At 43.9% G+C, this 72089-nt stretch overlaps 1 protein-coding gene across 2 annotated transcripts; it reads left to right on the top strand.

The window, feature by feature from the left end:
- The first annotated feature begins 33403 nt into the window (after positions 1–33403).
- On the top strand, positions 33404–47448 carry LOC132389436 (NACHT, LRR and PYD domains-containing protein 3-like). 2 transcript variants are annotated; one of them, XM_059961962.1, is made up of 6 exons: positions 33404–33478; positions 33575–33640; positions 44085–45822; positions 46417–46503; positions 46660–46827; positions 46964–47448. In XM_059961962.1, the coding sequence occupies exons 1-6, from the start codon at positions 33418–33420 to the stop codon at positions 47049–47051; spliced, it is 2208 nt and encodes a 735-aa protein (XP_059817945.1). In that variant the 5' UTR covers positions 33404–33417; the 3' UTR covers positions 47052–47448. The 2 variants fall into 2 exon arrangements, 1 of the variants encoding a protein (XP_059817945.1); XR_009510522.1 differs by lacking the exon at positions 46964–47448 and having other exon boundaries at positions 44085–45814; positions 46660–46799.
- The last annotated feature ends 24641 nt before the right edge of the window (positions 47449–72089 follow it).

Genomic DNA, 72089 nt, shown 5'->3' with positions numbered 1-72089 from the left:
GTCCCTGACGCTTCTGTTAATAATGTTAGTAAATAGATACACTGCACTGTCGCTCGAACTCTCGAATCTCTCTTTCCTGCGGGACCACACAGACCTAAACGAACATTGATATTATGGAGTTGTTCCGGGACAGTAGACAAACCAAGGATAATTGTATCCTTGTCCAGGATTGGATTATTTTAAATTAATCGTGTTAATTAGTTTTGGTAGTTCCGATGTTCTTCGTTGATTTAATGTACATGTTTAACAAAAGAATATTTTTCTATAAATAAACGGGTGGACCCAGATCTTGTAGAGTGTTGTCTATGTTCCAACGACCGTGAATAAACCACGAGGTGCAACTATGCAGGACCAATCAGCTTTGCCATGGGAGCCGACTTTCCCTGGGGTACGATTGGTTTTACAATTAGTTCGGTAGATTTCTGCGAACGACAAACTCTGGTCAGTCAGCTTGCTTACCACCTGGCCGGTGACACAATGAAATGAACAATCGGATACAAGAGAAGAGCATTTCACCCATTGAGCTGGATCGACATAGAGTGATCTGTCACTCCAGGTGTGGAAAATGGAAGGTCTTTCACTCCGTGGCCAGGGAGACAAGCGTGATGATCATTGAGAATTGATGAAGTACGATGTTCAGGTTCATCTTGCACAGGAAACATTGTGATGCGTGGAACAAGGGGTGCCTGTGGGTCACATTAATTTTTCCGTGTTCCTCGCTCTAGCGCTGGGGCAAGAGTTAGGTACTTTTGCGATATCTGTGCAGTGTATTTATTGATGCTCACGTGGAACAGTGTGGAGTCAGCCATATGGTTTCAGGTCCGGCAGATCCCAGCCCTCCGTCGATAGTTGCTCATCTGTTTCAAAAATTGTCTCCTCACCACCCACCAACCATGGGTGTATCTACAGAAAATATCGCCTATGGCAAGCACTGAAATTGAGTCCCTCTCCAAACACATAACACCAATCCTTTAGTCAACTTTACCATAATATCAACTCACAAATACGTCAGGCTCGTTAATCTTATAACTAACAAATTATGGCACTACATGAAAATTATAACTGCACCTTCCTTGCTTTCCCTGATGCAAAATGGTCAATGATGTGATCAAAGTCAGTTGTTTTTTTTTCAGTTTGTTCTCTCTCTACACTCAGCAGAGCAAGATCACAGAGTCTGGAGATTCTCAAATAAGAAAGTATTAGTTTTAACATGCTGAATGATCTCTGACAGCTGGCGACAGAAACTGCGATGGTTAGCATTAACTCAATAACAATGCGAAGGTTGGCAAAGACGCGCTCATCTCCATAGTGAACAATAAATTCAGTAAGCTTTTAAGGTCTTGATGTCTTCATATTGACCCGCCTTGATAGCAACATTCTGCAAACCAAAACTTCTTCAAATAGCTGCTGCCCATCAACATCTGAGCTGTACAATTCGCCCAACTTTAGCACTTCTTCTTTAGGTCATTACTCTCGGCGCTGGAACCCAGTCCCTTGACGTCGAGAAGGAACCCGAACTTAGCGTCAGTGTCGTGCAGCCGTGCGAATTCGTCCATTTCTCTGTGAATACGGTCGGGTGTTCCTTTCATGACTCTTTCCATTTCCTCTTAGCTGTTAACCCCGTGTCTCTCGAGTTCTCATCAGCCATTCGTTTCTTCATCTCTGACATCTTTCAACTTCAATATTCCATTCTTCTAGTAACTCACTGACCAACACTTCTCTTTCATCATAAAAACGATACCGGAGGGCTTTCAAATCCAGGGAAGCATTATGGACGTTCATTCTAGGATCTTGCAGCGTCTTTTGAGTACGGTCAATCCGAATGAGTATTTTTTTTCCAAAATCCTAGCAAATTCAGAAAATCGGAACTAAACATGCAGGTGTGCAGCTGACTTGCGTCACTTCCTGTTTCACTGGTCTCGTTTTCGTTGTTTATCATGTCCTGGAGAACTTGAAATATCTCCTCAACTTGTTGATGGGCTTCCCTTCTTCTGTACTTGCCACCCACTTGGTTTCGGACTCCATCTTAACAACCACAGGCACGGCGGTTTTGAGATTTTTTTTTTTTTCCCAGCCCTGTGTTAAATGTGAGAATAACACGTAGAGAGCTTCGATGATTCCAAGTTGTATCCTGCTTGGCTGCGTGAAAACCCCAAGTTGAGTGGGTGATTGTTGCAATTCACAAACACTGCCAGATTGTTTTTCTCACTTATTCTTTGATGAACACCACTTCTGTGTCCAGCCATCACAGAAGCGTTGCCATAGCACTGTGACCGACAATCTTGTAGCTCCGTTTCGACTTTCTCTAACTTTTTCAAGATGTCTTCAACCAAGCTCTCAGCATCCTTTTGACTTATTTGGATAAAACCAAGGACGGACACGCTAAGACGGACTGTATTCTTCTGAAAATGAATTCCACATCTCTCACCACTTCTGACACCTGCTCCTGGTGTGCCCGATCGGGAGTCGAGTGGAGTGAGAGCACAGTACTTGGCTTTATGAATGCTTCTCTGTAAACTCTGGCGAACAGTGGATGCCATAATGAGGAGTAATTCGTTCTGGGCACCCTGTGAAAGATGGGACATGGATCCAGGATGACTTTCCAAATGAGTGAGGTGCTCCTTTATGACAGGGTCAAAGATGGCCAGTGGTTTCAGTAAGCCAAATAAACTTCCCACATTGGAGTCATCGTCTTGCTGAAGTGACTCCCTGCGCCCTCGCAAAGCCAGGTTCTGTGTCGCGACGAAGTATATGCAGTGAAGATTTCTCGTCAAGATATCATGCCACTTCTGTTTTTGAAATACTGTGTCAGTAACTCCTCTGTTTCTAGCTAAATTTCTCTCTATTTCTTTCCACGGTGTGAAGCATTCCCGACGATTCTTGGCATTTTCATGAACACCAGTCCTTTCAGGTTCCTTCCACTGGTTTAATCCATTTTCCTGCTCCATCGAGGATTGATGGACTGAACGGGAATAGAGAAGACGACAGATACAAAATGCAGACTTTTTGGAAGGAGTATAGTCCAGCCATGAGCGAGTTACATCCTCACCACGAACATTTCCCAATTTTCTTTTGAACCAAGTTTTGTTCATTGAGCGTTTATTTGCTGGTTGGAAAGTCCCTCACTGTTCTGGAAATATTTGGAACCAAGCTTTATTATTTCTGTTCTCAACGCAACAAGGTAAAATTGTTTTTTCTGTATCCTTGTCGAACTTCAGAAGTCCAATGTCGAGCCTTTCTATCACTTCTGATCCGAGGCTCTTTGACACCATCCAGTTCACTAGGTTCAGTGTTGTCAGATTCAATCTCGTCTGGTAAAACCTCGTCCATAAGCTCAACATCACCAACACCACCACCGTTAGTCTTCCCCCACTGTCATGTACACGTTCGCTGTGGCAGCCACACTCTTAATCTCGTCAGACTTGGATTAATCGGACCTGAATTCCTACTCGACTTGTGACACATTTGTACTTGATCCACCTTTGGATTCTAACAAACTTGTAGCAGGTGCAGGCGACTCCATGGAACGTGTTCCGGGATTTTCAAAGAAGGGCACGAAGAACTTGATCGACTTCTTGGTTTCCCCGGCCTCGAACTTTCGTCTCTTCCGTCCTTCAGTTCCAGATGTTCTGAAATAAGGCCACCCTAGTGCTTCTCACTCAGGATACTCAAAGACATCTGAAGAAAATTATTGTTTCACTATCCGAGGATGGCTTGTCTCACTGTAACAAAACTTGTCAGTGGGGCCCCCTTCAGGTGCAGCCCAAGGCACGTACCATACCTGCCATACCATAGATACGCCACTGGGTGTGCGCAGATTTGCGGGTACACTTGGATTTGGGTTGCAATCGGATTTGGGGATTTACACGGTTTTAGGGGTGTGTTCAGGAACATGGGGGTGCGCACCCATTTGGGATTAGATCCAGATATGTGTGTTTCCGCCGACCCGGAGTTGCAAACTAATTTTGGGGTGCCTGCCGAGACAACCATTTTGTGTAGAACTGTTTCCTGCTCTGAGACAATCTATTATGTATGTGTGAGTGTGAGCGTGTTTTGATTGCACACTGCTTTAGTGATTACGCCCTTTTAATGTCAGTAAATTTGGGGATGAACACTGACTTGGAGATGAGAAGAGATTTAGTGATGTGATCGCCAATATAGAGGTCCACACTAATTTGCAGATTCTTATTAATTTAGAGATGTGTATCCCAATATGGGGTCGTTTATCGGTTTCGGTTTGTCATAGACTTGTGGAGACTGCGGATTTGGTCATCTGAAAGTTGTTGCACTTATAGATACTGACGTAATCAACGCAATTTGTACTTTCACCAATATTCTTGTTACTCTATGGTAGAGGCAGGAACTTTGTGAAAAAATTATTCTTGCTCTGATGTTTTCCAATGTGCATGTGGAGGTGACAGCGTGATTGGAGTGCGCAATTATTTTGGCGAATATTCTGATTTGTGGGATGTGGCGGCAAATACGGGGTGTACTGAGTTTTAGGGATTCACATGGATTTCGGGATGGGCACCGTTTAGAAATAGGCGTCTTCGCACTGAGCTAGGGACTGAGCAGACTTAGTGGTGTGTCGTCAAATATATGGATTTGGAGATGTTAATTGATTTAGGGGTCGGTGCTGGGATTTTCAGTCCACGCGGTTTGGAGTTAAAACCAGATCTGGGCGCGTAGGCGGATTTGGAGTTGCAAACGATTGTTGGTGGGCGTGGGGATTTTTAATGTTGACACAGTCATTTTTCTGAACTGTTTGAAATGATTCCTTCTCTCAGATTTAATGATGTGTTCGCCAATATGGAGGTGCACACTGATACGTGGATGTCCATTGATATAACGTTGTGTCGGCCGACCTGGAATTTCGGATTTGAATGTTGAAACATTAATGGGGAGTTTGCATTAATGGTGGTGGGGGATTTCGGGGTTCTGACAGAGTTGCAGATACTGCAGATTTGGTTTCATGGCGTGTCTCAAGCTTTTTTCATTTAGTGATTCAGTACTTTCATAATCTGCGCACGTTGAACTTTCAACAACAGCACTCGAGGCACTAAACTGTTTCAGATTCTGGGGCACTCTGATGTGCTTATGTGGGTGTAAGCACGTTTGGGGTGCACAGGATTGATTTCGGGGTTCGCACAAAATGTAGTGCCTGCGGGTTTGTTTGTGACATCTCTCAAGTTTGTTCCATTATCTGTGAAATTTCAACAGTATTCTTGCTGTTTTCTGTCTGGGATAAACACTGTGCATATGGCGGCGCCGGCGGTTTTGCAGTGCACCTGGATTTGCGGATGGTCACCTATTTGGAATGTGCGCATATTTGCGGTTGCACACAGATTTGGGGGTGTCGGTAGATTTTGTGGTGCGACGGATTTGGTGGTGCACAAGGATTTGAGGATGTCCACTGTTCTAGGGCCGTGTTCCAGAACATGGGGGTGCGCACCCATTTGGGATTAGATCCAGATTTGTGTGTGTCGGCCGATCGGGAGTTGCAAACAAATTTTGGAGTGGTTGCGGATTTTGAAATGCCGAGACGACCATTTTCTGAACAGTAATGAACTGATTCCTGCTTTGAGATAATCCAATATTCTTAGAGTGTGAGCGTGTTTGGGTGCACACTGCTTTGGAGATTGCGCCCTCTTCAGGCGAAGCAGTAAATATGAGGATGAACACTGACTTGGGAACAGGTTGTCTGATGTGTCCGCCAATATAGAGACTCACACTGATTTCGGGAAGCTCACTGATTTAGGAGTGTGTAGGCCGATGTTGGGTTGTTTACCGGCTTCGCGGTTTTCAGAGAGTTGTGGAGTCTACGGTTTTGGCTTTGTGTCGTATCTCCAAGTTGTTTAATTTATAGTTAACTGTCAAAATCAATACAACTTGAACTTGCAGCCATTTTCTTGTTATTCTCTGGAGGAGACAAGTATTTATAGATTTTTGAAATGATTTCTGCTCTAGGATCCTCTGGCATGTCGGAGTGTCAGCTGGTTTGGGGTGCGCACTGATTTAGAGATTGTGCAGATTTTTCGCTGTGTTTGGGGTTTAGGGGTTCACATGGATTTCGGGATTTCGGTGTTCTCCAATATGTGGCTGTGGACTGAATTAGGGATTGCACAAACATAGGGGTATGCGAGAAATATGGGAGTGCGCAAGTAGTTAGTGGGTGTGCATGGATGTGGGGATGTTGGCAGTTTTAGGGGCGTGCTCTGGAAAATGGCGTTACACACGATTTGCAGTTAAATCCATATGCGGATGAGTAGGCGGATCTGCAGTTTCAAACAATTTTCGGGGATGTGAGGAAATTGCCATCTTTTTGCGTGGAATAAATGCACGTTCAATCTTGATTTTTTTTCTTGCTGTATTATAAATATGGATATATTTATTTTCAGAACTTTTTGAAAGGATTCTTGGACTAGCTTTATCGTGTGCATGAGGAAAGGTCAGCGCTTTTGGTGCTGCTTATGGATTTGACGGTGCGTGCGGATTTGAGTATATGTGCAGATATAGTGGCGTTTCGGCGTATATGAGTACACATGGCTTCGTGTAGGCCGTTGGATTTGGTGTTGTGACGAATCTCAAAACTGTTTCAATTATCGATACTTTAATAATAAGCGCACATTAAACTTTAAAATTTGTTCTTGCGATTTCTTTCGGACGGAGGCAGCTATTTTCTGAGCTATTTAAAATTATTCTTCTCTGGGATAACGAAATGTGTAAATGCGGGTGCCAGCTCATTTGCGGGTGCACAGCGATTTGCGGATGTTCGCAGATTCACGGAGCGTGACGGCGAATATGGAACTGCAGACGGAATTGGGGGTCCAGACAGATGTGAATGTGAGCTGTCAGCAGGTATGGGGATGTGCAGGGATTAAGGGTTCATATGGATTTAGCGATGTCCGCAGATTATGGAGTGTTACGGTGAATATTGGCGCCTCGGGTGCGCTCGGGTGTGAGAGTGTGTGCACAGATTTAGGGATTTATTTGGTGCATATCTATGCACACAGATTTGGGGTTGTGACGAATCTCAAAATTACCATTTAAAGATATTTTCATAATTGATGGGTTTAAACTGTAATTTGTTCTTGATATATCTCTAAGATGGAGACAGAAATTTCGTGAAATTGGTGAAATGACACATTCTCTGAGATAATGAAATACGCATATGTGGGTTTGTGCAGGTTTGGTGGTGTACGCGGAGTTTGAATGCACAAGTATTTAGGGATATTCCCTGATTTATCGGTGTGTTGTCGAAAATGTGGCTGGCAGGAATATGCAGAGTTTTGGTGGTTTTAGAGGCGTGACGAATCTCAAAATTGTTTCACTTATAGATATATAATTGCACTTTAAACTGAACTATTGTCTTGATATTTCTTTAGCGAGGAGGCAGCTATTTTGTGAACTACTTGAGACTATTATTATTTTTCGCTCGCATAATGGAACGAGCATGTGGAGATCCCAGCGCCTTTGCCTGTGTATACAGTTTTGGGGATCTATGCAGAATGTCGTCAGGGACGATCCAGATATGGGTTTTCACACTGATTTGGGGGAAGGTCGCTGGAGTTGGAGATTTCAGTGCCTTTGCGTGTGTATATGGTTTTGGGGATCTATGCAGAATGTCGTCAGGGACGATCACAGATATGGGTTTTCATACTGATTTCGGGGGTCGATTGAGTTGGGGTCGAGCCGAGTCTGAAGATTGATTCTGAAAACCACTTTCTTCCCGGGCGTCTCAGGAAACAGCTCCTTCGCCATCACTGGCAGTCCAACCTCGCACGTCTGTCACATAGACACTCGGTCCCGCCGGTTAGTGTGATCCGGATGTCTCGCCCACCCAAGCCTCAGCATTGCTCTGAATGCTGTGTGTTTTGCTGCTTTGTTACAGCTCATCACTGGAAAGAACATATTGCAAACGGCTTACAATTCAAAAAAGTTTATTTATGAGCAGAAACTTTACCTAATTTGCACAGGTTGATGCACAAAACCTCCAAAACTCGAAGTCATCGATTTCCAGCAGACTCCACCACGTTGGGTCCATCGAATCACAGTCCCCTCCGGATCGAATACTACGACTTGTTCTCTCCAGTTTTCCCTTTCGTCCTCTCCCGGCGATTAAAGACGAAGTCTTCTCCCCGGAGATCAGCACAAAAAACACCTTCTCCCCAGCCTTCCTGATTGGATGGCCCACATTCCTGAGCACCCCTAATCTCTAACAATAACTCAAACAGTGAAACCTTTACCAGACCCTTATACTCTTCCCCACCAAAAGCAGTTCTGTCCATGACTGTGAAATAACGTATGATCGACTCATTAATAACACAGTGTATAAAGGAACTTCATGATGAAGTAACCTCCAATCAATTTTTAAATGGTAGTGTCATCTCTCATTCGGGGTATATTCGCAGGTCATTGCTCCCACTGTGCGACACTGGCCAGCACATGGGGGGAGGAGGTTCCAGACTGTTTGAGACCTCCTTACCCTATGATCTACTTCTTCAACATCAGCCTCTCCCTGACATCATTCCTGCCTACTTGGGGAAGTCCTTTCTCGTGCCTTCCGTAATTTTCCGTAAATTTCTCGTGCCTTCCGACAACAGAGTGAAAAGTCCTCTTGTCACTTGGCTAAGCTCGGGTTTCATTATCACGACCTTTAGATCGCAGTCTCCTGACATTTCCCAGCCGCAAACCTGCCTCACCACTCCTAGTTCAACCCATTTCATTTGCATCAGGGTGGGGAGGCTTGGGAAGCTTTTTCTCAATGATTGTGGAGTTGCAAATGGTGACGCATACTACATCCCCATTTACTTATCGTCTGATCTATACCACATTCAGAGAAGATATTTCTTCATAACCTCTCCACTGCTTGTCCTTCTGTCCTCCCGCTTGCCGGGCTCTGGATCAACACGTACCTCTTGACCCAGGAGCATACGGTGGTTCCGACAGAACTTCTTGGCAGATCGATTGTCATCCTGTGGCTTCACCCGGAAAACTGTAACTTTAGACATCTGACTCTCCACTACGTTAAGCGTAGCCACCAAGCGGCCGGACAAATTATATTTCACAGGTAGCCCCAAATTCCTAATGAGAACTCTGTCTGGACACATCACTTTGGCGAACCTAACGAAATGGTTATATCTTATATCCTTAAGTTTGTTTGGTTGTATGGACACCTGCTAGTTCATGCAACTTTTGCAATTCCCTCCTTATATCAGACACAGACACATATAAGTGTTCTGTGGAAAACCTTCCGCGACAGACCCAAACTAAAGGTCAGCTGGCAACCTTGCTTCACGCCCAAACACCCAATATGTTGACACCATTTTTCCGTCTAAACGATCTCCAACTTGTGGGCATTTAACCTTACGAAATGGCGCAAACAGAACATCCCAAATGTTCCATCACTCGATCCTGCACTTGCCTCGCCACTGATTTCACCGTGATGGTTAACTGGCAAATTGCTTGAACTCCAGGGGCAGGAACACTCTCCCACTCTCTGTCCATTACCAACCTTCATGCGCATGTCCGAACAAAGCCTCCGCATCAATGCTCCGGCTCCGCGGCCGGTACCAATGGAAAATTATGAGTAGACAATGCCACCAGTTGCATCCAATTTCTCCGACGTCAGGAATATGTCAATGGATTTTTATCCAACATCACCTCCTACGAGGTACTTAAATTACCCACTGGATCCCAAATCAATGTCAGAAACTCCAGTTATTTCGTGGGGCAATATCGCTTGGATAGACAGACTCTGGCTGGCAAAAACAATAGCTCGCAACCCTGTGCCTTGATCCTGATGTAGAATGCCACGTAAGCCCTCTTTGCTGGCGTCTGGCTGCAATATATAAGGCAATTGGGAGTCTGAGGAACAACTAATACAAGCGCTTCCGTCAGCAGCTCCTTCAGCAACTGAAACGCCTATTCAGGTATTGCATCCCATTTTCCTTCAGATGGTTCCAAAGCACTATGATAACCTCTACTTTCTTCTTCCGTCCTCCTCCTTTTCTTTCCCAAGGGAGGGTTACCACACAGAAGCTTATTCAAATGGTGACCCATTTTTGAATAGTGCTTCAGGAACACCGATTGTACCCACAGAATCCAGGGAAGGAGCGGAGGACGCTCACATTCTGAGGCCTTGGCCATGTGGCTACCGGCTCTATCTTTGAGGGATCGTGGCGATTTCATCCCGTGAGACTGTGTAACTAACACGGTTGACAGACATGTTGCAGTATTGATAATTGACCAGGGGAAGTTATAATCCTCCAGCTTTCAAGGGCCAAACACATTCATCAGGCTCGCTTCATGTTCCTCCAAGGTGGAGCCGAACACTATGTCCAGGTAGACCAATATCACCCGCAAGTATATATCCCCTACCGATTACCCATGACACGCTGGAGAGTAGCCGTGTGTCCGGATATGACCTGTGGCACTATTTCGAACTGTAAGACATATGAATGAAGAGTTTCGGTCCGAAACGTTGTCATTACCTCCTCCCATAGATGCTGTCTGGCCTGCTGAGTTCTGCATGTATTTTGTGGTTTTAGAAATATGAACGCCGTTTCTCCTGCTCGCATCACTCATGGGGACCTGGTAATCCCCGCTCCTCAGATCCAGCGCACTGAACCACTTCCCACTTCACTCCACTCAGGTGCTCGGTCCTCAGAGACGTAGAATTGCCGGGGACTGTGGCTACGATAGTAGACACACATTTAACCCTTCCTGTTCGTCTTCCGCTCCTCCACTCTGTCTTTACTGTAACTATATTAACAGTGTTGGAACTGGAAACACTGACGCTGTCAATACGATGACGTTCTAAAATATTTCATTTTAAAGGTTTTTGTACGTTTATTATTCAGAATATTTATGGATTAGATTCATTAACAATTAATTTCAGAATATTTCATTATATTATAAAGATTTGTAAAAGTTATCACCATAATTCCAGAATTATATTAACATGATATTATACAAAACCCAGCGGCACGACCCCAAATGCTATGATCGCGGTAGCAGTTCAGTTACTGCACAGCCGCGCACCCGCGCAACCAGAGGGAACAGTGCTGACACCAGCGAACACAGAGAGGACTTTAGTGATGTAGGGAAAAATGGGAACTGTCAAAGAATAGGAAATGGAGTATTAGTTAATCAACAGTGGAGGGAGAAATAGAAGAGGAATAACGGAGTTTACTTTTTGGGAAGCGGGGGGAAAGATTTCTGGATAAAAATGGTAAACTATTTGAATCCTCACATTAGGCGAGTCTGTTTCACGCAGAACGCAGGTGTCGCTGGATTTGAGGTGCATACTAATTTGATTTGCGGGCAGTGGGCAGATATTGGGGGTGTAAGCATATTTTGTCATTTCGTGAAATGTTTTTGGGATAATGTAGTTTCCAAGTCGGTGTATCCACGGGTTTCAAGTTATACGGAGACATAAGGGTGGACACGGATTTGGTGGTGCGTACGGATCTCGGTGTTCTCACTGATTTGGCGTGTCTGCGGATTCGAAGGTGTGGCGAATCTCAAAGTTATTCTATTTATAGATACAGTAACAAAACGGTCATTTGAACGTCGATATCTGACCTTGAATTTCATTTTTCCTCTTCTTTAGGCAGCCATTATGTCACAATTTGAAATGATTCTTCGTCGGGGATAATCGAATATGCTTTTGGGTTTCTCAGTGGGTTCACACACACACTCACACACACACACACACACACACACACACACACACACACACACACACACACACACACACACACACACACACAGACACACACACACACACACACGGTTTGGGATGCACTTTTATTTGAGGATGGGCATATATTTTGAGTTGCACACGGATTTGGGAATGTGTACAGGTATAGGTGTCCGTTGTCGAAGATGGCGATGCACATGGATTTCGGGTTAATCACAGGGTTGCTTGTGTCAGAGGGTATCAACTTGATCACGAATTTTTGGTTATGTACCGATTTTTTAATAACTTTTTTATTGCATTTTTAAGTAGTTACAAAATGAAGTATGGAAAAACAATGTCCTTCCGCCCTCCCCTTATCCCTCCCCCCTAACTGCCCTATAGAAAAAAAAGAAAGAAAGATTGCCTGGTTGTTGGAAGATCTCCACATGCTCCATGGAATTCGTAATAACTTTAATATGTACATTTATTTCTTTCCCCAAATAACCAATTGTTTCATCTTCAGAACATTTATAGATTCAATCCTGTCTTTTGTAAATAAGGGCTCCAAATTTTCAGAAATGTTTCATATTTATCTCTTAAATTATAAGTATTTTTTTCTAATGGAATACAACCATAAATTTCTTTCTTCCAAGAATCTATACTTAAATATGTATCCGATTTCCAAGTAACTGCAATAGCTTTTTTGGCTATCGCCAGTGCAATTTTTATAAATTCATTCTGGTGTTTATTTAGTTTGAGTTTTGGTTTTATCCCTTCAATATCACCTATTAAGAGTAATATTGGATTATGAGGAAATTGTGTTCCTCTAATTTGTTCCAGTAAAAGTCTTAAATATGTCCAAAAAGGTTGAATTTTAGAACAAGACCATGTAGAATGTAAAAAAGTACCAGTTTGCTGGTTACATCGGAAACACTGATCCGATAAGTTTGGATTTAATTTATTTATTTTTTGTGGTGTAATATATAATTGATGTAGGAAATTATACTGCACTAATCTTACCCGAACATTTATTGTATTTGTCATGCTATCAAGACATAGTCTTGACAATTTGTTTCTTCAATTTTAATATTCAAATCACTTTCCCATTTTTGTCTTGACTTATGAATTCCTTGTTTAATTGTCTGTTTTTGAATCAGGTTATACATACAAGATACAATTTTTTTAATATTTCCTTTTTGCATTAAAATTTCTATTTCATTAGGTTTCGGCAATAACATTGTTTGACCTAATTTTTCTCTTAAATAAGCCCTTAATTGAAAATAACAATATAAAGTATTATTTGATACTTTATATGTATTATTTAATTGATCAAATGACATTAATATACCTCCTTCAAATCAATTCGCTATATATCTAATCCCTTTTTGTATCCAATTATATAAAAGTTGATTGTCCATTGTCAAAGGAATAAGTCTATTTTGAATTAAAGGTCTCTTTGCTAATAAAGATTTTTTTTGTCTCATCATCAACATTTATCTTATTCCATAAATCAATCAAATGTTTTAATATAGGAGATTCTTTCTTTTCCCGTATCCGTTTAGATTCCCATTTGTATATAAAATGTATATAAAATGGTACGTTTTCTCCTATTTTATCTGATTCTACTCTAACCCATGCCGGTTTATCTTTCTCGAAAAAAGATGCAATAAATCTGTTGATTTGCTTTATAATAATTCTAAAAATTTGGAAGTTGTAATCCTCCTAGATCAAATTTCCATGTCAATTTTTCCAACGATATTCTTGACATCTTACCTTTCCAGAGAAATTTCCTCACATATTTGTTTAACTCTTGAAAAAACTTCTGGGGTAATTGTATTGGTAATGATTGAAATAAATATTGTAGTCTAGGGAATATATTCATTTTTATAGTATTTACTCTACCTACTAATGTTATTGGTAATGCCATCCATTTATCAAGATCTTCCTGAATTTTTTTCAAAAGTGGTAAATAATTTAATTTGTATAAGTTTTTTATGTCATTATCAACTCTCATACCTAAATATTTTATACCATTTGCTGGACATCTAAATTGAGTTATTAATCGACATTGATTATAATCTCCTTTAGTAAGAGGTAAAATTTCACTTTTATCCCAATTTATTTTATAACCCGATATTTTCCCATATTCTTCTAATCTATAGGATAATTTGCGTAGTGAATGTAGTGGATCTGTTAAATAAAGTAGAACATCATCAGCAAATAAGTTAATCTTGTATTCTTCCTGATTAACTCTGAAACCCTTAATATCTGGATCCATTCTAATTAATTCAGCTAGTGGTTCTATTGCCAACACAAACAAAGCTGGTGATAATGGGCAACCTTGCCTAGTTGATCTTGTTAACTGAAATGATGTTGAAATTTGACCATTTGTCACTACTTTAGCTTTGGGATTAGTATTTAAGGTTTTAATCCATTTTATAAATGATTTTCATAATCCATATTTTTCCAATACCTTAAATAAAAAATCCCATTCCAATCTATCAAATGCTTTTTCTGCATCTAAAGCAACTGCCACATTCATTTCCTCCCTCTTTTGCGCTAAATGGATTATACTAAATAAACGGGTTACATTATCTGCCGATTGTCTATTTTTGATAAATCCTGTTTGATCCATATGCACTAATTTTGGTAAGCATTTAGATAATCTATTAGATAAGATTTTTGCTATTATTTTATAATCGGTGTTTAATAAAGAAATAGGTCTATATGATGCTGGTTTTAAAAGGTCTATCTTTTTTTGGCAATACTATTAAAGTAGCTGTTGAAAAAGATTCTGGAAGTTTATGCGTTTTTTCCGCTTGATATATTAACTCCATAAAAGGAGGAATTAATAAATCTTTAAACTTTTTATAAAATTCAGGTGGAAAACTATCTTCTCCTGGAGATTTATTACTTTGAAGTGATCCCAAAGCTTCCTCAACTTCCTTCAATGTAAAAGGCGTATTTAATCTCTTTTGTTCTTCTGTATTTAATTTTGGAAGAGTTATTTGTGATAAAAATTCTTCAATCTTAACATCATCATTCTTTGATTCTGATTGATACAACTCAGAATAAAAATTCTTAAAAGCCTCATTAATTTCTAGAGGCTTATAAGTAATTTCATTCACTTTTGTTCGAATTGCATTTATTGCTTTGGAAATCTGATCTGTTTTTAACTGCAATGCAAGAACTTTATGTGATCTTTCACCTAGTTCAGAATATCTCTGTTTAGTTCTCATAATTACTTTTTCTGTTCGATATGTCTGGAGTGTATTATATTTTAACTTCTTATTAATAAGTTTTCTTCTTTTTTCTTCTGTCATATTTCTTTGAGATTCTTTTTCTAATTTTATAATCTCTTTTTCCAATTGATCTATTTCTATCATATATTCCTACTTAATTTTAGAAGTATAACTTATTATCTGGCCTCTCAATTATGCTTTCATTGCTTCCCATAATATAAATTTATCACCAACTGAATGTAAATTTCTATCTGAAAAGAACTTAATCTGCTTTTTCATAAAATCACAGAAATCTTGACGTTTTAATAGAATTGAATTAAATCTCCATCTATAAACTGATTCCTCGATCTATCATTGTCATTGTCATTGTTAAAGGAGTGTGATCAGACAATAGTCTTGCTTTATATTCCTCATTTTTCACTCTATCGTGAGTATTTGTTGATAATAGTAAAACATCTATCCAAGAGTATGTTTTATGTCTATTTGAATAGAATGAATAATCCCTTTCTTTTGGATAGATTCTTCTACATATATCAATCAAATTTAAATCTTTCATCAATGATAGAGTTAATGTTGCTACTTTTGATATTGTAATAGCCTTTGTTGATCTATCTAAAACTGGATCTAAACAAAAACTAAAATCTTCACCTTTTAATATTTCATCATGTGCGTTAGCCAAATTCAAAAAAAACCTCCTGTATAAATTTTACATCATTTTCATTTGGTGCATAAATATTCATAAGAGTCCATAGTTCTGAAAAAATTTGACAATGTATAATTAAATATCTTCCTGCCGAATCAGTTAATACATTTTGTATTTTAATTGGTAAATGTTTATTAACCAAAATTGAAACTCCTCTCGCCTTTGAGTTAAATGAAGCTGCAATAACATTTCCAACCCAGTCTGTTTTTAATTTCTGATGTTCTATATCCGTTAAATGAGCTTCTTGTAAGAAAGCTATATCTATTTTCATTTTTTTAATATATGTTAAAATTCTTTTTCTTTTTATTGGTCCATTAAGCCCATTAACATTAAAACTTAAAAAAATTCAATAGATTAGTCATTATTTTTAATTATGTTACTCCAATCTATAATAATATCTAATCTTTCAACTTTCATTGTATCCTGGGAAATCTTTTTAGAAGTCTCCATGTTGCTATGTGTGTCCCCACCAATCATCCAGGCAAAAGAATAGAAGAAAAATACAAAGTAAAGAAAAAAACAAAATACCCCCCTACTAATGTTGTGAAAGAAAAAAAAAACACAACATTACCCTCCTTATTGTACGGGTCATGGCAATCGCCATGATTACACACGTGAATCCCGTAGTAACCGATTCAAAGCTCCCCAGCCCCCCCGCAACATAAAAAGTATATATATAAAAAAACATACTATTCTCAGTTATTATTTCTAAAATTTTACTTTTTTCCCTTATATCATCCTTAAATGTCCATCAGTTCCATGCACTATCTCTGTCTTCATCTTTAACCATTACATTTAAAAGTCTCTACGTTTAATTAGCGAAGAGATGGGATTTTTTGTGCGAACACCTCCGCTTCACGATAATCAGAAAAAAAAATCGTTTTCCCTCCTCCAAAAAAATTATCAGTGTTGCTGGCTGACGCATTAAAAACATAACCTTTTTTCCATAAAACTTTTTTAGCTTGGTTGAATTCTTTCTTTCTCTTCAAAAGGTTATAACTTATATCAGGATAAAAAAGAACTGGTTTCTCTGCTATCATCAATGGACTTTTTCTTCTTTTGGCACCTTGGGCAGCTGCCTTCAAAATCTTTTCTTTGTCCTGGTATCTTAAACACCTTATCAGAATTGATCGCGGATTTTGATCATCTTGAGATCTTGGTCTTAAGACTCTGTGCACCCTTTCAAACTCAATTGAAGTTTCTTCATCCATTTCCAATTTTTAAGGTATCCATTTTTGATAAAAAAAAATATTGGGTCTTCTCCTTCGGTACCTTCTTTAAGTCCAACAATTTTAATATTGTTGCGTCTACTAAAATTTTCGAGCTTATCAATTTTTCCCACGAGTTGTTTTCTTTCTGATGTCCAGGCATCATTATCATCTTCCATCCTCTTCATTCTTCCATCCATTTCTTCCACTTTGACTTCCAAATCTGTAATTTTCTTTTCCATTTTTACCTGTTTCTTTGTCATTTTATCAAACATAGCCTCCATTTTTGTTATTTTTTCTTTAATTTCTTTTAATGCATTTATTTTTTTTCTAATTTATGCATTATTTGCCTCAAAATCTTTTTTGTGTTTTCAGAGGAACTTTCATCTTCTTCTTCTGCTCCATCTTCGTCTGATTTTTCCAGAGCGTCCGGCTCTCTCTGAGACTCACTTTCACTGTCGGTTTCAGGCGTTGCTGGGTTTTGTAGTTCTGGGTGCACTCGTTTGCGCATGCTCGTTCCTTTCCGCTTGCGCAGTTCTCGTTGATCTTTTCCTTTAGAAATGGCCGATGCTGCCGCGTTCTCCTTTTCTGTTTCACCATTGGTGTGTTGTAACTGAGTCCGCTGTTCTTCGGTAGAAGTAGGCATTGATTCTGTTCCAAGAGGGATCTTCGTCGAAGTAGTTTTCTTCATCCTCTGTTTATGAGGCATAGCTTAAAACAATCCAGAGTAGTTTATGAGTAACCTTAAAAAAAGTATTGATTGACTTTTCTTCACTTAAACATTAATTTATTAACTTTTTTATGGGAGCTCTGAGTTCCAGCGTCTCGATCCTACGTCATCACGTGACGTCCCCTATGTACCGATTTTAAAGTCCAGTCAGCTGCCTTCTGAACTGTTTGAAACGCTTCCTGCTCTGGGAATATCTGGTGTGAATGTGAGAGGTGTGAGCACGTTTGGGGTGCACACTGAATTGGACATTGCACAGATTCCATGGTATCTTCTCGAATATGTAGATACAAATCGGTCTGGCGATTGAGCAGATTTAGGGATGTGTTCTCCAGTATCGGACGCGCACGGATTTGGGATTAACACTGTAAAATGTTTTTGAATCTGACAGAACCAAACATGCATATGCCGTTGTCAGCAGGTTGAGTGCACATGGAATTTGGGGTTCCGCACGCATTCTGGGTTACGTGCGGATTTTTAATGTCGAGGCCCATCTTCTTACCCTGTTCTGTTGCGGCTGGACTTCGCCCTTAAACTGCTGGAGAAAGTGAGAAAAGGACAGATGCTTTTATTCTCGCGGTAGGGAACAGTCTACAGTGCCAAGTGCTCCTGTCATGTTTTGTCACCCTGCAACCTTATCCTTCAATCTCTTTGAATTACGGAGGTGAACGTGTGTATAAATGTCTCTCTCCAGCTTACTTCATCATGATCATAATGATGAAGTACTTGTACTTTTTTAATGTTTCCTAATTATACATGCGATTTTTTTATGGTTTATCGCCAAGCAGCAGTGAGCCATCTGATTGGCCTTGCAGAGTTCTCTTTGGGAACTGGTGAACTTGATCAGCTCAGCATTTCTGATCGTGTGCTCACGATCACGCTTAATCAAAAAAGGCGGTCATATTCTGAACAGTTTGAAATGTTAACCTCATGATTATGTGGATGTGTCAGCGGGCTTGGATGGAAACTCAATTAGGAATGGCGCAGATTTAGGGCAGCATCGGCGAATATGGAGGTGCACACTGAGTTGGTGTGCTCATGGATTTGCAGATGCGCACATATAGGGGTGCCTTATAAAATATGGGGTGCACAGTGATTTGGGAAATCCGCAGATTCAGGGGTTTGGAGGCAAACATGTGTCTGCAAACTGTATTATGGAGTGCACATGGATTTGGGGAGTCGTGCAGATTTAAAAGTGTTTACCTGAGCGTTGGGCACGGATTTGGTGATGTGCACATATTGAGAAGAGTTTTGTCCAATTTGACGGTGCACACAAATTTGGGACATACATTGGAGTTCTGTCTGTCGTCCTATCTGCAGTTGAAATCGCATTTTGGTGTGCGTGGGAATTTTAAATGTCGAAACAGACATTTTCTGAACTGTTTGAATTCATTCCTTCTCTGGAATAATCTATTTTGTATGTGGGATGTCTTTGGGTGAGGTGCACAGACTTGGGGATGCGTTTTGGGTGCGTTGGCGGATCAGGATTTGCAGACGAATAAAGTTTGGTTTTGATGTGGATTTTTAATGACTAGGCTCCAATTTTGTGAACTGGTTGAAATGGACTTTGCTTTGGGATAATATAATATATGTGGTGTGTCCGCGTGTTTGGAGAGCTCACTGAACTGCTGACATGCGCAGATTTCGGGGTGTGTTTTCAAAGATGGGCGTGCACATGTATTTTGAATACATATAGATTTGGCTGTGTTTGCCGGATCAAGGATTGCGCACGAATCCTTGGGGAGGTCATGAAACCGGGGATGCGCACGGATTTAGGTGAGTTCTCGAAAATGGGATTGCACACGCATTTGCACACGTGCGCTGATTCAGGGTGTGTACTCCAATATGGGGCTGTGGATCTATTTGGGGATTGAGCAGATATAGAGGTGTGTCGACGAATATGGGAGAGGCAAAGTTATTGTGGGTGTACATGACGGTTCAGATGGATCTGGCTGTGTCGGACCTTGGGATGCGTGCGGATAATTTAACGCTCAGGTCGCCAGTTTGTGTTTGGAGTGAATCTTCGTCTGGATAATTTAATGTTCATATGGGAATATGCGCAGATCTGGGGGTGCAAGTGGATTTCAGTGATGTGCGCATTTTTAAGTGGGAATTTTAAATTGGGAGTGCACACGAATTTGGGTGACAGCCAGATCTGTGTATGTAGGGCGATTTGCAAACGAATTTTAGGGGGCGTGAGAACTTTTATTGTCGGGACAACCATTTTCTGCTCTGAACCATATCTCTGTAATAGGTGTCTCACTACTTTACGTATTAATCCAGGTTCGAAGTATGTCTGTCTTAAGTGTTACACACCATTTGTGACATAAACTGACCCCGGCCTCGGAGCCACCTGGATAATTAACTGTGTCCAGTCTAATCTTCAGTTTGGCGTTCCTTGACCTCGTCTCTGCCTTTCATTCAATGCTACTTGCTCACCTGTGGTTCTAGTTCCTACTCCGTCGCCCACCCCACAACAGCAGGCATGCGCATACCACAAGTTAATGCCAGGGTAGCTGCATTAAACTCCCCAGTTAGAATATTAAATCTTTTTCAGTACACATGTAAAACCCGTGCTCCTTACACCAGTCATACCAAATGCTGGAAGGAAGTCCAATAATGTGTGTATACGATGACCTCCAGCACAAATCGTTAGCCATACATTTACCTGGACTTACTTAGCACCTCTTCCCTCGTCAGATCACTAATCCGGAGTTGCTAGCTCTTCAGCCATGAACCTTCGAAACCACTAAATTAACTTATTTGGAAATGTTGGGGGATCACTAGGCTTGCATAGCACGACTCTCCTGTTCCTCCACACTGTGATCAAATCTACCATATGTACTCTGTTATCCAGTTTAGAATTTTATTGTGTATGAACTACTTATTGTGATGTAATTCTACGTTGTCCACACTATCACATAGTTGTCATTGATTCATTTAGAGATGAAGCGAAGGATAATGAACCACGGAGCACAATAACCTCAATTTTACACCTGCCTAATCGCTAAATTGTTTTCTGTTTTTTTTTTTTTTCGTTTACCTTGTGCGAATACCCACAAATATCACGCAGGTGATGTACAAATTCCTTCCGGAAAAAAAAAAACACAGGAGTGAACTCCGATTTCCATCGCCCCGAGCTGGAATCGTCTGATTCTAACCGGGATGCTACGTGGATCCCCAAACTGCGAGTTACCAACCCACATATCCACTTCTTCTCTCAAGTCATTTACAAATATCAGAGAAAGCAGGGTTACAGAACAGATCTTTTGGAAACGCCCCATCTACTGCCAGCCCCATACTCACCATGTCTCCCGACGTTCTGGATCGAGCTATTGTGGGGGTTCTCGTCAAACGCCTCACTCAATTCCATACACAGATCATCCATCTCATTAACTTGTTTTGTCACTCTCTCAGAAAGTGATTCAGGTGCGTACGTTATGACCTTCCCCTCACAAAGCCAGTTGATTGCCTGTGATTATGCTTCTCCAGTTATTTGTCAAACCCGTCGTGAAGAACCCCCTTCAAACGTTTAGCCTCCATTTATGGCAGTAGCCACTGTTTTATAATTCCCAGGATTATCCTCACTACTTATTACCCGTCTTAACCAAGCTTATATTAAGTGTTTCTACTTCGATATTTCCCGCTCACGATTTAAAATAATAAACATCATGGACCAACCACTGAAGGACTCAGATTGATTTCTCAATTTAGCTTTCTCTGAAGAATGTAAAATCAGAATACCAACTGCCGCAATTCCCAACTTATTTCTAATTGTTTAAATAATTTATCACTGATCGTGTCTGTTTAGAGAAACCCTCCAATTTCCCAGTTGCGCCAATTCAAAATTAGCAGAACCTTTTTTTTTCCATTAATTATCAAGTTTCTGTTTTTATCACACTGTCCTTTTCAAACATACTTTCCATGTTCTTTTTCCAAGGTCCGTTCTGCGTTGGTATAGTCGAATATCTCGCTGACAGTGACTAAGAGTAGACCAGTCAGAAGCAGGAGACAATCTGCAGACTCTAGAATTCCAAAGTGCTGGAGGATCTCTGCAGGCCAGGCAGCATCAGTGGACAAGTGTAAACTGTGGACGTTTAGGGCAGAGACCTTTCATCAGAATTGGATTTACTTTTCTCTCTCTACAAGTCTGCTGCCTGGGCTGAAGACTTTCACAAGCACTTTGTGCAGGATTAGTTCATATCAGTTCGCATTTCGCTCTGCTGTGTCTTTTGTCCTTGGGTTCACAGCATCGGCTCGTCCACCTAACACCGCTCCTTCACGTAACACCGCTCCTCCACATTCCCTTTGAAAGCTAACATTCTGTTCCTGGAAATTAGTTCAAATCGGAAAACAGAAGGATAAAATACAGGTAAGGGAGAGGAGAAAATTAGTGTGAGGTAAAGGACGGGTAATGATGGGAGCAGGAGTGGTTAATACCGACGGAAGTATACTCCATATCAAGCTGTTTTGTCAGATTCGGGAAGAAGGGTTGACAGGTTCGCTTCAAGGCACACCTTAAGCGGTACGAGGGTGAAATGAAAAGCGGATTTTTACTGGGATGCTGAGTCTAGTGGTGCCGTTGAGATCGACTGTACATATTTGTTGTATAACTGTAAGGCAACACACACAAAATGCTGGAGCAATTCAGCAGATGGATGGCAACTTTGGAAAAGAGTAAACATTCAACTATGCGGGCCGACAACTTTCATGATTTTGTATGTGTTGTTCTATATTTCGATCATCGACAGATTTTCTCCTGCTTTGTTTGAAACTCTGTTCATTACATTGATTCCGTTTATTACAAGTGGGAGTACAGAATAGGAGCGTGAAGACAGCTGAATTGTACTACTGCATAGCATTTATTTCTATGTTTTAATGAGTTTCAAAATACGATTAACTGGGTATTTCACCACATTCTTGAGATCCTTACGAAATTTGCTCTGTGTCAGGACGTAAATACACGTGTTGGTGCAGGAACTTAGAATCTGCAGCATTCCTGATGTCTCTTCTATAATGTAAACGGGATTCATGACAGAGTAATAAACAAAACTCATTGAAATACGCTGATAGATACAGAATACCAAACGTGTTCCCCACAACAATATGAAACTTCCCGTTATGCTGAAGAGCAAAATGATGGATTTGCGTCGGCTCTCCATCTCCCGGTCCTTGTCATTCTCTCGACTCTTTTGTGCCCGGAGCCTCCTGCGGGCTTGACTGACCACCAGAATCCGCCCGACAGTCAGAATATTGAAAAATAAAATCAGAAAGAATGGGACACAAGGGGTTAAAATGCGGTGAAACATGTCAAATACCACCCATGACGGAGAGTTTCTGTAGCTCGGTGTAAGAACACAATACCAGGGGATACCATCAATTATTATCATAGGCTCGTATACAAAGCCCCAGGGGACACTCTCCAAACAGGCCAGCACACTCACTGTCCCGATAACCACAGCCGCCGTTCTCTCGGTGCAATATTTTGTTTTCAGCTTCTCACAGCAAATAGCCACAAATCGATCGACGGTGAAAGAGGCAGTCAACCAGACAGAGGCAGTAGTGCTCGTATGAATCAGCCATCTAGCGATACTGCACACAGGAGTGATGAACAGGAATGATCGGGGAAAATAAAGCCAAGCAGTCCACATCATGAGCGGAAGCGTGATAACGACCAGGAGATCGGCCGCTGCCATTCCCACCAGGTAGAGAATTACACATTTGGAGAGACCGCACTTATCCCGGGACAGGATCACAATCGCCATCAAGTTCGCTGAAGAGAGAGGGGAAATAGGAAATTGAGAAAATGCTGAGTAAAACCCATTGCCGCAGTTTTCGAGGATCATGTAATATTCCCATTTTATTGTTGCATTCAACAGTAGAACGGTGAAGAGAGGGTCAAGAGCTGGCTGAGCTTACACAATAAAATAAAGTCAAATAATGTAAATTCGGATTCCTTTCTGATGACCAAAAATATGAAGAGGCAGCAGACAGATGAAACTAGGTACCTTCAGAGTCAGTACAGTGTGGAACATTTTTATCGGCTTCATCCGCGTCTGATATCAATGAAATAAATCAATTCGGACGCCGATGGCGGGATTCTTTCATTAAACAATCATCAACTTCCCTGTGACTCCCTGTCAGCGACAGAACAGCCGAAGGGCACAACAGAAACAGGAATTCCCGGAACCACTCATCCAGACAAAATAGAATATGATGTGGGAAAGCAGTTAACGTGTATTTTATGAGCTGTTTTCAGAGATCCCCCACGACACGACTTTGTCTTACTCTTTCTATACAAGCTGCCTGAGGTTTTGTGTTTCCAGCATTTCCCGTGTTTGTTTCCTATTCCAGCATTTACCACCGCGCCGACTTTACAGCAGAACATTGACTGAGGTAGCAGTCACAACCTAGTCTGATACAGCCTCTCAGATATACTTGACGCTCCCGACTAAATCCATGACAGGGAAGCCGGGAGAATAATCCAACGTCCAGTAGCAGGCACGGTGACACAGTCAGATGTATGTAGCGGTGTCAGATGTGGATACATTATAATATGTTTTACGATATTTATGGTTACATGGACAGTATAATGCATTTCGCAGTGTTGGTAGTTATGAAGCTACACGTCGGATTTGTTAATTGATCTGCAACGACGTCATTGTGTTGTCCAGCAACTGCTTCACTTTCTGTCATACAGCTCACTTTTACTGAAAACCCTCAATCTTCCTGCTGCAACAGTGAGCTCCTCAAATTTGCTGAATCATTACCAATAATCCATTGTTTGATCATGACACGTACCTCACACAACCGCTCATATACCAAAGCAGGCAATCAATTAGCATCATCTTCGCGGTAGTATAAACACAGTATTTGCAAATGCAGTGCAGCTGCTTCGAGACCAGAAGCACTGAGACCCGAGCATCACATTATTGAACAGAAACCGCTGGAAGATATCTGCCTGTCCCACTGAGGTCTTCCGATGTTGGCAGATTCGCTGAATTCTTACAGCCGTTTGTTTTTAGATCCGGATATCAGAATCCACAATCGTTGTCTTTGCTTCCATTCCTAGATTGCCGAATGCTAGCACTGGACATGAGGTTGTGGAAACCAGTGACAGAAACAATCACTACATTGGCATTAACTTCAATTCCCACCAACGGCAGCCGATACCGCAGCTTACCGAGAATTCCAAAGGCTGAAATAAAAGGATAGTAAACTTCTCCTATCCGCAAAAGGACTGGATAACCCATGTCCGTGATAAACTGCCAATTGTGTTGCTCCTGAATTCACAGCTCCCTCGGAAACTCTGAGCTGATGTATTCAAAGCGGCCCGGATTTATAGAAATGATCAGTCTCCAGAGACACTGTTATGCCGCTGACTGACTACAGTCACTTGAACAATCATGGTGATTCAACACCATTCATTGTCTCTGGTGTAAATATTGGGACGACAGAGTCAAGCACTTCTAAATTCCTAGGCATTACCTCCGCGGTTCCTCACCTAGTGAGAAGAATGCCGGAGCTCCATTGATAAAAACCCGAAGCAGTCACATTTACAGATTTCACTTTTTCTCCGCTCGTTAACCACTTGTGAATAGAGTTCAACGACACGTCCGAACCCAAACTTCTCTCCCTGTGGTTTTTCGTTTTCAACATCATCCTGGACGCACGCACACACACGCAGAATGACCGTGTTCGGATGAACACGATGCTGATGTACGAAAGATAACAAAATTTGCAGATGCTGGAAATCCTCAGAGGAAGGCAAACACACAAAGTGCTGGGAAAAAAATCTGGAGATGTTGCTGATGTAATTGGATCATAAGGGCATCTCAGACCAGCCAGAACTCAAAGGAAGGAATGCTTCGATCTGCAAAGGGAATATTAATAATAAATATTAAACATAGGTCTCTAAATTGGGAAATGAATCGACGTAGGATGGATGAAAGTGAATGAATGAAAGACAAGCATCATATGCTATATTATAACTGTGTGAAAAAGACAGAGGGTCAGACCGACAGATTGACAGTGGCACACGCTGCAACGGCCGCTTCACACAAACGTCTGGCACATACCTCTCCCTCACTGACCGACTTTCCTTCTCTTACCAACAGGGAAAACTTCAATCAACTCCGATTTTCCCGCCTGTGGAGGCACCGGAGCAGTCGCTCCTCTCTGACACGCAAGGTGTGTTACAAAGCACAGAGATACCGACAGCTCATTAGTTCCACAGTTTCAGACAACAGAGAAATTCAGATTCAGTCCCAGACTGAACTCAAGACCCAGACACAGATTACCAGCACAACGGCTACACTGAAACACAGATGGTTATCATTTCTATTGACCTCGGCACCACTGTCCTACAGTAGAGATACAGCCCCAGCCTCCATATCCACACCCACGGGATTAGCAGTGTCAGTGTGAGTTCAGTATTGGGCCAACAGCTGGAAAATTGGGAAATTATGAATGTGGTATTGGAAGAACTTAAGAAAGTTTCGGATAAGCGCGCGGTGTTCTGGACGATATGCGTGTGTCAGAATTAGTCAGCAGGTTAATATCAGACTGTCAGGCGGGGCCGGTTGCGGTAGGACTCAAGTACAGACCAATGAATGTTCTTTTACCAGGATTTTATTAGTCTATCAACACCAGGAGGCAGGGACGTAGCCGGAATGGCAGGCGGAGGTCTTACCCGGGAAAAGCTGTCCGGCGAGGGAAGACGATTACGGATGCTTCAGGCAAGAATCAGGTTCCAAACAGGCAGAATCCGGAAACACAAAATTCAACAATTTCAGTTGGCAGTAGTCACTATCAACAAGAATTCAACAAATTCACTATCGCAGGCTGGAACGACTCAGTTCAGGACCTGGACGAAGAGGCAGAGAGTATGAGTCGAGGCAGGGTTTAAGTGGACCGGGTAATAAGCGAGAACAGAAACAGTTGGGTGAGTGCTATTGAGGAGATAAGTGGGTAATTGGCGAGAGTCCAAATAGGGAAGAGGCTGGTTCAAAGCCCACAGGCCAGGTGAAAAAACGTAGAATTTAAGGGCTGTCGTGGTCAAGAGTTATCAGCTGAGCCCCTTTGACCCAGTGTTCAGGGCAGATCCTTAATAGAAACCTGTCTGCTCAGATCCCGGGAGGTCTCCTATGGAGGGACATGAGTGGTGAACTTGATCTTCTATAGTGACCATTTCTTCATTTTTCTGGATTGTGTTTTCATTTAACTTCAGTGCTATGCACTCCTTATTAATTTTACACATGCTGTCATGGAGTGCTGAATCCTGGTTTCGTTGTACAAAGTATATCCTGGGGAGATATTTTACTTGACCCCTCTCCATCCCGATGTTCACCCATGACCTACCAACTTGTACTTCTTCCTCCGCAATCCACTCTACATTCCTTCCTTTGTCTTTGCATCATTTTTTTCCACAGAAATGCTAATACTTCAAGAGCATCGGGGACAGAAGTGAGTATACTGTAGACTTTATTACTAAGGAGAAAATGTGTTTTGGAAACTGAAAGTTCTGAAGGTAGATAAGTCTCCCGGACAGATGGTGAACACCCCAGGCTTCAGAAAGAGGTAGCCGAAGAGTTTGCGCAGACATTATAGCCAGAGAGCACTACAGCACAGAATAATGCCATTCTGCCAATCTATTCTGTGCCAATCCGTCTATCCGCCGAGTTCAAGCAACCTCCACTGGGACCATATTCCCCCATACCCCTCGCACCATGAACCCATCCAAAATTCTTTTACATGTTGAAATCGAACCTGCCACTTGCTCTGGCAGCCCATTCTACAGTCTCATCTCCTCTGAGTGAAGAAGTCGCCCATCATCTTTTTCTTAAAGAACGAGTAATGTCCTTTCAAGAATCACTAGATTTGGGAATGGGTGGGGCGGACTACAGAGTTGTAAATATCAGCCCATTCTTTAAGAAGCGAATGAGGCCGAAGAAAGGAAATCATAGGACATTTAGACTGACCTTAGTGGTTGGGATGATCTTGGAGTCCATTAACGATGATTTTTCGATGTACTTGGAAGAGCATAATAAAGTAGGCCAACGTCAGCATAGTTTCCCTCAGAGGAAATCTTGCCTGACGAAGCTGTTGGAATTCTTTGATGAAATAGCAGGCAGGATAGAGAAAAGAGAAGTAGTAAATGTTGTTTGTTTGAATTTTCAGATGGTCTTTTACAAGTTGCTGCACATGAGGCTCCTTAACAATACAACAGATCAGGGTATTACAGGAAAGATACTGGCATGAATGAGGATTGGTTTACTAGCGGGAGGCAAAGAGTGAGCTGTTATATTTGCTGCCCGTAACTAATGGCGTTCTGCTGGGGTCGGTATTGAGACCAATCCTTCTCATGTTAGATTTCCTTGATCCGTTGAGAGAATTGAAGGCTTGGTTACCAACTTTGCAGTTGATATGAAGGTAGGTGCCGGGCAGGTAGCTTAGAGTAAAACTGGTGTCTGCAAAAGGACTCGGACAGGTTTGGAGAAGAGGCAATAAAGTGGGAGATGGAATACACTGTGGGGACTGTGGTCTACTGTCTGGTACTCAAGTTCTCTCAGCATTACGGTGGACGAACATTATTAGAAAAACACTGCGATATAATATGGGTTTCATTTTGTTACATTCAAAAATGCTATTTTAGTACTACAAGTACATTTCCACAGTGGTGGAAAAGTGCCCTATCTCCCCTCGCCAACTGTAAAATCCCTTCCAACTCCTGCTTCATTCCACATTTCGTAAACCCCTCCGACCCCGACAGCATTCGCCATCTCTGCAAAACCCTCTACCATCCACCCTGGTGCATTCAGGTGGCAGCTGACACGATGAAGACACTGCCCGTGCCATATGACAGGGTTCATAAAACACCCTCACACTTCCTGTTTGTAAACCGATTTGCATGGTTATCTTGACTAAACCTCTTCCCACATTCCTCCTGAAAAAATATATATTCCCTTTTCTCAGTCCCTTTATGCCGGCCATATCTGTTCCCAGTATGAGGTTTTCCCCTTCCGGGACACCAGAGATGTCCCTTCATAGAGAGGGTATTCCTTCCTCCATCATTGATGCTGATCTCAGTCCAATCGGTTCTGTTTCCTGAAAATCCGCCTTCGCTCCATCTTACCGTCCACTTAACATTGGCAGAATCCCTCTTGTCCTTACCTGCAAACCCACGAGACATCGGTGGCAGACTCTCCAGTTTAGAGTAATGAGCAGAGCTGGAATAATTAGGCCAGCTCCTTTGGCAATGGGAGTTGCGGGGATGGCCAGGAAACGTGAGTAGACTTGTCCATGTATAGGCAGCCTGGATCAAACCAGTTTCCTGTGCTTTGTCGGGGTGACGTCAGTCTTCCAGCCTCCCGGACGGCCATATCTGTACCCGGTGGGTGGAGCTGCAGCTCCTAAGGGACCACGTTAGGGAACGGGAGTTGCGGCTCGATGACTTTCGTCTGGTGAGGGAGAGAGGAGGTGATAGAAAGGAGTTAAAGGCATTTGGACACACAGGGGCCACGGGAGATAGACAAGTGGGAAACAGGAGAGGGAAGGGGAAGTGCCAGGTACTAGAGAGTACCACTGTGGCTGTTCCCCTGAACAATAAGTACTCCTGTTTGAGTACTTGTGGGGGGGGGGAGTCTACCTGGGGATGCAACTGTGTCCGTGCCTCCGGCACTGTCCGGCCCTGTGGCTCAGAAGGGTAGGGAAAGGAAGAGGAAGACAGTAGCACAAAGGTAGCAATCTCTGTATTATTGCCTGTGCCACGATACAGTTAGTATAGGAATGGAATGAGGTGAAGGTTAAATGCGTGGCTGAGGGATTAGAGCATGGCACAGGAATTCATATTTCTGGGTCATTAAGACTTCTCTTGGGGCAGGTGTGACCTGTACAAAAAGGATGGATTGCACTTGAATCTCAGGGGGACCAATATCCTGTTTTGGAGATTTGCTAACGCTACTGGGGAGAGTTTAAACTGGAAAAAACTCATCACCTTATTCCAACTTTGCTCATTTTTCATTTTTTTTTTAATTTATTTTTTATTGAAATTCATCATTGAACTGACATTTCCATAAGATGTATTTCAGACATTGTACAAATATATCATATAATCACATATGTTACAAAACTCCACATAGTATTTATCTGAGGTAGACACTTATAGAAAACAGTGGAAAGAAACTAAAATAAGCAAATTGAAAAATAAACTATGTACACGTAGAGAGGGATTTTTTCTAATAACATATTCATTGATATGTGAGAATAAAATCAGGCCTGTGAGGCATTGTGTAGTTAACCCATTTTACCCAGTATGAATCAAATTGTTCCAGCTAATGATTAAAATATGCTGTTATATTCTCCAATTTGAAAATGCCAATTGTAATTTCCATTCATGAATCTAAATGTGGGCTCTCCTGTGATAACCATTTCCTAGTAAGAGTCTTTTTAACAGCCACCAAGAGTATATTCGTCAAATATTCATCAATTGTATACCATTTGATTCTCATTCGGAAGGAATTTGTCAGCTATGTCCATGATAACTCCTGTTCTGTCGGAAGAATAGAAAAGTTTCGCCAAAGAATGTTCAGTGCCTTTAAGCCGTTTCATTTTCTTCATCAGGAATCCTTCGAACAAAACATACTTCGTCGGGGAGGAGCAGTAACACGACCTGAAAGAGAATTTAAATTGTTTCAAGAAGTCTTTCCTAAGCGACTGGGTAAAAGTTTGGACTTTCGTATTACCACTTATGAGAACTGTTTTTGCATTATCGTTTTAAGAACTGCTTTCGGATTCTCGCTTTAAGAAGTGTTCGAGCTGCCATATCGCAGCTGACTTCCGGTTGTTAATCGTTTGATTACTTTTTGTTTATTTAGCAGTGTTTAATAAATGTCTTAATTGTTATAAAAACCATGTTTTTGCTGTTTTCGTTGTTGCTGGATTGTAACATATTCATCTGAACTTTGGAAAAGTCTGTAACAAGATCCCGCATGACAGCTCATCTGGAAGGATAGGTCACGTGGGATTCTCGGAGAGCTGGTGAGCTGGATTCTCACCGGGTTCAATGACTGAGGGTGACTGAAGATGGATTTAACGAATGGATGTCCGTGACGAGTGGGAAGTGCATGTCAGTGTCGAGGCCTCGTTAATTAGATATTCATGTCATTGATTTGTATATGATTGTACATGGCATGGTTAGAAAGTTTGATATTAAATTCAGGAGTCTGCTTCATATTGCAACAGGTTACAATGAATTTTCCCAACTTACTGTTTCGGATGTATGGCGGGTCTACATTGTGCTTAACAAGGTACCATATAACTATCTGATAATAGCCAAGTGATATGTCCAAAGAAATCTTGACCGAGTTTAGATTATAATAATGGTCTTAAAGTTCTGCCGGAGATAACATAGTGGTTCAGAACAAGATGTCATGATGCTATGTGTGAGATTGCATTGTTAAGGATGTCAGAGTGATTCTATATAGACTCAAACCATGTATTGCCACTTTTGTCAATGCCAGGGGATGTAAAACTGAAAGGAGATGGTGAGAATCAGGTGTGACTGAGAAATCTGTATAATTCAGTGACGAGAGCAGTGGATGTCCCATTAATCAGCAGAAATGTTTCAACCCACACTGCTGTAACAGCTGTCCATTACTCACCATAGCGCCACCAGTGGTAGGAGGGCCAAAGCAGTGGGCGCTGTCTGCTCAACCTGCCTTGCCATTGCATTGATACATCACTCCCGGTCGAGGACACAAGATTGACTCCGAAAAGGGAATTGTGTGCAACATAGCACGTAGGGACCCCGGAAGTCCCGGCACGGTGTACAATAGATGGAGAGCGCGGAAATCGATGGGCTCAGCTGGATCAGGCCCTGTCAGGGCTTCAGTGGACAGGCTCACGATGTTTGGAAGTGTTTGCCTCAGTTTAATAACAAAACCGTGTTCTCCTGTAAACCCCAATTAATGTTTGACCCTCCTGTTATTTGTTTTGTTACAGAGAAACAAAAGCTGATCACACTTGTCCTCACAATGGGTCAATGCGCGGGCAGGCGAGGACTTCCAGTGCCTTCAACATCGGGAAAGCTCACGGGTATGTTGGCGAATTATTTTAATTTATAAATACTCTGCTGATTCCGCGTCTGTATTTAATTCAATATTGGGAATTCACAAAGTGTTTGTGAAAACTGATCAGAGAGATAAGAGAGAGAGTTAACATTTCTGGGGAAATACAGTCAAACGTAGAAGGTGTACAATTACCGTCTGCTGCTGCTCCTCTAACAGATTGTGATGCCCATTGAAATAGCGAGTTACTCTAGAAGAAATGACATTCTGCAGATGCTGAAAGTTTTGGGCAATAAAACGACACACGAAATATTGACAGAACTCAGCAGGTCAGGCAGTATCCATGGAGAGGAACAAAGATTTGACATTCCGGATGAGGACCACAATGAATGGAAAGTAATGTGGCAATATCTAGAATTTCTGTTCCCTCATTTCCAGTCCGATGAAGGGCCTTGGCCCAAAACGTTGATTGCTTATTCTCCTCCATCCCCATATACATTTAGTTCGCATTGTGTTTGGTGATCTTTAGGTTCCAAAGTGAAGTTACTGTCCAGTATGAGGTCAGTAATTTCTTTAATGCTCCTCATTTTCCTTTACAGGTCCGGGCTCAGTGATCACGGAGCTCCTGGCAAGCTGGGGCGATTTCCAGCTGCTGCAGTTGACGGACTTCTACCGGGACAGGTTGGAGCAGGCGATGGAAGGACGGGTTCACGGAGTGAGTCTGGCGTTAAAGGCTGAGAAACAGTTCAGCAGAGAGGAACATCGGGTGAGTGGGAGGGGGAATGGGTTTGAATTTTCCCACATCACTGGACTGATGGCCGTAGGATCTCTGACTCAACGGATATTAAATAAGATAAAAGAATAACTGGGAAATAAATACTCCACTTGCAATCCGGAACATGTGAATCTGAACCAGAGATGGAAAGAGGTGAAAAGAACCCGCGGACTGGTAGGGAGCTGCTCGATGTTCAGAGTGAGTTGAGCAAGTAACAGCATTAATTGCAAATATGACAGGAAGTTTCAATCTGTGAAAAATATACAGAGTGACGGCAGGATGTCAGTGAGAACCGGGACATCATCAGTGAATGCCACAGGAGCCTGGGTGTGTTCAGTTCTGGGTGGAGATAATTCTGTTACAATCTGTAACTGCAAACAGTGTGAATCGGGGAACATTGCCATGTTGCAACGTGTAATCACTGAGAAAACCTCTACTGGAAAAGGGAAGCGAAAGGTGTCAGATGTCAGCCAGTAATCCGCTGTCATTTTAGACACTGGCGGACTGAGGAGATGAACCACATCATAAATTCTGCAACTTCTCTGAGGCTGTTCAGTCTGTTATATAATATAAAATCCTCCAGTTTTATTTCTTCCTCTGTGATCGTTATTTTATGATTTCTGTTTTACACCGTCAAATCCGGTGAGGGATTATTTATGGAATTGGAGCCACGTCAATGAAGCGGTCATAGACCAGCCAGGATCTCATTGACTGGTGGACCAGGTTCTCAGTGAATGTCCCTCCCTGTGCTCTGCACTCAGAATGTACACTCCATGTCCAGACAGGATCGGCACCCGTCCGGGTGACTGCTCAGTCTGATCCCGTTACACAGCACATCATTTACTTCTCATTCTCTGTGTGAATCTGTCAGTCCCCAATGTGTTCACCGTTACTCTTCACAGAAAATCTCTGATCTCGCTGATAAGGGAGAGCGGGCGGACAGTTCTAAACTCCTCCTGAGCCTGGTGATGGAGAAAGGATCCCACGCCCTTAGGGTGATGTGGGAAACCTTTATGAAAATGTGGAATGATGTTCCAATGTTGGACAAAATACTGAACGAAATACAGATATATGGTGAGAAAATATCAGAGATTAATTAAAATTTGGATTGAATAGAGCACACTTTAAAATTTTACACATCATTCCCTCAATGTGTTTAAATTCAAACAGGTTGTGATCCCTCCCATCGATCAAATACCGCTCAAGGTTTAATCAAGGTTCTCAGTGAGCTGAAAGGTAAGTGAACGTGCATTGAACATTGAAGAGTGTAAAACAGGAATAGGTCATTAGTCATATAATATTGTGCCGAACCAGCTGAGAGGTAAATCTACATAACCCAACTCTAATCTCTCCTTCCTGCACCATGTCCATACTCCTCCATCTTCCTTACATCCATGTGTCTACCCAAACGTCTCTTAAAAGCTTCTAATAATTTGTCTCTATCACCTTACCGGGCAGTGTGGTCCATGCAGCCACGGCTCTCTGATGAATAAAAAAGCTCTCCCTCACATCCTGCTTCATTCTACAGCATCTCACCTTCAATACATTCCCTCTGGTAATAGACATTTCAACCGCGACAAACTGGTGATCGCTGTCCACTCTATCTCTGCCTCTCATAATGTTCTCAACCTGTGTCAGAGCTCCCCTCGGTCTCCGACGATCCAGAGCAAACAATCTAACTTCATCCAGCCTCTCATCATAGCACATGCCCTCTGATCCAGGCAGCATCCCGGTAAACCTCTTCTGCTCCCTCTCTAAAGCCTCAACATCCCTCCGGTAGTGGGGCGGTATGCAATAGCCCAGAGCAGAGTTCATTAAGTTGAAACTTGACCTCTGTTTCCACCAACGGTTGTAAGTTGCGTACGGCGGTTAGGTTGTTGAGCCACAGGGATCTGACCAGGTAAATATGGGCACTGTGACAGACAACACAGTGAGACACATGGAAGCATGTTTCTTAGAGCAAATGTTTTCAAAGGTCATTTTGAGGAAAGAGGCAGAGAGCTGGAGAGTTTGAGGAAATTGTTCACACCGCTCCAGGGCCTACAAATTCCTCCACAGCGAGTCTACGTGGAGAAAGGGAGAGGGTGATATGGAAAATGGAATTAAAAACTTATATTTCTTCACACAAGATGTCAAAATCTTCTCTTGACAGCCACTGCCCTCTCCTGAACAGACTCTTTCTTAACCGTTTTCTAAACTTCCCCCAGCAGATTATCTTTTCTTAGAGTTGGGCGTCCACTGAAGTTCCAGTCACAGAATAGTAATAATAGCATCACTTTAATTAGAAAATCAGGTGACATCCTAACTGGTCTGTTCAACCACAGAGCAGAATTGTGTTCACATCTGCACCCCCTAGTGCAAACACTGCTACAGTGTTAGAGAGGGTGAGATTGGGGGACATATTCCTCAGCTCAGTCCACAGAAGCTGAAATTCATGTCTGCCGGTGTTGTGCGCTGGACACTGTCGAAGGGTGAGAGATGGGAATTAGGACAGAGAAACCAAGGGTTATGGGATCGCAGCAAGGAAGGTGAAAATGACTGAAAATATCTCTAAATAATATTGCAATTAGTTAAACTATGACTGTCTGGATGGAAAGCTCAATACATCTATAGGCCCATCATGACTGTGAAAACGGAGGCCGGGGCAGTTCCTGGGCTCAAGAGATTGTGAGGCTTCATCACTGCAGACTGAGTTAGATCACTCAACTGCACATTTAACAGAGGAGAGAGCTTAGGAAAGACAAACATCACAAAACTTATTAATATTGCATCAGCCCATGTTTTACCTGATTATTCAAAGCTCTCAACAGAAATATAAGGAACCTCGGCCAGAACCCTGGTACTGTCTCTCTCAATTACAAGAACAAATTCCAAAGATGATAATTTAAATATGGGACCAGAGTGAGATGAATCAGGATGTTTACAAACTACTCACCTCTGTTAATGCTGTTCCAGTCCACATCATATCAATGAAACCCCTCAGTTTCTCTGCACCATGGGTTTGGTAAATCGCTACAAGCTTTTTGTTCACTATTCCTCATGTTGTTTGCCGAGGGAACAAACACGACAGTGAAATTCCTACAGCCATTTCTGTACGTGAAACAGAATCTCTCCATGCCTATTGAAGAACACCATTTCTACCACTGTCATATTCTCTAAAGAAAATATGTCTACAATTAATGTTTTCCTACGCCCCCAATTACAGCCGAACACTTTGAATGGAGACCCCACACACCCCTGACAGGGTTCAGATACACTGCGAGACGGCACACAACCTCTGACAGGGTTCTGACACAGTTTGAGACCCCACACACCCCAGAAACGGTCCTGACACACTGTGAGACCCCACACATCTCTGACATGGTCCTGACAGACTGTGTCACCATCACACCACTGGTAAGGTCTTCTCACATTATGAGACCTCACAGATCGCTGGCAGGGTCCCGAAACTCTGTGAGACACCATTTATCGCGAACAGGGTCCTGACACACTTTGAGACCACACTCATCGCTGGCAGGTCCTGACACACAGCCAGACACCAGACAACCCTGACAGGTTCCGGGCATACTGTGGGACCACACACACCCCTGACAGGGTCCTGACACATTGTGAATCCCCACCCACTAATGACAGGGTCCTGACACACTGTGAGACCACACACACCCCTGACAGGGTTCGGACACATTGTGAATCCCCACCCACTAATGACAGGGTCCTGACACACTGTGAGAACCCACAAACACCCCTGACAGGGTCCTGACACACTGTGAATCCCCACCCACTAATGACAGGGTCCTGACACACTGTGAATCCCCACCCACTAATGACAGGGTCCTGACACACTGTGAATCCCCAACCACTAATGACAGGGTCCTGACACACTGTGAGACCACACACCCCTGACAGGGTCCTGACACATTGTGAATCCCCACCCACTAATGAGAGGGTCCTGACATACTTTGAGACCACACTCATCGCTGGCAGGTCCTGACACACAGCCAGACACCAGACAACCCTGACAGGTTCCGGGCATACTGTGGGACCACACACACCCCTGACAGGGTCCTGACACATTGTGAATCCCCACCCACTAATGACAGGGTCCTGACACACTGTGAGAACCCACAAACACCCCTGACAGGGTCCTGACATACTGTGAATCCCCAACCACTAATGACAGGGTCCTGACACACTGTGAGACCACACACCCCTGACAGGGTCCTGACACATTGTGAATCCCCACCCACTAATGAGAGGGTCCTGACATACTGTGAGAACCCACAAACACCTGGCAGGGTCCTGACACACAGTGAGACACCAGACAACCCTGACAGGTTGCGGGCATACTGTGGGACCACACACACCCCTGACAGGGTGCTGACACATTGTGAATCCCCACCCACTAATGGCAGGGTACTGACATACTGTGAGACCACACAAACACCTGGCAGTGTCCTGACACACAGTGAGACCACACGGACACCTGGCAGGGTCCTGACACACTGTGAGACCCCACAAACACCTGGCAGGGTCCTGACACATTGTGAATCCCCGCCCACTAATGACAGGGTCCTGACACATTGTGAATCCCCACCCACTAATGACAGGGTCCTGACACAGTGTGAGACCCCACAAACACCTGGCAGGGTCCTGACACACAGTGAAACCCCACCCACTAATGACAGGGTCCTGACATACTGTGGGACCACACACACCCCTGACAGGGTCCTGACATACTGTGAGACCCCACAAACACCTGGCAGTGTCCTAACACACAGTGAGACCACACGGACACCCAGCAAGTTGCTGATACACAGAGAGACCCACGCACGCCTGACAGGATCCTGTCACGCTGTGAGACCCCACACACCCCTGACAGGGTTCCGACACAGACACCCCACACACCCCTCGCAGATTCCTGACACAATGGGAGACCCCACACACACCTGACAGGTTCCAGGTACACTAGGAGACCCCCACACACCTCTGAAAGCGTCCTGATACACTGAATCCCCACACACACCTGACTGGTTCCTGACACACTGTCAGACAGCTCATGCCCCTGACAGGGTCCGGACACACTGTGAATCCCCACCCACTAATGACAGGGTCCTGACATACTGTGGGACCTCACACACCTCAGACAGTGTCCCAACACACCGTGAGACACCACTCACCACTGACAGGGTCCTGACACATTGTGAAGCCCCTAACACCACTGACAGGGCCTTGACACATTATGACACCCCACACACCCCTGACAGGGTCCAGACACGCCGTTAGACACCACAGAACCTTGGCAAGGTCCTGATGCACTGTGAGTCTCCACACACCCCTGACAGGGTCCAGACAAGCCTTTAGACACCACAGAACCTTGGCAAGGTCCTGATGCACTGTGAGTCTCCACACACCCCTGACAGGGTCCAGACACGCCGTTAGACACCACAGAACCTTGGCAAGGTCCTGATGCACTGTGAGTCTCCATACACCCCTGACAGGGTCCAGACACGCCGTTAGACACCACACAACCTTGGCAAGGTCCTGATGCACTGTGAGTCTCCACACACCCCTGACAGGGTCCAGACAAGCCTTTAGACACCACAGAACCTTGGCAAGGTCCTGATGCACTGTGAGTCTCCACACACCCCTGACAGGGTCCAGACACGCCGTTAGACACCACAGAACCTTGGCAAGGTCCTGATGTACTGTGAGTCTCCACACACCCCTGACAGGGTCCGGACAAGCCTTTAGACACCACACAACCTTGGCAAGGTCCTGATGCACTGTGAGTCTCCACACAGCTCTGACAGGTTTCCAGTACTCTGTGAGACCCTACACATCCCTAGCCAGTGTCCTGAGACACTGTGAGACCCCACACGTCCCTAACAGGTTCCCGGCACTCTGTGATAACCTACATGTCCCTGACACACTGAAATCAGATCTTATCAGGGAGATTATTGTAATGATCCCTTTTGAGGCAGCTAGGGACTGCATAATAGAATAGGATACGCAATATAATGTAGCAGAAGTGAGAGGAAAGCTAGTTGATTTGGAAGCTTCTAAAACCTAACAATAGGTAACAAAAAGAAGCATAAAGAAGGGATGAAGACAAAAGAAATAAGTTATAGTCTATCACACAGAAAATGATGGAGAAACTCAGCACATCTATGGAGAAAGTAGAATAAACGTTTCGGGCTGAGAACATTCGATGGGACTGGAGATAAAACGCTGAGGAGTCGATTTGAAAGCTGGCGGGCGGGGTGGGAGGGGAGAGAGAAATGCCAGGCGATAGGTGAAATTTGGAGAGGGAGGGATGAGCAAAGAGCTAGGAAGTTGGTTAGTAAAAGAGACAGAAGGCATGGAAGAAAGGAAAATAGAGGGTGGAGAGAGCAAAAGAGGGAGGCGTAGTTGATCTCGATATGGTCTGTTGTCTCTCGATGAAACCAGACATAGAGTGGCGAACCGTTTCGCCGAGCGTCTGCACTGTGTCCGCCAGAACAAGCGTGATCTCCCAGTGGCCACCCATTTTATTTCCACTTCCCATTCCCATTCCGATACGTCAGTCCATGACATCCTGCACCGTCAGGATAATGCCACACTTGGGTTGGAGGAACAATACCTTTTGAGCAGCGTCCAACCTGATGGCATGAATATCAATTTCTTAAGATTCCAGAAAGGCTTCCTCTCCCCCTTCACCGTTCCCCATGCCCTCGTACGTCTCACATGTTATCCCCTCGCCTGTCCATCGCCTCCCTCTGGTGACCCTCCCCACCTTTTTCTTGCTTCCATGGCCTCCTGTCTCTATCAAGAATCAACTTCATACACTTTGCTTCATCCCCTCCCCTCCAAGTTTCACCTGTCACCTGTCACTTCTCTCTCCCTCCGCCCCCTCCCCCTCCACCTTCCGAATCTACTCCTCAGCTTTTTGTCTCCAGTCCTGCCGAAAGATCTCGAAAGAAAACGTCAGCTGTTCCACAGCTGCTGTCTGGCCTGCTGAGTCCCTCCAACATTTTGTGTGTGTTGCTTGGATTTCCAGCATCTGCAGATTTTCTCTTGTTTGTGGAATTACAGGCCAGTTTGCCTAACCTAAGTGATTGAAGCGTTGGAGTCTATCCTCCTCATATTTTACAGCACCACCCAGCTTTGTGTCATCTGCAAATTAGCCAATGTTTCTTTTAATCCCTTCATCTAAATCAGTAATGTATTTTGTAAATAGCTGCGGTCCCAGCACCAACCCTTGTGGTACCCGACGAGTCACTGTCTGCCATTCTGAAAAGTACCCATTAATCCCTGCTCTTTGTTTCCTGACTGCCAATTAATTTTCTATCCATGTAAATACCCTACCCCCAATACCATGTGTTTTAATTTGCCCACTAATCTCCTATATGGGACCTTATCAAAGGCTTTCTATAAGTCCAGGTACACTACATCCATTGGCTCTTTCTTGTCCATTTTCATAGTTAGATCCTCAAAAAATTTCAGAAGACTAGTCAAGCATGATTTCCCCTTCGTAAATACATGCTGACTCGGATCCTGTTACTGTTATCCACATGTGCCGTTATTTCATCTTTTATAATTGACTCCAGCATCTTCCCTACCACTGATGTCTGGCTAACTGGTCTATCATTCCCTGTTTTCTCTCTCCCCTCTTTGTTAAAAAGCGGGGTAACTTTAGCTATCCTCCAATTCTCAGGAACCGATCCTGAATCTATAGAACATTGGAAAATAATTACCAATGCGTCCACGATTTCTAGAGCCACCTCCTTAAGTACCCTGGGATGCAGATCATAAGGCCCTGGGGATTTATCAGCCTTCAGTCCCATCAGACTACCCAACACCTTTTTCTGCATAATGTGAATTTCCTTCAGTCCCTCCATTATCCTATGTCCTCTGGCCACTATTATATTTGGGAGATTGTCTGTGTCTTCCCTAGTGAGGACAGATCCACAGTATCTGTTCAACTCGTCTGACATTTGCTCACTCTTCATAGTAAATTCACCTGTTTCTGCCTTCAAGGGCCCAACTTTAGTTTTAACTAACTTTTTCCTCTTCACATACCTAAAGAAGCTTTTACTATCCTCCTTTATAGTCTCCGCATATTGCCTTTTTTAGTAATCTTTTATTGTTCTTTAAATGTTCCCAGTGCTCTGGCTTCCCGCTCATCTTTGCTATGTTATACTTCTTCTCTCTTATATTTTATACTCTCCTTGACTTCCCTTGTTAGCCACGGTGAGAATCACTGATCCTGCCGCTCCCTCTCAAATTGTAGATTAAAACTTAACATATTATTGTCACAACCTCCTAATGGCTCCTTTACCTAGAGTTCCCTTATCAAATCCGGTTCATTACACAACACTACATCCAGAATTGCCTTCTCCCTGGTAGGCTCCAGCACAAGCTGCTCTGAGAATCCATCTAGAGGCCCTCCACCAACTCCCTTTCTTGGGGTCCAGTACCAATCTGATTTTCCCAGTCTACCTGTACGTTGAAATCCCCCATTACAACTGTAGTATTACCTTTGCAACATGCTAATTTTAGATCTTTATTCAACTTGCACCCTATATCCAGGCTACTATTTGGGGGTCGGTAGATAACTCCCATTAGGGTCTTTTTGCCCTTACAATTTCTCAGTTCTACCCATACTGACTCTGCATCTCCTGATTCTATGTCACTCCTTGCAAGGGACTGTATTTCATTCCTCACCAGCAGAGCCACCCCACCCCGTCTGCCCACCTGTCTGTCCTTCCGATAGGATGTATATCCTTGAATATTCATTTCCCTGCCCTGGTCCTCTTGCAGCCATGTCTCTGTTATTCCTACAACATCATACTTACCAACTTCCAACTGAAATTCAAGCTCATCTATATATAATATTTTTAATCCATTACTCCCCTTCTTGTCACATTGGTCCTATTGCACTTGGCCATACTCTCCGATCCCCTCCTGAGCTTTCTGCCCGTAAATTCTGATGTCTTTCTTAACTTTTCTTATTCACTCTTTCCCTTTAACTCCATCCTTATATTTCCAGTTCGTCTCCTCCCCACACTTATTAGTTTAAGCACACGCGTGTTGCAGTGGCAAACCTGCCTGCCAGAATGCTGGTCCCCTGACTGCTAAGGTGCAACCCGTCCCTTTTGTACAATTCATCCTTACCCCGAAACTGATCCCAGTGGTCTAAGAATCTAAAACCCACAGCTCTGCCAGTCGTCTGTCTCTTTGGCTTTGCTTCAGTGCCAATTTTTGACTCGCAGACCCGTCCACCTCTCAGACTGGCAGTGTCTTCTGTCCCAAGCTTCCAAGAGGGTGAACATGATTTCAAGAGGCACATCCCCCGGGGTCTCCTGTACTTCAAGCTTCCATCTCTTCCTCATCGTCGCCCCCGTTCTCTCCTCTGTTATCTTCGGATGTAACGATTTCACTGTAGGTCCTGTCCAGAAAACTCACGTTTTTCCTGGATGAACCTGAGGTCATCCAGTTGCCTCTCCAGTGCCCTAACACGGTCTTTCAGGATCTGAACCTGGACACGCTTTTCACAGTTGTAGCAGCCGGAAACACCATCAGTGTCCCTGACCACCCACATCAGGCAAGCATCACACTGAACCAATTTACCTGTCATCTCTTCACCACCTCTCACCCTCACCAACTGTGGCGTAGTCTCCTCCCTCAGCTTCCTCGCCAAAGACTCGCTCTTTCCTCACAAGGACCTTTCCTCAACAAGGCTGCTCCCCGAGTCAAAGCCGCAAAGCTCAACTCCTTTACTGGCCGCTCCGCTTGAGCTACCCCTCTATTTATTTGTCTGAGTTTTTCAAGCTGCTTGGTCACCTGAGCTCGATTGCTCAATCAGCTGCTTTCTGCTGATTCTGAGCTATTCAAATCTTGAATTATCTAATTAACTGCTTTCTGTTAAGATATTCAAATCGTAATTGACTTGATTGCACAGTCAAACTGCCAAAATCTCTCAAGCCAAAGACTCGCAGTTCCCTCACAAGGCTCTACCCTCGACAAGGCCGCTCCATGAGTCAAAGCCCCAAAGCTCCAGACCTCTACTGGCAGCTTTGCACTGGCCGCTCCACTTGAGCTACCCCTCTATTTATTGGTATCAGTCTTTCAAAACCGCTTGGTCACTTGACCTTGGTTGCCCAATCAGTTGCTTCTGCTGGGCTCCTTTACTGACCGCATTTGTTGATGATACAAAAATTGGCGAAGGGGCAGATAGTGCTGAGGAAGCAATGCGATTGCAGCAAAACTTCGACGAATTGGAAGAGTGTCGCAAATGGATTACAATGTTGGGGAATGAATGATAATGCATTTTGGCAAGAGAAACAATAGGGTGGACTATTATCTAAATGAGGAAAATGCTTAAACATCACAGTGTAATGAGACTTCATGCTGGCTGCTACCAAAATTCCTCGGTCTCTGCTCTCTTTAACTCCCGAGCTGTAAACAACATGGTTTTCAAACGTGTATTTAAAGCCATAGACCAGTGGTCTCTCCCGTTTCCACAGACGTTGGCTGACCTGTACTCACATCTACATTAGCGTCCTTCGACAGCTGTGATGCAGAGGGCAGGCCAACATGCTGCATAACTGTGGCTAACAGGACAACGGGTAGTCAAAACTGTCCAAACGTATCACTGGCACCCCCATCCCACCTCTCATCAGGGACGTATATACAGAACGGCTCTGGAAAAGGGCCAGCAGCGTTAGGAAGGATCCCACCTATCCTGCCTATGGGCTGTTTGCCCCGCCCCATGAGGGAGGAAGCTACATAGCATCCACAGCAGGACCACCAGACTCAAAATCAGTTACTTTCCTCAAGCAGTAAGACAGATCAACACATCCACAACTAACAACCGCACCCCACCACCAGAACGATTGAAAAAAAAATACTGAGTTTTCCATTGCATACACTATCTGAGTTTGAGCTTCATCAGAGCCAGAATAACAATTATTTCCTTCTCCTTTACACTCGTGTATATTCAATCTTGGATCTGTTGAGCATTTACAACACAGACTCTTTAAGAGACCCGGTACTGCAGATCTGCCGTCTCGAACCATTTTCTGGACGAACCCAGTGAGCTGAGCAGCATCTGTGATGATGGAAGTGGGGGGTGGGTGGATTGTCTGTGGTCTGTGTCAAAATGCTGACTGTCTCAATCTCCTGAACAAGACATTGACATTTTCTCCCCCAGCCACCCAGCCACAGAGCAGATGCTGATCAGCGAATATACTTCTTTGCATTTTGAATCAGTGATGTTGAGAGGGGAGGGGGGAGCTGTGATTCCCCGACCTGTTCCTTTGACAGAATGCCAACGTCCCTTTTCTCTATCTCCACACACACCTCTTCAACAATGGGGATTAAAAGTTTCTTCCACATGAACAGTGATATCTGTGGCTGTAGTGAGAGGGTGTCCAGTACGGGACAGTCGGGGGTCAGTAAACTACCAGGGAAATTCTCATCTTCACAGCACAGTTAATATGGAAATATGATGACCATGTGTTTATCCAGACCAGGCCTCTCTGTTCAGTCAGGGGACTGTTATGCAAATTTACTTTACTGTACGGACATTCATTGATTAATTCAACTAATGCAATAGCTTTGGGCTCACTCTTGTGTGCTTAAATAATGAGTTTTGAGTTGAGACATCTAACAGTTTGAACACTGTCTGTTCCCATTGAAGATGTTCAACAGAAACACATGGAGACTCTGCGGGCACAAACTGAAACACTGAGAGTGAACACGATCCTGGTGAGGGAGAAGGTGAAGGTTTTCCACCTGGTTGATCGATACGCTGAGCTCACGGTCATTTCTGCTGTTCGAGATCGGAGACTGGTTGAACATGAGCTGCTGGCAAGACGCAGAGACCACGAACTTTGGAGAGAGAAACATCTCCACGGAGAGATGGAAAAAATCCAGACTGATCAGTTATTCCAGAGCAGCTTTTCCCGAAGTAAATCCAAATCTGGGAGATCAGCAGCAGTGGCCGGAGTCGCGGGGATTGGGAAAACAACAATGGTACAAAAGATTGTTTATGACTGGGCCATGGGGAAGATATTCCAACAATTCCAGTTTGTCTTTAGTTTCAAATTCCGGGAGTTAAACTCCATTAACTGCAGAACAAACCTGAGGGAACTGATTCTGGATCAGTATCCTTACTTTGGGAATTTCCTGAGAGATGTCTGGAAGAACCCACAGGGATTGTTGTTCATATTCGATGGTTTGGATGAATTCAAACACAGAATCTATTTTGCAGATAAATGGAGAGATACAGAACCTAAGCACCAGTGTCCAGATCCCGAGTGCTGGTGTGAAGTGTCGGAAATTGTGTACAGTTTAATCCAGGGCAAGCTGCTCCCAGGGTGTTCGGTGCTGGTGACCACCCGCCCCACTGCGTTACATTTATTGGAAAAGGCAGATATCAGGGTCTGGGCAGAAATCCTGGGATTTGCTGGTGAGCAATGGAAGGAATATTTCATGAAGCATTTTGATGATCAGACGGTGGCGGCAGCTGTTTTCAAACACGTGAAGGAGAACGAGATCCTGTATACCATGAGCTACAACCCCTCCTACTGCTGGATCCTCGCACTTGCACTCGGCCCTTTCTTCACACAAAGAGACAGGGACCCACAGCAAATTCCCAAGACCATCACCCAACTGTATTCCTACTATATTTACAGCATCCTGAAAAACCACAGCCGTGAGATTGAGAACCCCCGTGATGTGTTACTCAGGGTTGGTCAGATGGCCTTCAGAGGAGTGTCCGATAAGAGAACTGTGTTTACAGATGGAGATTTCAACAACTACAATCTGCAGCCTTCCCAGATCCTGTCTGGGTTCCTGATGGAGCTTTTGGGGAGAGAGGATTCTGCCCAGTGCGTGGTGTACACATTCCCACACCTCACCATCCAAGAGTTTGCAGCTGCAGTCGCACAATTCCTGACTATACATCCCGAGGATATCCTGAAATTCATCACTGAAGCCCACAATACGACAGATGGGCGATTCGAGGTATTTCTCCGTTTTGTTGCTGGTCTCTCCTCCCCATTGACAGCTCGGGGTCTGGAGGAGTTTCTGGGTCCATTTCCTCATGAAACAACCTGCCGGGTGATGGACTGGGTGAAGGAGGAGGTTAAACGCCAGAGTGAAAACACATCGAGTGAAGCTGGTAAAAGGAGGCTCCTGAACACATTTCACTACCTGTTTGAGTCTCAGAATCGTGAACTGACTCAGACCGCACTGGGATCTGTGGAAGAACTTTCATTCAGTGGAATGACACTGATCCCAGTTGACTGCGCGGTCCTGTCTCATGTTGTCAGACTCTGTGATACAATAAAACGTCTCGACCTGTCGTACTGCCACATTTTGTGTGAGGGAATCCAGCAGCTGGGACCCTGGCTGCACAAGTTCCAGGTATTGAGGTAACTTAATTTTTCTCTCACTCTGAACTGTGAAATTGTTCCATTGTGTTGTTTCAATGTAAAGGGATTTGGGTAAAACTATAGTGAATATGATTGTGAAGAATTGTGACAAATGCGATCCCCCTTCCTCCTGTGAGATGTCTCTTCCCCAACTCCGTTCCTGCTGTGGAATCTCTCTTCTCCATCCTGCTTCGTCCTGTGGGATCTCTCTTTCACATCCCCCTTCCTCCTTCATGTCCCGTCTTTCCATCCTTTTCCTCAGATGGTGTCATTTCCCACCAACATTTCTCTATTCACAAATCTTCCTCACTGTGGGACTTTCTCCCCTTCAACCCTGTCCCTTCCGATCCACTCACAGGTCAGGAACACTTTCCTAACCATCGCGCAATGAGACAGAATATGAGGAGTTTACAAGGTCACACCGACAGACTAAATTACTGACATCAGTGAATCCCCTGTAACTGGTCAGTGAGGGACATTGACAGTGATGGGAACACTGATCAGTGATTTACTGAAGGGTTTAATGTTTCCTGAAATAACCGAGTGAGAGAAATTCCTTCTGACCCATTCATTAATTTGTCTGTTTCTGTTTAGTCTTGGACGGAATGACCTGGGAGATTCAGGAGTGAAACTGGTGTCTGCGGCTCTTGGGAACTCGGAGTGTAAAATACAGACACTGAAGTGAGTACCAGACTGTGGGAGATTGTGTTTACAGACACTGGGTGTCTGACACTGAACATTAATGTGATCAGTAATTGTGTTACTGATAAATTCTGGAAATTTGTACAGCCCCTGTCTCTCTGTGTCCTTCACCCTCAATCTATCTCTCATTTCCAGTCTGAACCATGTCGAACTTACAGATTCTGGTGCTGAGGATCTCGCCTCCGCTCTCAGTACAAACCGATCACTGATAGAGCTGGACCTGGGATGGAACCCGCTCACAGACCAGTCTGTCCCCGCTCTCCGCCGGCTCATACTGACCCACCCGAGTCTGGAGCAGATCATGTGAGTGTCTGTGTTAATGTTCAATGTGATAAAAATTTCATCAGATCCGCGGGTTTTCTGGTACCCCAGTACTCTGTTACTGACACGGTTATATAATCTGGTTTCTTTTTCATCTTTATTTTTCCATCCGTTTCAGGCTGGCAGTGGATAATTTCAGTGGGACTGGGGAGAATGAACTGGAGTCTCTACAGGAGTCTAGACCCGGACTGAGAGTGTACCTGTAAACGTCTGAATGTGTGAATATACCCGTCCACAAGATGGAGACAATTTGGCCGATACCCCCTCCCCCTTTTAACTCCCTCCCTTATCTTTCCGCACTCCAGAAGCAATTCGCAAGGTTTCAGAAATGACCCTGGATCTGCGGTGATCTGGGACACGGCCCTGAAGTGTGATTTGATAATCATCAGATCCGTGATGCAGAGTGACAGTGAGAAACGGGACTGATTATTCAAACTGCCCCTGGTTGTCGCCGGTCAGTTAATTGTGTGTGACTGTGAGTGAGTCGGGACCAGCTTATTTATTCCCGCACGTCAGCAGCTCACAAATCGTTTAATTTACATTTGTCGATGAAATCAATAAACCACTGTAACATCCTGTCTTCGTTTCGGACGAGTTTTATTTGAAGTTTATGCTGTCCCCCGCACCCTGGGTGCCTAGGATCTCATCTCCACCCAGCCCCCTTGCTGGGAAACTCACCCCCTCCTTACACTCCACAAAGAAAGGGAGGGGGGACAGAGAGAGAGCTGGCCTTATTTGGCGGTCCTGCATTTCTTTCCACTAGGAGGGGAATGCTAACGACACGGATATCTTAAGGACAGGGCAGGAGTTAAAAACGTCAGTATACGGAGCGGATTCTGTACATGGCAGAATATATTCTGTTAAATCATGCCAGTATTTCTCAGAGACAAACGTGTTGGTGGTTGCGCTCATAACTCACAAAACAGCGAGTGGCAGCCTTCACAGCCAATTGTATTCCTACAGCTACAATATTTCAAAATCTAACTGTTCCTCAGGTGGATTCAACAGCGGCTTTGCCCGTCATTAAGGTTTAAAAGTCCACAGCACGGGCAGGAAATTCTATTCATATACATTTAAAGAAATGTAATAGGGACATTTATGCGCGCACGCACGCACAACAGATGTGGGAAGATGGTTTAAGCGATGGAGTGAACCGTGCACAGCTCTGAGCTTCATGTTATTGGAAATAAACATTATAGTGGGAAGCTGATCAAAATGAGGTAAACACTGATGTGGTCCAGGGCTGATGAAGAACTACACAGCTTGTGGGTACAGCGAGTATATTTCATATCTGGTGGCACATAGTGGGACGAGTTGGGGTAGTTTTGGTGTCTGACCGACCAAAGCGGATCTGCTGAATATATTAAAAAAAACAATGACGTTAATTGAAAGTCTGCAGAAAGAAACAGGGAAGGTTCTCATGTGTCCCTGGGTCACGTCCACACTGAGGGGAAACCGGTTCTACTTGCAGAGGAAACAGCAGGCGTGACTGTGAAAAGTGCCGAAAATGCTGGAAACATCGATTCCGGAATGCATGTGGGAAGAGAGCCACAGTGAAAGTTCAGGTTGGAAAATGGGAACTGTTCTGACCGCTGACAAGACAAATGTGGAAAAGTTGTAAGCAGAGCCGCTGACTGCTCACTTACTGGTCTCGTTGCACATTTTGGTAAAATTACGCAGAAGGATCTAAGTGAGCTAATGCCAATAGTATTAATGTGTTTGTGTTACATGCCGACAGCTTTTGGACCCGAGACACCGGTGATGTAATTTGTTGGTTCAATAGCAGAATCAAAGGTGGGACTCCGTTACTGCAGATTGATCCCCTGTATAAATCATAGTTTGTTGCTGTATTCAGCCCAGAGTGTCTTGCCGAGCTGTGGAATTCAGGACAATAGCGTTCACTGCGTCACTCAAGTGGGATATACAGTAATGTGGCGGATAGAAGACATTTACTACCCCGTTATTTCAGCCGTTGGAATTCCCGGTAAGTCGCTATCACATCTGCAAACGGCAGAAACTGAGAGTTAATTCTGATATTCGGAAGTGTTTCTCTAGCTACGTGCTTCCACAGTCACCTGCCGTGTCCCCGTATTTCTGCCGTGGGCGGAACGCGCTGACAATATTACTCCCATTGCTTTGGAAGCGGGTCTAATGGAGCCGAGATGCTGCCTTTGACTGAATTCCTCTCTCCTGATTGGATATCATGGAATAATTGTGAATCGAAATGTCTGCACAGGAGGACACGGGCTATACTACTTCTGTGAGAACCAGCCGTCCTTCTGTTACGTCCGTATAAATCGTCTGTGAATTGCGCGGCTTGGTTATGGAACAGAGCGAATAGCTCATTTATTTCCGAAATGTGAGTAGAGGGAACTGCAGGTGTGGATTTAATTTCATTCCTGTGCTGTTCAGAGCCAGTGACGCTGTATTGAATGTCCATCCTTTACTGCGCCCGAGGAAGAATTTAAGCAGCTCTCCTCTCGTCGGCTTACGAATTCATTTTGATTTAACACTATTACAAAATTCGCGCAAGTTCTCTTCCACGCCGATAATACATGGCTTCTTATGTACTGGGGATTCTCGCTGTGAGCCAGAAAAAAAACCCACAAAATCTAATCTAATTCTATCACACGGCTGCTCCGTTACCCTGACTAGTCAGTAATTTCTCTGTTTCTTTTCTTCTATTTTGCAGTTAACCAGTTGGCGATTGCTATCTTCTCCCGAGGTAAGCGCGGTCTCTCCAAATGTCTCAGACGGAACCTGCTGGGAATGGCAGCGGCCGATCTCCTGGTCGTTATCTCTGACCCTCTGCTGAAGTGGAAGGTTATGAAATACTTCTGGTCTTCCTTCCTCCATCGAACTCCCGTTTACAAGTTCGTCCCTTGCTTCCTTTGAGCAAGCACCTGAATCTCTGCCTGGCTGACAGTCGCCTTCACCAATGACAGTTTTGTGGTCATTTGTTGTGAAAAGTTGAAAAGAAAATATTGCATCGAATGAACGGTTGTTATAGTCATAGGCACGGTGAGTGTTCTGGGCTGTTTAGAATGTATCCCTTTCTACTTTACATTAGATCCGTTGGTGCTAGTTAACGGAGTTTCCTATGGCTGTTTGACCAGAGCGAGATTCGTGGGTCGCCTTCGTGGGTCGCACTCAGGTGATTCACCGTATTTTCATTCCTTGTCTCCCGTTTATTCTGATTTTATTGTTCAATGCTCTGACAGTTAGACGGATTTTTTCCGCCAATAAAATCCGGATGGTGCTCCCCGGCAGCGACGGAAAGGATGACAAGGACCCGGAAATGGAGAACCGAATGAAATCCGTCGTTTTACTATTCAGTATAACCGGTAGTTTTATATTTCTGTGGTTAACACTGGTGGTTTTTTGATATCTACGTACTGATTGCAAATATCCCTCGTTACAGGGACGCGGATCCGACTTATATCGCAGTATCCACGGCGACGATGCTGCAGATCCTCAGCTCCTGCACCAACACATGTATTTACTCAGAGCAAGTTCAGAGAGGAGCTGCAGAACGCGGTGAAACACCCACTGAAACTGTTAACCAAATTCCTTAAATCATAGATCGGCTTGCTGATTTCTGCAGGTGTTTTGTCAAACACCATGTTTCCTTCATAATTTATCCACTTGCCAATACGGTATGCAGAACCACGGGTAACAACTGAGCGCTCGGAAATACGCATGCATTTTGTGATGATATATTTCACTCGCTGCTTACCCAGTACAGATGAAATGTGTCGTTCAACGAACGTGTAATATGTAATGGTCACCCCAGCAGTAATTCACCCTGATGAAGGGTCTATAGTCGGGTCACGCCCGTTTTATTGTAATAATGTCCATTACATCTGACAGCGATTTAATCCGGGTTGGTCCAGTTAGGAAAAATCCTCTCCATTTCTACATTCTCCCCGTTGTTTCTGATTCATTCTTTTTAGTGATGCTCACGGTGTTTTACTCTCAATATCTTTCACGTTGTCCTCGTTTGCTCCTTCCCCCACGTCCACTTCTCATCAAAATTTAATCTCATTGCAGACTAGTGAGTTTCATCGTAAGGGAAGATGATCGGGCTGAAACAGAGCGCGTATATTTTTCTTTTTTTTTACTCTAGCTCCATCTCCGACCTGCTCCCTCGTTGTCCCTGCATATCTCCCACGCATTTATCTCTGTTCATATCCCAAGGCCTCGTGACAATCTGTTTCTTTCCTTCGCCATCTATACTCTGTTTCTCTCTGACCACACGTCCGGTTCCCTACAGAAAAAAATAAGTCTCATTCGGGAATATATATTTCTATTGATGATAAGTGCACGCTGAAATTTAATGAACTTCCAGAGCAACTGCAAAAAGTTATTTGTTTTGTTTCTCTCCCGAACGAACTGAGTTCTATCTGGAAGGTTTGCCGATGTTTGAAAAATAAAAGAATGATACTGGAAATCCGAATTAAAATTGCTTTTAATGATGTTGCACTACTTTCTGACGGAACATTACTCACTCTGTTGCATTTCCAGTTCCGTCTCACTGCTGTTGTCCTGCAACCGATTAGCGGTACACAACACTGGTGATTCTCCTCGCCCGGGGCTGACAGAAGTAAGAGTTGACACGACCGATATCTTTTCGAACGCACAATAGATTTATGCACCTCGCGCCAGTTACTACTAACTCGACGCTTTGTTATAAATAATGTTTCTAGTGAAACTTAAGGATTATACTTAAGGTGCAATGTAAATACATCAGATGTTTGCATGTCAGGATAAGCTGTCGTTGGTTAACATCTTACTCCAGGTGTATTTTCAATTCCGTGTATGGCAGCGCAGAGTTGCTCTGTAAGTCTATTCCATCATACGTCAGGGAAACGGGAAATAACGTCAGTTATGTTGTCTCCTGTTGTTTGACTGCACCTGGATCCCTCTCCAAAATCAATATGCTGACAGACTAGCCCACGACGGCAGCCGAGCTTGTCCCTTTAACCACGTGCCCATGGTAGCGTTACATCCATTATTATCGTTTTCAACTCTATTCCTCTGCAAAATTGAACCGCGCTTTGTCCTGCAGGCGAAGTGGGTTCCACGGACGGCATTTCAGAACATCCGGACATTTCCAGTCAAGGGCTTACAAATTTCAAAAATTTGTCCAAAAGCCCAAACTTCACACGGGGTCTATAGCCCAATTACCGTGGTGATGCCAATATATATATATATATTTGGATATGATGCAACAGAATCGACTTCTGAATTCGCTTCTCTTTATTTCTCCCCGTTTCCTGTTCGAATACGCAAATTAAAGTCATGTACCGTTTTGAGACCCCTCGATGTTTCGGAATCGACCCTAGAAATGGCCTCATCTTTCCTTCGATAGTTATCTGACTTGCCATTTGTCACCCTCCTGCCCTCTGCTTCGTTTGCCTGAGCGTTATCAGGCGAGTTTGGGATGTTTGATTTTGTTGTATGGCTTCTGCTAACATTAAAACTTTGTCCAGACCTGATTCGGGCCTGAGCTCAGGCTGTCTAGGTGAGGATATAGACATTGAGACGCATCCCCTTTCTTTTTTTTGGACATCGTTTGGTCAGTCAGTCTATTTTTGTTGTTGTTGTTGTTCTGGAGGTTGATATCACTTATACCTCCAGAATTTATTGAACTCAAGTCAAGTTTACTCTCGTTTAACTACACACATGCTCACCGACAAACGAGACAACGATTCGTCGACCCAGAGTGTAGGGTACAGCAGCACACGCAACAGACAAACACTTATGAAAGCAAGAACATCCTCTGGTGAACTACGCACAAACAAACAAAGTGCATAAATCAAAACACATTACTGCATTATAAAATCATAATCCTACGTAGGATCTCCGTCTCCACTACCAGTTTCTTGTTTAAACTATTTGACTTTCTTTAACTAAAAAGACTCCAATAGGACCACCGTCCTTGTGTCCAACCACACAAACCACTAGTAAAACGAATCACATATCTAGTGCAGCATATCCACTTTTCAACCAGACCCTATCAGGAGGGAGATTAGCGGCACCAATGGAACTTCCAGGGATTTTGTTACTCGTTCAACTTTCGGGTTCTTCTTTCTCGTTTTCTTCTTTACCTTCACAGCGAAGACTCTCCCCGCATTCCTGATCAACGTCACTGTTGCTACTTCCCATCCTTCTTCAATCTACTGACCTGGTCCTGCAAAGGAAAGACCGTCAGTCGCAAGCAGAAGCACGAACGAAATTTCGTTCTGTTCACTTCTTGCAGTCTGATTTCTATCTATTGGTTTTGTTTACCTACCGGATAACATCTTGGGTGCGACTAGGATCCTTATTTCACACAATACTTCACGCAATACTGCTGTCTCTCCTACTTGGTTCCGCCGATCCCATCCTTGCTACCTGGTGATGGGCCAGGTTCTCTAGGCACAAAACGGAACACCCAACGGGTGGCGAACTCGAATGTGCCTCTGAGACATAGTTACTCCATCGTTTCAATCCCGTTTTGTCGGGATCCTGCAGAACTACAGCAATTTGGCAGAGATATCTCAAAGTGAAGTGCGGTACCAGACTTTAATTGGCGAATCTTTTATATCATGCAGTGTGGAACTCTGCACAAGTAAAAGGCTTGCCTGTAGATCCATTAGCAGGGAAGCGTGTGAAACTGTAGAACAATAGAATTATGTCATAATGTTGTTTTCTTGATTTGTGGGTCATCCGTTTATACCCATCTGACCTGTGCAGCCGGGTTATCGTTCCAAGGAGTATTGGTGAGAAGATGCTATTCTCAAGTGGAAAACGCAGAGGTCTGCAATTTCACAAAACTGAGGCAACATACAGCATTGGAAACGTTATATTCGGAAATGTCATCCACAAGGAGCGAGGTTGGAGATTAGAGAGAGACAGGGAGGTGGCGAAGAAGGTTATGAGGGAGGGAGAACGCCGATGCGGTTTGGCAGGAGTCGGGTCAGGGGAAGGAGTCACCGAGGCAGGTTGGATGATTCGGCAGCACTTTCCAATGGTGCCACTGCAGTCCCGGAATGCTGTGCGTGACGGAAAGCCCTCCAGACCCTCACGGTACATTTTTCACGGTTTTGGCTCTCTCTTCCCTACACATCCTCATCGAAGATTTACCACGTCCGCGCAGTCTTTCTGTCCCACGTCTCTCTGCCCAAGCCCGGTCTCTTTCCCTACCCCATCCGTCTCGGTCTCCCCCAGCTTCCGATCTTTTCAGTCATTCGAAATCTCTCTCAACAGCCTGCCTCTATCTCTATACTGTCCCTCTCCTGCCATTATTATCTACTGTCCCTCCAGTCAATCTCTCTCCACATTGCTCTCTTGTACCTCACTCCATGGTTCTTTCTATCTCCATTCTTTCTAACCCCAAATCTCCCTCTCCCCACACTCGCTTTCTACCGTTTCCTTCTCTCCGTCTCCCTCTTCCCCTCTATCACTCTCTCTACCTATCTCTATCTCTCCCCCTTTCATCTTTCACCCCAATCTCGCCTTCCCACACATTCTTTCTTCTACCCCAGTCACGCTCAGGTTCTATATCTGTAATTAATTTAGATCACGTTTTAGAGATTTGTTGTCACTTTGACATTTTTCGGTTTATCATGTTAAGAATAAAATCCAAATTAAATCCACTGTGATACAAAGCTGCACAACAAAATGAAAACATTCAAGGAGGCGAATACTTTTCACGGGCACTGCATGGGTAATTGAAAGGAAGGTTTAATTCTTAAAATTGTTTATTCGTTGACACAGTGGCGGAAAAAAAAGAGATGTGGATCTGGTTAGATAAGTATGCTGCTGCGAACCAGAAATGGATTAGTTCTGGATTGGAACGCTCTGGAGCGAGCCTGGGCTCAGCTCTTTGGAGGATGAGAGCTGAGTTGATCGACTTATGCGCAATAGTAAAAGGCATAGACAGACTCAAACGCCTGTGTCTTTTTCCCAGTATGGAAAGAACAAAAAGGAGTGGGAAAATACAGCGAGAGGTTGGTTATAGGTTTTCTATACAAGGAAAAGGAGGTGCAAAGAAAGCGCTGCCAAACATCATGATAGAGGCTGATATATTGTGGCGATAAAACAGACATTGGCACATACAGGCTCTCAGTTTGATATATAATTTCCGTACTTCTGCTTTTCACAGTGAACGCGCCGACGATTGTCATACTATCACGGGGAAAGTGCGGACTCTCTAAAACAGTCACCCGCTATCTGCTGGCCATGTCAGCGGCTGACATAGCGGTCGTTTTCCTGGACGTTATATTGATGAAAATTCCGAAGGCTTTTCCGGATGACTTCCCCTTCCTGTTTTACGTCCGCGTGTGTAGAACCCACGTCTTCTTAATGCAGGCCGCCACAGATTGCTCTCTTTGGTTCACCGTCGCCTTCACCTTTGATCGATTTGAGGCCTTTTGCTTCCAGGATCTACTCCCTAAGTATTGTACCGGGAGAACGGCGGATGTGATTCTGACCTTTGCGCCTTCACTGAGTTGCTTAAAGTTCTTCATGGTCCAATATATATATGTATATCTTCCCTTTAACATGCCTTTGCATGCAGAGTTGAGAATTACTTCTGTCACTATTTTGGACATTAATGTGTGTTCTTCGTTCTGTCTTTTCAACTGTGACCCCATTCCTTGTTGTTGTCCTGCTCAGTGCTTTCACCATCACGAACCATTTAGTGGTCAGCAGAGCCCACAGCAGACTCCGGGCTCCTAGTAGTAGTCAAAATTACAGCGACCCCGAAAACCTCAGAAAATCCTTGGTTTTACTGCTGGGCGTCTCGGCAGATTTCATCCTGTATGGGAATGGTATGGGGAATGGCTGTCTGGAACAGGATGGTTCCTGCAGTGGACGTCCCACGTTGTTTGCATATACCTTCATTTTTCAAGGAACTGTGCTGCATGCTGCAACATCTGAGCTCTTCACCTCGTCAGTCAGACTGAGCTCAGTGAACAGCTGAAGGAGATGCTACATTCTCTATACTTTGAAAAGGATTCGACACTGATGGTCTATGAAACCAGCGTCCTTCACTTCTGTTTTCAGGAAGGCAGTCGAAATGTTGCCCATTGATCATCGGTGTTGCTCGAAGTTCGCCCTGGATGGACGGACACAATTGTTGTTACAACCCTTCATGTCCCTCACCCTTCCCTGAGGATCCTGACCAACCTCATCCATTGCCTCTACAGCTTTGTTCAGTTCGTTAAGGAGGTTTAAACACTCGGTAACCTGTCGGATACACCACATAGTGTAGACTACAACCACAAACATAATACCAAATGTTAGCCCCAGAAACGTACCAAACAACAAAGCAAGTATAGAAGACACTGAATAACAAACAATGCTGCTGTTCAAACACATTGAAAGTTTCAATGTTATAACGCACCACAACCTAATAAACATACTAATAACATACAACCCGTCAATGGGATAGTCACAAATCGGAGCAATGAAACTGACAAATAAATTTGTAGACTAAAAAATCTTGAGTTTTTAACTCAACTTCATTATTGAAAGGCAGTGAGGCATCAATGGCTCAAAAACATGGAAATATCACATTTGACTCGCACTCACAACAGAAGTACTAAAAGCGACACAAACCAACTGCCAGAGGAACTCCACAGGTCGGGCGGCATCCATGGAAGTGAATAAACAGCCAAAGTGCCGGGCCGAGACCTTTCTCCAGGACCGGAAACGAAGTGGTGAGACGCCAGAATAAAAAGGTAACGGAGGAGGAGAAGGGAAGCTGGACGGTGATAGGTCAAGCCTGGTGGACGGGGAAACTAAAAGGATGGAGAGGAAGGAACCTGACTGGACTGGAGAATGGACCATAGGAGAAAGGGAAGCTTGAGAGAACCGATGAGGAAGTGATAGGCAGGTGAGAAGAGGTAAAATGCCAGATTGAGGAATAGAATAAAAAGGGGAAGGGTGATCATTCTTTCCACGGGAAGGAGAATCGATATTCATGCCATCAGGATTGAGGCTACCCAGACAACATAGACTGGAAGTTGTTGCTGCTCCATCCTGGGGATTGTCTCATCGTGGAAGAAGAGAAAGCTGCGGAACAGGAATAGGAATCGGAATCGGAGGTTTTGCCTGGGGGAAGGTCAGTTTTTGGTCGCTGGAGCTGAGCTGCTCGACGAAAAGGTCCCCGATGAATGATGGGTCTCGCCAATGTAGAGAAGGCTGCCTCGGGAACACTGGACACACAGACTACCCCAGTGGATTCATAGGTAGATTGTTGCCTCACCTGGAAGGGCTGTTTGGAGACAAAGACTGGTGCTGATGTAGGACGTGGATGGGCAGCTGTAGTGCTGTGGCCTCTTGCTGGGATAAGCACCGGGAGGGAGATGAATAGTGAGGTTCGGAATGAAAACGGAATAATGAAGGAAGTGATCCCTGTGGGAAGTGGAGAGCGGTTGTGTGGCGGTGATGGGGAGGTAAAGATATTTTTTTTTCTGCGATCTCTTTGGAAATGGCTGAATTTACAAATTATGATTTTTGGGTGCGGAACGTCATGGCGTGGTAGATAAGAGCAACTCCATCATTGTTAAGGTGGTGGAAGACCTGGTGAGCGCCTACAGGCTGATCCCACTTTTAAAGCGATGCTACCAACAACGATATCACTACCTCCCAACTCATTTCGCCGCTTCCCACAGGGATCACTCCCTCCATAATCTCGTTTCTTTCAGCCCTCCACCCCTAACACCCTCACGGCGCTTATCCCTGCAAGCCCCCCAAGTGCTACACCCACACATTCATCTCCTCTCCAACCATTAGTCCAGGCCCAAACGCGTTCCCTCCAGGTAAGCAACATTTCACCTGTGGATCTGCTGTGGTCATCTGTTGTGTCTGGTGCCCTTGGTGCGGCCTTCTCTACATTGGTGAGACCAGTGATAAACGGAACCTCATTTCCTCGAGCACCATCGCGGCAGCGTGAAAAGCGGTGTTTCCCAGCGTCCCAACATTTTAATTCTGATTCCCATTTCCAATCCGACATTTTCAGTCCATTGCTTCCTCTTGTGCCGTGCTGAGGCTTGCCTCAAGACGGGGCAGCCACAACATATTTTCCGTCTAGGTAGTCTCCAACCTGGTGTTATGAATGATCAAAAAATATCCCTCCCTCTCCCATCTTCTTCTGTTCACCTCGCTGGGTTCATGCCTATTTTTACCTGCCTATCACTTCCTAACTGCTTCTGTTTTTCCTGTACTCCACTGTCCGCTCTGATCAGATTCCTTCCGCTCCAGCCCTTCATCTTTCACCTGGTTTCCTCTATCACCTTTCCCCTCCTTACGCCATTTTTTTCTGGCGTCTCCCTCGTTAATCTCCAGACCTGAAAAAGTTCTCAACGGATACGTCAACCGTTTATCCATTTCCATAAATGCTGCCCGCCCGGCTGACTTCCTCCAGCGTGTGTTTTCTCTCTCTCTCTCTCTCACTCACTCACTCACTCTCACCCTCATCCTCATTCATATTTGGTTTCCAGCATCTGCTGAATTAGTTATGTTTCAAATATCTGTTTCAAAATTTTAAATGGATGGAGACGCACGAATAAATTAATCATTCACAAATAATTCTCACCCTTCGTGTTTTCAGAGATTCCCTTGTCGGACAAAATGTGAAAGGAAGCAAATCAACTCTGATCAGAATTTCTAATTCACCCCAAAAATAAACACAAACAAGTATCACGTCTGATTTTCTGCTCCTAATAGGGGTGGATTTTATACGAACGAGAAACACGCTGTAATAACACATCACTTCACAACGGTGGTGCACCTCAAAATAACGCAGAAGCTGTGACACTTTACCAATTCAGACCATTTCAGCTTCAGGAATGTTAATAAAATATCAGCAAATGTATAGAAAGTTATAATCACTGTCTCAAAAAGCAGGACCAACAGCTCCGAATGCAAACAGATGGAGACAAGATCAAAGGCCTACAGCACCACAGGCTGCTAAAATATTTTAGTCGGGCTTTGACCAGGACAGTAATAAAACCTCCCCGAACCAGTGTTATGTGTTTGTGTTATGTTGAATTGCCAACACATTTGAATCTTTCTCATTCATTCCCGTGCTGAGAACTTGGATTAGATTCCCACATGATGGATGGTTCTCTTCCTGCCACTGTCGAGAGTAGCGCTGCACTCAATGTGGATAGCCCATTTAGAAAGCAAATCATTTCTGGAGTGATATCTGGAATACGAGGGAGTGTTTTCCACAATTAGAAATTGCAGCCAATTTTCCAGATGGAGTGTAGGGAAATATTTTGCAACAATAACAGTGAATGATGAGCAAATCAGCATGAGTTTCGCGTGTAGAGGTTATCATTCGAGGGAAGGATTGATACTAACTCTCTCCACTTCTGATCTCTCTGTAAGGATTGGTATGTGTTTCTTCGTCTTACCCTTCCTCAAGTTCACAATCAGCTCTTGCGTCTTACTGATGTTGAGTGCTAGGTTTTGACTGTGACACCACTCCACTAGTTGGCATATCTCACTCCTGTACGCCCTTGCATCACCACCTGAGATTCTACCAACAATGCTTGTATCGTCAGAAAATTTGTAGATGTTGTTTGAGCTATGCCTAGCCACACAGTCATGTGCATACGGAGAATAGTGCAGTGGGCGAAACGCACACCCCTGAGGAGTGCCAGTGTTGATCGTCAGCGAGGAGATATTCTCACCAATCCACAGATTATGGTCTTCCAGTTAGGAAGAGGGCACAGCATCAGGATAGGGGGAAGTCCATTCAAAACAGTGATGCAGAGAAATTTCTTTAGCCAGAGGGTGGTAATTCGGTGGAATTTGTTGCCTCATGCAGCTGCAGAAGCCACGTTATTGGTTATATTTAAGGCAGAGATTGTTAGATCCTTGACTTGACATGGCATCGATGATTACGGGGAGATGGCTGGGAACTGGGGTTGAGGAGAAGACAAAAAAAGATCAGACATAATTGAATGGCCGAGCAGACTCGATCAGACAGAAGACCTAATTCTGCTGTTATTCTTTTTGGCCATTATGATATTAGATGTAATTATGATATGAAGTACAGAGCAGCAAACATAAATGAGAGGGCATCTCAGAAAAATGAATTATCACTCTGGGGAAAAACGCTAACCAGTGTAATCAGTATGTCCCTCCTGGAAGCCATCCCAGTGATCTGAGCAGACAAGGTGTTGACAAAGAAACATCGAGTGCCCGACTCAGAGTTAGGGACAACTACCCAGAATCAGAGGGAATTACAGGAAAAACTGGTTGACATTAAAAAAAAATCAACAATACATAAAATACAACCAGGGTAGTAAGTGCAGAAAATGCCAAGAGAAACCAGACACAATCCAAGACATTCCAGGATCCTGCAGCAGTTTAACTCAATCTTAGCAAATAACATTCAACAAAATCTTGCTTTTAAAGAGTCTCCATCACTTTATAAAGACACCATAAATTCAAGCCTGATCAAGTTAGAGTCAAAATTTTACAAATCATACGATAATGAAAACATTATTTCAGATAGGGCAATCCATAATAACCACCTGGATAAAATATTACAGGATAAACAAGCAGGAACAGCTCCTTCAGTCGATAAAACTATTCCCAACATACACGTTCCTGAACCAGTGGAGCACCTCACCACAGGTATTGCTTGTGTCATCAGTCAGACAAATAAAAGATTTTCTCTGTCAATTAGCTTCCAAATGTTTCCACTCTGTTGCAGCCACGTCCCACTGCTGATTCCCTTCTCCTCGTCATATGTTCTTACCCCGACCATTGTCCAGAGCCCAAAACTCTGCCCTGTGCAGACCTGCCTCTGGTTTCTAACTCTGCTACGTTGCACATCCAACTGATGGTTTCCCATTCTGCTTTCAGTCTTTAGAGGACACTGGTGTTTTCTAAGAACCTTTTAGGAGCAGGAAAATGACCCATAATGTGAAAATCAGCCATGAATAAGGAAATTAACTACCAATGCCATTCTCCATCAGCCCAGAGATTTGAAGGGTGAAGAAGATCTCAGACAGAACTGCAGTCAGCTCGACTTCTTCCGTCTGCAGGAAATTCAAGGGAAACGTCTTCACCTACAGAGAGGTGACTGTTTGGAACTCATCACCACAGAGAGATCGAGAGGGGAACAGGGGAAGATTCAAAAGGACCGTCATGGAACTGAATCATTGGCAGGATCAGCTGGCCTGAGTTAACTCTCTACTGTACACTAGGTGTGTTATAAATTCACTAAGTACTGATGACAAAGTTCAAAACAGAACTGGTTTATTTGTCTCAGATCCAGAATATTAAACTCCAGTCCCATTAAAGGTGAATGTGGAGCAGAAGAAACTCCTCCCATGCCCAGTGACCAGGGTGCAGTACTGGGTGTGGTGAGCAGCAGCCATAATTGCAGAGTTCAGCACTGACAGTCACTCTCAAAATTGCATTCAGCAATGGTGATGGACAAATATCCAGCATGCAGTTTATTGAAAGTTTCTCCCAGTGTGAAACCGGTAGTGTGTCACAAGGTTAGATAACTGAGTGAAACCCTTCCCACATTTACTACAGGTGAACGGCCTCTCGCCAGTGTGAACACTCTGGTGACTCTGTAGTGGGATGATTGAGTGAATCTCTTCCCACAGTCTGAGCAGGTGAATGGCTTCTCCCCGGTGTGAACTCGCTGGTGTCTCTGTAGGTGGCATGACTGAGTGAATGTCTTCCCACAGTCTGAGCAGGTGAACGGCGTCTCCCTAGTGTGAACTCGTTTGTGAATTTGTGGGTCGGATGACCGACTGAATGTCTTCCCACAGACTGAGCAGGTGAACGGCCTCTCCCCAGTGTGAACTGATTGGTGTCTCCGTAGGTCAGATAATAACGTGAAACCTTTCCCACAGACTGGGCAAGTGATCGGCTTCTCCCCAGTGTGAAATCGCTGGTATCTATTAAGGTCAGGTGGTCCATGGAATCCCTTCCTACAGTCTGAGCAGGTGAACGGTCTCTCCCCCATATGAACTCGGTGATGTACCTGGAGATCAAATGACTGAGAAAATCTCTTCCCACAGTCTGAGCAGGTGAATGGTCTCTCCCCTCTGTGAACTCGCTGATGTATCTTCAGTTTAGATGAGAAAGTGAATCCCTTCCCACAAACTGAGCAGGTGAATGGGTTCTCTCCAGTGTGAACTCGCTGGTGTCTCTGTAGGTGGGATGACCGAGTGAATGTCTTCTCACAGTCTGAGCAGGTGAACGGCCTCTCCCCAGTGTGAACTCGTTTGTGACTTTGTAGGTCGGATGACTGACTGAATGTCTTCCCACAGTCTGAGCAGGTGAAGGTCCTCTCCCCAGTGTGAACTGATTGGTGTCTCCGTAGGTCAGATAATAAAGTGAAACCTTTCCCACAGACTGGGCAAGTGATCGGCTTCTCCCCAGTGTGAAATCGCTGGTGTCTATTAAGGTCAGGTGGTCCATGGAATCCCTTCCTACAGTCTGAGCAGGTGAACGGTCTCTCCCCCGTATGAACACGGTGATGTACCTGGAGATCAAATGACCGAGTAAATTTCTTCCCACAGTCTGAGCAGGTGAACGGTCTCTCCCCTGTGTGAACTCGCAGGTGTACCAATAGTCCAGATGACTGAGTGAATCCCTTCCCACAGTCTGAGCAGGTGAATGGCCTCTCCACAGTGTGAACTCGCTGATGTATCTTCAGTTTAGATGAGAAAGTGAATACCTTCCCACAGTCTGAGCAAGTGAACGGCCGCTCCCCGGTGTGAATTTGCTGATGAGCCATTAGGTCAGATGATCGAGTGAATCCTTCCCCACAAATTCAGCAGATGACCAGACTCTGCCCAGTGTGAAATGACTGTAAGTCCACAAGTGGGAAGATCGACAGAATCCCTTCTCACACACAGAACAGGTGAATGGCCTTGTCCCAGTGTGAACTTGCTGATGTACCTTCAATTGAGATGACCAACTGAATCCATTCCCACTGTCTGAGCAGGAGAACATCCTCTCCCCTTTTTTAAATTGGCATGCATGCCAGTCGGTCAGATGACCGAGTGAATCACTGCCCATAATCTGAGCAGCAAGGCTGGTTGAATGAATCCCTTGCTCCATTTCTTAAATATCTGGACAGAGACAGCAAAACTGGTGAGTTGTGTTTGAGATCCCCGTAGACAAATTCCTTCAAATTTCTAACCTGTAAAAAGATTTACAAAAACCATCAATGGATGAAAGACAACATTACATATGAGATCACTTCAGTAGCTCACATGCGACCTGTTACTGTGAGGTTCAACCCAAGTTGGAGAGAGAAATCACCTTTTGACTGGACACAGTGCTGGTATCTGGAATTACCATCAAATTCCCTGATGCTCTTCCTCTCTCTGAGAATGGGGCATTTCAGCCATCTCCAATCTGTGACCTGGCTCAGTTGACTCTCTCCACTGGTATTATTCCCTGTTCCCACTGAGCTGCATGGGTGCCTGGCCCCACAGTAACTGAAATACTCTCACACAAATAGCCTTTGTTGACGTACAGCTGGGATTTTCTTTTATGTACTGTTAATTTAAAGTGCCACAGTTTTAACACCATGTAAATATCTCCTACTCAGATGTATGGTTGGTCTGCACATCTGTTAAAAGGAATTTGAGTGAATGTTATTATTATCTAAGGTTCTTGTCATAGACATGGAAAAGTACAACACAGAAACAGGCCCTTTGGCCCATCTAGTTTGTGTTGAACTATTTAAACTGTCTATCCCCGTACACCTACCATCCAGGTACCTACACAAACCTCTTAGATATTGAAAATGAGCTCGCATGCAACTGTTGTGCTGTCTGTTCATTCCTCACCTGGATGACAGTCTGCATGAAGAAGTTTCCCCTCATGTCCCCATTAATGTTTCACCTTTCACCCTTAACCCATGGCCTCTGGCTTTAGTCCCACCCCATCTCAGTGGAAAAAAACAGCTTGAATTTACCCTGTATTTAACCCTCATAATTGTGGTATACCTCCATCAAATCTCCCCTTAATCTTCTACATTCCAAGGAATAAAGTACTGACCTGTTCAGTCTCTCCTTGTAACCCAAGTGCTCCAGACCTGCCAACATCCTTGTGAATTTTCTCTGAACTCTCGGAACCTCTTTTACATCTTTCATGTAGGCAGGTGACCAAAACCGCACACAATACTCCAAACTAGGCCTCACCAATATCTTGTACAAAGTCAACATAACGTCCATCTCCTGTACTCAGTACTTCGGTTTATGAAGGCCAATGTGACGAAATCTTTCAGTCCGTCCTTATCGAACTGTGACACCAATTTCAGTGAGATATAGACCTGTATTCCCAAATCCCTTTCTTCTACAACACTCCTCAGTGCCTGACCAGTTACTGTGTAAGACCCACCCTGGTAGGTCCTACCAAAGTGCAACAACTCACACTTGTCTGCATTAAATTCCATTTTCCATTTCTCAAACCATCTTTCCACCTGGTCCATTTGCACTGCCAGCCATGATAGTCTTCCTCGCAGTCCGCTGAATCCCCAGTCTTGGCTTCAACCACCAATTTGCTGATCCATTTAAACACACTATCATCCAGATTACTGATATAGATGACAAACAACAACAGATCCATAACTGATCCCTCTGGCACACCACTAGTCACAGCCTCCAGTCAGAGAGGCAACCATCAGCTAACACATTCTGGCTTCTCCCAAGGACAGGGTCTCATCCAATTTAATATCTCATCTTGAATGCTGCATGTCTGAAACTTCTTGACCAACCTCCAATGTGAGACTTTGTCAAGTGCCTTGCTAAAGTCCATGCAGACAACATCTAGTGCCTAGCCTTCATCCACTTTCCTGATAACTTCCTCAAGAAACTCTATTATTGGATAGGCATAACCTACCATGCACAAACACATGCTCTCTATCCTTCATAAGTCCACATCTATCCAAATACTTATCTATCCGGTTCCTGCACATACGTTAGAATAACTTTCCCCTTACTGATGTCAAGCTCACCAAGATACAATTTCCTAGTTTATTTTCAGAGCCTTTCTTGAACAGTGGTACAATATTGGCCGTCCTACAATTCTCCACTGCCTCACCGGATACTAAGGACGATTTAAATATCTGTGTTTGGGCCCCAACAATTTCTGCACTTATCTTCCGCAGATTCCTGGGGAACAACTTGTCAGGCCCTGGGGATTTGCCCATGGTAATTTGCCTTAAGACAGCAAACAACTCCACCTCTGTAATCTGTACAGGGTCCATGAAGTTGATGTTGATTTGCCTCACTTCTACAGACTCTGTGTCCATCCCCTGAGTAAATACAAATGCAGAAAAAATCTCCCCCATCTATTTTGTCTCCTCATATGGATTACCATTCTGATCCTGCAGAGGATTAATATTTTTTCCTTACAATCTTTTTGCTCTTAACATACCTACAGAATCCCTGAGGATTCTCCTTCACCTTGTCTGATGGGGCAACCTCATGCCTTCTTTTATTTCTTTCACAAGTGTTCACTTGAATTTCCTGTACTTCATAAGTACCCCATTTGTTCCTATCCGCCTGTACCTGGTATGCACCTCCTTTTTATTGATCTGGGAGATGGAAGCCAAAGGGGTGATAGAGCTGCGTGGTGGGAGGTGGGGCATGGGGGGGGGGTAAACTAAAATTGCAGGGGGAATAACAGAACAGATAGTGGTGGGGTAGTGCAGACAGGTGTTGTTCAGACCTCAGACAAGGTCAGGAATGAAAAACGTTGAGCATGATGCAGTGAATATGCTCAGCCCTGTATATTTCAATACAAGGAACACCGTAGGAAAGGTGGATGTGTTCAGGACATGGATCAACAGCTGGAATTATGAGACTAGGATCTGGCAACTGTGGACTGGGACAGGCTGCTTTATGGCAAAGGTGTGCTTGGTAATTGAGAGGCCTTCAAAGTGAAATTTTGAAAGTACAAAGCGAGTATGTGCTTCTTGGAATAAAAGGTACAGATAGAAACTGTAGGGAACCTTGGATTTCAAGAAATATTGAGACCCTGGTGAAGCACAAAATGGAGTTATATAACAGGGATAGGAAGGTAGGTTCTTATGGAGTATAACAATGCAAGAGAACAAATAAGATATAAATCAGGATGGCTAAAAGAAGGAATGAGTTTGCTGTTGCAAAAAAGATGAAGGATAATTCTCAGGGATTCCAGAGACAGATTAAGAGCAAAAGGATTGCAAGGCACAAAGTTGATCCTCTGGAAGACCGGAATGGCAATCCACGTGTGGAACCAAAGCAGATGGGGAGATGTTAAATATTTTTTCATCCCTATTTACACATGGACACAGGGTCTATGGGAGTGTGGAAAAGGACATGACGTGGTGCTCCCTTGGACCCTACAGGAGGCAAGTGCAGAAGTTGTCGGGCCCCTAGCAGAGATAACCAAATCATCCTTAGTGAACGGGGGGGGGGGGGGGTTATCAGAGGATTGTAGGATAGCCAAAGTTATTTCACTGTTCAACATAAAACATTGAAATCCCCTGCATTTTCCTGGCCATTCAGCCCACAATGTTGTGCCAACCATGCAACTTACTCTAGAAACTGCCGAGAGTTTCCCTAGCACATAGTCCTCTATTATCTAAGCCCCATGTACCTGTCTAAGAGGCTGATAAAAGACCCTATTGTATCTGCCTCAACCACCGTTGCTGGCAGTGCATTCCACCCACCCACCACTCTCTATGCAAAAACTTACCCCTGACTTTCCCTCTGTATCTATTTCCAAGCACCTTAAAATTATGCCCCCTCCTGTTAGCCATTTCAGCCCTGGGAAAAGCCTCTGACTATCCACACAAATAATGTCCCTCATCATCTTATGTACCTAAACAAGGCACTAAGCATAAACAAGGAAACTATACATTGTTTTCAGGATTTGTTGGAAGTATGCAAAATTATGAGGGTACAGATAGGGTCACTGCAAGGAGGTTTTTTCCACTGATGTTGGGTGGGATGACAACCAGAGGTCAAGTGGGTGTTACTAAGTACTGACCATGCAGACTGCCCAAACATTTGCTTCTGGCCCTTTTCCTTTTTTGATAGTTTGAAATTGTAAAAGATGGGAATTAAGAAAAAACATCCTTGCTTAAACCATTAAAGAAATTTCTCATCTTTAACTTTATGCCTTTTGGAATTCAGGTCATCTTTTACTCGTTTAGCCATTCACAGTAAAAGAAATTTTGACCAGGGGTGCTCAAACTTCTGCATGCCAGTGTATATATCCTGTTTCTTCCAAATTACTTCCGGAAATTCCAGCCATTGCTGCTCTGTTTTCATCCTTGCCTGTGTTCTTCTCAAATCAATTTTGACCATATATTCTCTCAAGTCTCTCTATCTCTCTTTATTCCACATCTACTCCTCTGATGTCAGGCTGAATTTGATCACATTAAGATCACTTGCCCCTTAGTGTTCTTTGAACGTAAGTGACGTAATAATTTCTGGATCATGACAACACCCAATCCAGAATAACTGATCCCCAAATGGGCTCAACCACGAGCTGTTCTAAAAAAGCATCCTATAGGCATTCTGAGAGTTCCTCCTCTTGAGACCAACACCAAACTAATTTTCCTTATCACTTGCATGACAGCCCCTGTTGTAACATTGCCCTTTTGGCACACATTTTCTATCTCCCATTGTAACTTGTGGACCACATACTTACTACTGTTTGGAGGTCTCTATACATTTCCCATCAGGGATCTTTTTTTTACGTTTCCAGTTCCTTTATTCTACCCACAGATTCTACACCTTCCAACCCTATGCCAATATTAAATTTTACCAACACAGCCACACAACCCCACTACCAGCTTGTTCTTTCAAGAAACATAATTATCTGTGAAACAAGACGACCTGCAGATGCTAGAAATCTAGAGAACTACACACTAAGTGTTGGAGGAACTCAGCATGTCAGGCAACGTCTATGGATGGGAATCAACATTTTGGGCCAAGACAGTTTATCGAGACTCTTGATACCCACGAATCTGGAATATCAACAAGCAAGTAGTGCAAAATAGAGAAAGCCTTTGACAGAATTTAGTTCAAGACTTAAAAATCTTGGCAAACAGAGCTCAATAGTTGACAAATACAACAAAGGTAATAAACACTTTCATCAATACCCACACTGACATTTGTTAATAAAAACATCTTGGCCCATTTTCAATCAGTAGAGTTTACAAAGATAAATAAGAACTTTAGAAAAGTCTATTCACACTCAGACACCAGTGAATCTGCAGATGCTGGAAATAAATAAAAGCCCAAATGCTGGCAGAACTCAGCAGGCCAGACAGCATCTATGGGAGGAGGTAGTGACAATGATTCGAGCTGAACCCCTTCATCAGGAGTGACACATTTAGGTTAACACCACCTTGGACAGAAGGAGGAAGAAGAAAAACACACATGAAAAAAATCAGACGACAGTCAGATAAAACTTGTAAGTATATACTTTCATCAAAAATGAACAGGATTTAGCACTCCATGTGTGTATATGCAATCATGATAAGAAATACAGACCAGAAAACTTCAATGAGAGGCCAAATCAGAAAAATAAATCATCACTCTGGAAGAAAACATTAAACAGTGGAATGAGTATGACCCTCCATGGGAGAGATCTCAACGATCTGAGCAGATGAGATGGTGACAAGGAAGCACCATGCACCTGACTGAGAGTTGGAGACCTCTTCAAAGAAACCCAAGGGTTTCCTGCAGAAATACAGGGCAAGGTGGTTAACAAAAGGAAAAAAAAAACAAAAATACATGACATACAAACAAACAAGGCAGTAAGTGCAGAAAATGCCAAGAGAAACCAGACACAATCCAACACATTCCAGGATCCCGCAGCAGTTTAATTCAATCTGATTACCTACAAAGGTACAATCAAGTGGCAAATATCATTCATCAAAATCTTGCTTTAAAATACAAACTCATCAATGCCCACCATAACTTAATAAAGGCACCATGAATTCAAGCCTGACCCAGTTTTAGAGTCAAGATCTTACAAACGTTTGTACAAATTATATGAATCAATACATTATTTCAGAGAGGATAATCCAAGAGAACCATCTGGATATAATATTACTGGATAAACAAGCAGGAACAAGTCCCTCAATGGATAAAACCATTCCCAACACACATGTACCTCAACCAGTGGAGAACCTTACCACAGGCATTGTTTGTGTCATCAGTCAATCGACTGATTGTCTCTGTCAATCATCTTCCAAATGTTGCTACTCTGACATTTGTTGCCACACCCCGCTGCTGATTCCCTTCTCCTCATCATAAGTTCTTAACCCGACCATCGTCCAGAGCCCCAAATTCTGCCCTGTGCAGACCCACCTCTGGTATCTGACCCTGCTCAGTTAAACACCCAACTGATGGTTTCCCATTCTGTTTTCGGCCTTTAGAGGACAGTGATGTTCTCTAAAAACCCTTTAGCAGCAGGGAAAATGACCCATAATGTGGAAATTAGTCGTGATTATGGAGATTAACAACCAATATCATTCTTCCTCAGCCCAGAGATTTGAGGGGTGAAGAACATCTCAGACAGAACTGTAATCAGCTCGACTTCTTCAGTCTGCAGAAAATTCAAGGGAAACGTTTTCACCCACAGATGATGACTGTTTGGAACCCATCACCAGAGGGAGAGTGAGAGATGAGCAACAGGGGGGGCCGGATTTAAATAGACTGTCATGGAAATGAATAACTGGCAGGGTCCAGCTGGCCTGAGTTGATTCTCTACTGTACACTAGGCGTGTTATAAATGCACTAAGTACCAGAGACAGAGTTTAAAATAGAATTGATTTATTTGTCTCAGATCCAGTTCCATTAAAGGTGAATGTGCAGCAGAAGAAACTCCTCCCATGCCCAGTGACCAGGGTGCAGAACTGTGTGTGGTGTATAGCAGCAATGATTGCAGAGTTCAGCACCGACAGTCACTCTCGAAATTGCATTCTGCAACAGTGATGGACAAATATCCAGCATGCAGCTTATTGAAACTTTCTCCCCAGTGTGAACCCAGTACTGTGTCACAAGGTTAGATTACTGAGTGAATCCCTTCTCACATTCACAGCAGGTAAACTGCCTCTCCCCAGTGTGAACCCAATGATGCACATTTGATGGAGATGGCTGAGAAAACACTTCCCAATGTCTCAGCAGGTGATCGGCCTTTACCCGAAGTGAACTTGCTGGTGTCTCTGTAGATTGGATGACTGAGTGAATCCCTTCCCACGTTCTGAGCAGGGGAACGGTCTCTACCCAGTGTGAACTCGCTGGTGTATCTGTAGATCAGATAACCGAGCGAATCCCTTCCCACATTCACAGCAGGTGAACGGCTTCACCCCAGTGTGAACTGACTGGTGTCTCTGTAGGTTGGATGACTGAGTGAATCCCTTCCCACATTCTGAGCAGGTGAATGGCCACTCCCCAGTGTGAACTGACTGGTGTGCCAATAGTGAGGATGACCGACTGAATCCCTTCCCACAGTCTGAGCAGGTGAACTGCTTCACCCCAGTGTGAAATTGCTGGTGTCTATGAAAGTTGGATGATTTATGGAATCCCTTCCCAAAGACTGAGCAGGTAAACGGCCTCTCGTCAGTGTGAACTCGCTGGTGTATCTGTAGATCAGATGACCGAGCGAATCCCTTCCCACATTCACAGCAGGTGAATGGCCTCTCCCCGGTGTGAACTCGCCCGTGTGTCAGCAGATCAGATGACCGAGTGAATCCCTTCCCACAGTCTGAGCAGGTGAATGGCCACTCCCCAGTGTGAACTGACTGGTGTGCCAGTAGTTTGGATAACTGTGTGAATCCCTTCCCACATTCTGAGCAGGTGAACCGCCACTCCCCAGAGTGAACTGACTGGTGTCTCTGTAGGGTGGATGACTGTGTGAATCTCTTCCCACAGTCTGAGCAGGTGAAAGGCTTCTCCCTGGTGTGAACTGACTGGTGTCTCTGTAGGGTGGAAGAGTGAGTGAATCTCTTCCCACAATCTGAGCAGGTGAAATCCCTCTCTGCAGTGTGAACTAACCGATGTAGCAGTAGGTGAGATGACCGAGTGAATCCCTTTCCGCAGTCTGAGCAGGTGAATGGCCTCTCCCCAGTATGAACTCGTTGATGTACCTTCAACTTAGATGATTCAGTGAATCTCTTCCCGTAGTCCATGCAGGTGAACGGCCGCTCCCCGGTGTGAACTCGCTGATGAGCCATTAGGTCAGATGACTGAGAGAATCCTTCCCCACAAATTCAGCAGATGACCAGCCTCTGCCCAGTGTGAACTGACTGGTGTGTCCACAGGTGGGATGACCGACTGAATCCCTTCTCACCCACAGAACAGGTGAATGGCCTTGTCCCAGTGTGAATTTGCTGATGTACCTTCAGTTGTGATGACCAACTGAATCCATTCCCACTGTCTGAGCAGGTGAATGGCCACTCCCCCGTGTAAAATAACAGGCGTGCCAGTCGGTTAGATGACTGAGTGAATTCCTCCCCACAGTCTGAGCAGGAAGGATTGTTGATTGAATCCCTTGTTGCACTTCTTAAATATCTAGACAGAGACAGCAAAACTGGTGTGTTGTGTTTGAATTTCCATTAACAAATTCCTTGTCATTTTTAACCTGTAAAAAAGATTTACAAAATCCATCAATGGGTGAAGAACATTTCAAATGAGGTCACTTGCGTTGCCAAGGTGTGATCTGATAATCACACTGTTACAGTGAGGCGCAACCCAAGCTGGAGAGAGAAATCATCTTCTAACTGGGCACAGAGCTGGTATCTGGAATGACCATCAAACTCTCTGATGCCCTTTCTGTCTCTATGAGAATGGGGCATTTCTGTCATCTCCAATCTGTGACCTGGCTCAGTTCGACTTTCTCCGTTGGTATTATTCCCTGTTCCCACTGAGCTGCATGGGGGCCTGGCCCCACAGTAAATGAAACACTCACATAAATACCGTTGTTAACGTGCAGCTGGGATTTTCTTTTATGTACTGTTAATTTAAAGTGCCACAGTTTTAATGCCATGTAAATATCTCCTACACAGATGCATAGTTGTTCTGCACAGCTGTTAAAATACTAATATTTGCTCTGATTCCTTATTTCAGGTTCTTGTCACAGTCATAGAAATGTACAACACAGAAACAGACTTCTTGGCCCATTCAGTTTGTGTAGAACTATTTAAACTGTCGACTCCCATACACCTGCCATCCAGGTACCTATACAAATCTCTT

This window comes from Hypanus sabinus, unplaced genomic scaffold, assembly GCF_030144855.1.
Source record: "Hypanus sabinus isolate sHypSab1 unplaced genomic scaffold, sHypSab1.hap1 scaffold_568, whole genome shotgun sequence".
In the NCBI taxonomy this organism is placed as follows: Eukaryota; Metazoa; Chordata; class Chondrichthyes; order Myliobatiformes; family Dasyatidae; genus Hypanus; species Hypanus sabinus.
This window is presented reverse-complemented; position numbering and strand designations above follow the sequence as displayed.

What these genes read in the sequence shown, in the direction of transcription:
- LOC132389436 (XM_059961962.1), top strand. Translation starts at nt 33,418, where the DNA reads ATGAAAATGTGGAATGATGTTCCAATGTTGGACAAAATACTGAACGAA. An exon ending in TGTAAAATACAGACACTGAA is followed by an intron (nt 46,504 to 46,659) that starts GTGAGTACCAGA and finishes TCTCATTTCCAG; the next exon opens with TCTGAACCATGTCGAACTTA. An exon ending in CCGAGTCTGGAGCAGATCAT is followed by an intron (nt 46,828 to 46,963) that starts GTGAGTGTCTGT and finishes CATCCGTTTCAG; the next exon opens with GCTGGCAGTGGATAATTTCA.